This window comes from Impatiens glandulifera, chromosome 7 (genome assembly GCF_907164915.1).
Source record: "Impatiens glandulifera chromosome 7, dImpGla2.1, whole genome shotgun sequence".
Taxonomy (NCBI): domain Eukaryota; kingdom Viridiplantae; phylum Streptophyta; class Magnoliopsida; order Ericales; family Balsaminaceae; genus Impatiens; species Impatiens glandulifera.
Genome location: NC_061868.1, coordinates 18933126 through 18994073, shown reverse-complemented (window position 1 = coordinate 18994073; position 60948 = coordinate 18933126). Strand labels below are relative to the sequence as shown.

At 38.0% G+C, this 60948-nt stretch overlaps 1 protein-coding gene, 6 non-coding genes and 2 pseudogenes across 7 annotated transcripts; 8 read left to right on the top strand and 1 right to left on the bottom strand.

Moving 5' to 3' along the window:
* The first annotated feature begins 19681 nt into the window (after positions 1–19681).
* LOC124910929 lies at positions 19682–19825 on the top strand (annotated as a pseudogene).
* Positions 19826–19861: 36 nt separating this feature from the next.
* On the top strand, positions 19862–19945 carry LOC124910917. Its single transcript, XR_007096527.1, has one exon. It is a non-coding gene; the product is annotated as a small nucleolar RNA U36a (small nucleolar RNA).
* A 25-nt stretch (positions 19946–19970) lies between these two features.
* LOC124910960 lies at positions 19971–20062 on the top strand. Its single transcript, XR_007096557.1, has one exon. It is a non-coding gene; the product is annotated as a small nucleolar RNA Z223 (small nucleolar RNA).
* A 53-nt stretch (positions 20063–20115) lies between these two features.
* LOC124910974 lies at positions 20116–20231 on the top strand. Its single transcript, XR_007096571.1, has one exon. It is a non-coding gene; the product is annotated as a small nucleolar RNA Z278 (small nucleolar RNA).
* A 50-nt stretch (positions 20232–20281) lies between these two features.
* LOC124910893 lies at positions 20282–20388 on the top strand. Its single transcript, XR_007096509.1, has one exon. It is a non-coding gene; the product is annotated as a small nucleolar RNA snoR97 (small nucleolar RNA).
* Positions 20389–20409: 21 nt separating this feature from the next.
* LOC124910971 lies at positions 20410–20524 on the top strand. The gene has a single exon (XR_007096568.1). It is a non-coding gene; the product is annotated as a small nucleolar RNA Z278 (small nucleolar RNA).
* A 580-nt stretch (positions 20525–21104) lies between these two features.
* LOC124910934 lies at positions 21105–21249 on the top strand. Its single transcript, XR_007096537.1, has one exon. It is a non-coding gene; the product is annotated as a small nucleolar RNA snoR134 (small nucleolar RNA).
* A 273-nt stretch (positions 21250–21522) lies between these two features.
* On the top strand, positions 21523–21613 carry LOC124910898 (annotated as a pseudogene).
* Positions 21614–22984: 1371 nt separating this feature from the next.
* Positions 22985–24424, bottom strand: LOC124910412. Its single transcript, XM_047451048.1, has one exon. The coding sequence runs from the start codon at positions 24366–24368 to the stop codon at positions 23163–23165; it is 1206 nt and encodes a 401-aa protein (XP_047307004.1). The 5' UTR covers positions 24369–24424; the 3' UTR covers positions 22985–23162.
* Between the last annotated feature and the right edge of the window lie 36524 nt (positions 24425–60948).

Here is a 60948-nt window from a genome sequence, read left to right as displayed (position 1 = left end):
CTTCTAGCATGGGGGGCCTATCGAAAGACATGCTTGCTTGAGTATTGAAACTAACTGCTCTAATACCAATTGTTAGGATCTAGGTCGCCGCTGGAGGACCGGGGTTGGGCCGGTAAGCGCGTCTCACTCAAAGGGTGGTGATTAATCCTGTTAGAGATTAACACCGGGGTTTCAATACTACACAAACTGTCACAAACCCTTGAACCAGGTTCAAACGCGGAAGAGGTTTGTTTCAGGTTGAAGCAGTACACTCGCAAGATAGGCAGAACCGGTTTTTGTATAAGGCAGGTTTGGAAATTGATGGGTCGGTTTTTGTAACTTGGTAAGTCGGTTTAGATAGTGTAGGATCGGTCAAAACGGTGTAGGTAGGTTAGTACAGGTCGGTTAGAATGTAGAACCAGCAGAAAGTAAATAACAAGACAGGTTTTTATGGATGTTCGGAGATAAAACTCCTACGTCACCCCTTCCTCTCGAAACCGCGAGAAGGATATTCACTAAGGAATACAAATACAATCCGATCGAGACTTATTTTCTGCTCGATAACACCCGTACAATTTACACCGAAATTGTAAATACACACTTCAACTTAGCACTTAAGCTTTCTAGAGAGAGAACACACTCTTATCACTTGTAGATTACTTGTTCACTGTGTTCCCTTGAAATCTCTCTTGTGTCTCACATTTACTCTTCTTCAGCTGCTCCTTTTATAGGTGAAATATGCCAACGGTCATATTTCACTTCCTTGAATTTGATTGGCTGAGCAGAGGTTCAGTAATTCAGACCTGGCGGTCAACTTTACAAACTTGGCAGTCTGTTCTTCCAATGTGTAAGACAAACCTGTTAGGTTTGTCTTTTACTCAATATGGTGACTGTTGGTTAGACAGTTGTCTGTACTTGGAAGATTTCCTTTCTGATTTATCCTGAAGTAGAAAGATCTTGTAGGACGGTCTTCTGCAGCCTACAGACTGTCCTCAAACTTGTATGAATATGACAATGTTCAGTCTGTTCCTTTGGTATCATTCTCGACAAATACCCGAAGTATCTTCTTATGCTGGTCGGTCATTTGACTTAGCCTGATGACTTCCGGTTATTGACCGGTTGTCTGGTGTTTCCAGCCTTCTTTTGAGCGGTCATGTTTTAGGTCGGTTTTATAACTTGACCGGTGGAGCTTCTGAACCGGTTGAGTGTTCTGACCGGCCGGTTTTCTCAATCCGGTTGGGTACTTTGACTGGTCTGGTTCTTTGTTCCTGCATGGAAGGTTTATTTATGTTAAGTTCTGTGAACCGGTCTAATTTTATCTAACAATGCTTAACTATCAAATATAAATTTGTTTTATATAGGTACTGTTAGATAAATTCAGACCGGTTCAAATAAACCTAACTTAAACAAATTTCCCATGCAGGAACAAGGAACCGGACCGGATGAACAAAAGAAAACCAACTGAAGAAACCGAATCGGTCAAGCTACCAAACCGATCAAGTGTATTCGGAACGTGACCGCACAAAGGAAGGATCGGCCAAAGCTCAAAACCGGAACCATCAAACAGCCGATCATCCACAAGACAAGAACAACCAGAAGAAGTCCGGTCACTTCACTATCAAAAGAGGTCAAGCCAAGTCAAGTGGCCGACCTGCACAAGAAGACACTTTGGGTATCTGTTGAGAATGATACCAAAGGAACAGACTGAATACTTCCATATCCGTGCAAGTCTGAGGAAAGACTATAGGCTGCAGAAAATAGTACTACCGGATCCTTCTACTTCGGGATAAGCCAGAAAGGAAATCTTCAAAGTGCAGACAACTGTCCAAACAGACAGTGCCTACATTGAGTAAAAGACAAACCCGGCAGGTTTGCCTTACAGACCGGCAGGTTTGCCTTACAGACCGACAGGTCTGAAATAGGACACCAGGTCTGAGATTGACCGTCAGGTCTGAGGAGACTACCGCAGGTCTGAGACACTGAATCACTGCACCTCTGATCAGCCAATCAGATTCAAGGCAGTGAAATATGACCGTTGGCATATTTCACCTATAAAAGGAGGCAGTTGAAAAAGAGTAAATGTGGCATACTGTGGAATACTGTGGGACAAAACATTGGGACATCAAGAGACATATATTGAGATAACTAAAGCTAAGAGCATTTACTACCAGTGATAACCGTGTGCTATTCTAGAAAGCCTAAGTGCTGAAAGTTAAAGTTTACTCTACAATTTCGGTGTGAACTGTAAGAGTGTTATCGAGCAGGAAATAAGTCTCGATCGGATTGTACTTGTATTCCTTAGTGAATATCCTTCTCGCAGTTTCGAGAGGAAGGGGTGACGTAGGAGTTTCTATCTCCGAACATCCATAAAATCTGTTGTGTTATTTACTTTCTGCAGGCTTCATTACATAACCAACTAACTTAACCATACCGCTCCAAACCGAATCTATACTAACCATACCGAACTTCCAGGTTACCGAAACCGACCCACCATCCTTCAAATCTCCATCATCCGAAACCGATTCCGCCTATCATTCAAGCGTGCCGCTTCAACCTGAAAGCAAACCTCTTCCGCGCTTGAACCTAGTTCAAGGGTTTGTGACAGGTTGTGTAGTATTGAAACCCCGGTGTTAATCTCTAACAGGATTAACCACCACCCTACGAGTTTGAACCGCTAACCGGTCCAACCCCCGGTCCACCAGCGGCGACCTAGATCCTAACAATTGGTATCAGAGCAGTTAGTTTCAATACTCAAGCAAGCATGTATCAAGATAGGCCTCCAATGCTAGAAGGTGATGACTTTGCCAACTGGAAGGCACGCATGCACCTACATCTAGTCACCTTGAATGATGAAATGGAATCCATTCTGACCGAAGGACCGATATTCATTGATAAAGATAGAAAAGAATGGACGGCTGAAGATAGGAGAAGAAACAACCTGGATAACCATGCAAGAAACCGGATCTCCAACAGCGTGGACAGAAACACATATTGCAAGATCAGAGACTGCCAAACCGCGAAGGAGACATGGAACACGGTTATTCAGATCTTTGAGGGAAATGAAAGAACAAAGGAAAACAAAATAATGGTAGCCACACAGAGGTTTGAGAGCATCAAAATGAAACCAGGAGAAACTATGAAGGAATACAGTGACCGGTTCACTGGTGTGTTAGATGAATTAGCAAATCTGGGCAAGAAGTATGACAACAAAGAGGTCATTATGAAGGTTTTGAGATCTCTTCCAAGTGCTTGGGACATAAAGACAATGGTCATGAGGGAATCAAAGAGCCTACGTAAGATGAAATTATACGACGTATTCGAAGATCTTAAGGCATATGAGTTCGAGATGAGATCTAGAACTGAAGAGGAAGTCTCGGCCTCAACGTCAACCAGAGCACTGATCACATCTACGGAACCGGCTGCACCTGCTCCTGCCCCTATACCTACACCTGCACCGATACCGACTCCTGCACCTGCACCAATCAGAACCGCCGAACAGTTTACTGAGGACGCCATGGCAATGCTTGCACAGAAGTTTGGGAGGTTCATGAAAAGGAGCCAACCGACAAACAACTACTATGGTGACAAATCCAATATAAGATGCTATAACTGTAACTGTATGGGACATTTTAAGTGGGAATGCAGGAAACCAAGGAGAGATACACAGAAACCAGACTATCAAAATAACCGGAACAACTATCACCAAAATGGTGAATGAAATGGTAACAACCGTAACAACTATCAACAAATCGGTGAAGGAAGTGAGGTACCGAAAGCACTGATAGCCGACGATGGAGGAAGTCTATGGGCTCACAGTGACAGTGACGATGACCTCACATGTCTCATGGCAAATGAGGAACAGGTATTTGACTCTCCCTGTGAAGAATTTACTAAAGATGAGTTATACAATGCATTGAATGACATGGTAGAAGAATATAAGAACCTATTAACCATGTTACCTAAGCACCTCAACATCAAAACCGATCCCATAGTACCTATCCTAGTAGAACCAGAGGTATTCATCATAACCGTACCGGAGGTCATACAATCTGATGATACCCATACTCTAGAAACCGAATTAGACTCTAAGATCGAACAACCTAGTGAGCCGACTAGAGAACTAACCGAGAAAGAGAATGCCCGATTTCAATATACGATGGCCGCCTATAGGAGATCTAGCGATATAGTAAAGAATTTGAATAAACAATACAGGCATCCTCGTTGTAAGAATGGCCTAGGATACACAGAGAATAGATCTAAAGACCGAAAACCCATATGGAAAGCAAAGCTTACAAAAGGAAACCTTCCCTTTATAAAATTTCTTAAGAGCACCTGTACAGCTGAAGAAGAGGAGACCGCATACTATAGGGAAGAAAAGCTAAAATACGACTATGTTGGTCCAACCGATTCATGGCTTGACATAGAGAAAAGGAAAGCCGAAATTCTCAAATATAAGAAAGATTTTCCTGAACCGCGTAGGTCAAACTATAGATCATCAAACCAAAGACCATCACCATGTAGGCCATCTATAGGGAAACCTAAATACACCAGACCGAGTGTCAAAAGGACAGTCAAAACCCTAGCAAAGAAGACCGTCCGACTTATCAAGGTCTGGATACCTAAGGGACTAATCGCATGTGGACCCAAGTAAATGTGGGTACCAAATAGTTGTAAATATGTACATTTTGCAGGACCCAAAGAAACGGCTAGGAAACTCCGAATGGTTCTTGGATAGCGGTTGCTCCAGACACATGACCGGAAATAGCAATCTGCTAACCGACATTAGATCAGCAACCGGTGCTCTAATCACCTTCGGTGACAACTCTAAAGGTAAAACCGTGGGCAAGGGTAAGATTGTCCATGGTAACCTAACTATTGATAATGTACTTCTCGTTGAAAACCTACGTTTTAATCTACTTAGCATTAGTCAGATGTGTGATGCTGGAACGTTTTAATCTACTTAGCATTAGTCAGATGTGTGATGCTGGATACACGGTAGAATTCCTTAAACATGCATGCTTAGTTAAGAATTCTCAAGGCATAGTACTACTAACCGGAAATAGGATAGGTAACATCTATAAGGTAGACTGGAACACTAGAGTAGAACATCCTATATGCATGATAGCTAAGACCGATCAAACCTGGCTATGGCATAAGAGACTAAACCATCTAAACATGAAAACCTTAAACTACATTCGTGGTAAGAAATTAGTTGAAGGCATCCCGGATATAGTATTTAACCAGGATAAGGTTTGTTCAGCATGCCAAATGGGTAAACAAACTAGGTCATCGTTTAAGAGCAAAGGAAATATCCAATCTAGCCGATGTCTAGATCTTCTTCACATGGATTCATTTGGACCAATTCAGGTCATAAGCCTAGGAGGTATGCTGTACACCATGGTAGTTATTGATGATTACTCTAGATATACATGGGTAATATTCTTACCATCTAAACGTGAAACGGTATCAAACCTGATTACTCTTCTTAAGCGCTTGCAAAATGAGAAATCAACTCGTATTAATTGCATTCGAAGCGATAGAGGTACCGAATTTACTAATAGCACATTAACTGCATATCTTGATGAATCCGGCATTAACCACGAGTTGTCTAGTGCTAGGACTCCTCAACAAAATGGCCTGGCCGAGAGAAGAAACCGGACTCTCAAGGAAGCCGCACGGTCCATGAAAGCCGATTCCGGCATTGCTCAGAAATTTTGGGCTGAGGCTATCAACACTGCATGCCATACACAAAACCGGTCTTTGATCAATAGATTTCATAACAAAACACCGTATGAGGTCTATTTTAACAGAGTTCCTAAACTTAAATACCTCAGGATTTTCGGTTGTAAATGTTATATTCATATGAATGGTAAAACCCAACTCACCGTTTTTGATCCAAAAACCGATACCGGAATCATGCTAGGATATTCAGCAGTAAGCAAAGCATATAGAGTATACAATAATAGAACTGCAACCATGGAGGAAACAATTCACGTTGTTTTCGATGAATCGGTTGAAAGCAATACTGCTTCATGCTTTGATCTACACAACAGACTGGAAAATAACGATATTCATTCTGATAGCGAAGATGAGACCCCGGTCTTCAGGCGGTTTGTCCATGACCTAATGGGTAATATTGATACCCAGCCGGATCAAGCTGTTCCACAACAGGAAGCTGACACTTCGGTCCAACCCGAGGGAGCCGGTCGGTCTGACAATCTCGGTCAGTCTACCGACATGTCTAGCCTTGATCAAACAAACGGTAACTTGGTAGACACCCCTGAACTGAATCTCAAAAGAAATAGTAAACATCCTCCTGAGCAAATTATAGGTGACCCTTCAAAACCTGTTCGAACTAGGAGTCAACTTCTGGAATGATATTTTAACTCTGCTTTCATATCCCAGATTGAACCGAAAAGAATAGATGAAGCATTGTCAGATCCGGATTGGATCTTGGGAATGCAAGAAGAACTAAACCAGTTCGAGAGTAGTAAGGTCTGGTACCTAGTCCCTAGACCGAAGGATCAGTCGGTCATAGGAACAAGATGGGTATTCAGAAACAAACTCAATGAGGACGGTTTGGTCACGAGGAACAAAGTCAGATTAGTGGCTCAAGGCTACAAACAGGAAGAAGGCATTGATTTTGAAGAGTCATTTGCTCCTGTAGCCAGGATTGAAGCCATTAGGATTTTTCTTGCTTTTGCTGCTTTCAAAAACTTCAAAGTTTTTCAAATGGATGTTAAGAGTGCATTCTTGAACGGTGACCTACGTGAGGAAGTGTATGTTGAACAACCACCCGGTTTTAAGAACGCTGCATTTCCAAACCATGTATACCGGCTAAACAAAGCTTTATACGGTCTAAAGCAAGCACCTAGGGCCTGGTATGATACACTAACCGCATTTCTATTGGAACATGATTTCACCATCGGTTCAGTGGATAAGACTTTGTTCAAATTTGAAAAGAAGGAACATATCCTACTTGTTCAAATCTATGTAGATGATATCATTTTTGGCTCAACCGATCCTAAATTATGTGATAAGTTCTCAAAAATGATGACTGACAAGTTTGAAATGAGTATGATGGGAGAATTAAGTTTCTTCCTAGGTCTTCAGGTTAAACAACTCAAGGAAGGAACCTTCATAAGCCAACCTAAGTACACCAAGGAGCTACTAAAGAAGTTCGGGATGGACACTTGCTCCTCGGCGGCTACTCCAATGAGCTCATCAGTTAAGCTGGACAGAGATGATGAGGGCCAATCGGTAGACCAGATTGCATACCGGGGGATGATCGGTTCCCTGTTGTACCTGACAGCGAGTAGACCGGACATCCTGTTTGCAGTTGGTGTGTGTGGGAGATTTCAAGCAAATCCCAAACAATCCCACTACACAGCCGCAAAGAGGATACTGAAGTATCTAAAGGGCACACCTGATGTCGGTCTGTGGTATCCAAAAGACTCATCCTTTAATCTAACAAGCTACTCAGACGCAGATTATGCAGGGTGCAAGATCGACAGGAAGAGCACCAGCGGAACATGTCAGTTCCTTGGTGACCGACTGGTGTCATGGCATAGCAAGAAACAGACATCGGTGGCTACATCAACCGCAGAAGCTGAATACTTGGCGGCCGGAAGTTGCTGTTCTCAACTTCTCTGGATCCAACAGTAGCTGAAGGACTTCGGTATCATAGCCGAAGAGTCCCCGATCTTCTATGACAACACAAGTGCCATTGCGATTACCTACAACCCGGTTCTTCACTCCAGAACCAAGCACATCGACATAAGGCATCATTTCATTCGAGAGCATGTCACGCTGAAGCATATCCGGCTGGAATACGTACCAACCGATCAACAAGTAGCCGATATCTTCACGAAGCCTCTACAGGAAGATAAGTTCTCTCAATTCAGACTTACTCTCGGTTTAACCAACATTAGTCAGATCCTTCCTAAGGATGCTTAAAAGGAAAACCGGCTTCGACAGATAAAACAGGTAGTTCTTCTTAAGCTGTTGATTTTTGACTTCTCAAGATGCCTATGGAAGAACCGCCCAGCCCATCAGACAGAGTAAACCGACCGGCTACTTGGTGGAAACGCCAACTAACCGCATCGGGATGAACAACTGATGACTGACCTGTTCGGAAGCAGGTCATCCTAGATTATTTGAATTTCACAGATGTGGAACAACTACCAATGTTTGCAGATATCTGTTCTGAAATGTTGCTTTTTCAAAGAAAATTGGTCGCGCCTAAAAAGACGTGAAGACCTTTTGATATCTTTCACGGTTCAGGCCTATGACCGACACTTAGACTGCAAACATGCCTATTTTTATGCAAAACCTTTTATCCTGCAGTTAATACATGTCATTCCATTTATTGCCTGGACAATAGGTTAGCCCCTAAACTAGTATTTAAGAGAGGCAAACATTCACCACAAAACTCACAAGTCACAAGAACACCCTCTCACTAAGGCAACCTAACCATGTCTCAATTCCCAAACATCCTCCAAGTCGATTTTGAATCCTGTTCTAGTACCGAACACTATGAAGTGTATCGGATGATCAAAAACTGGAAGACACTGGCCTCCAGTATTTTCTGGATGACAAGCAAACTATTTACCCTGAATCCGTTTTGGAATTTTACTATAATGCCAGGGTATTCCGGGGCACACCCCATTTTGATACCCACATCCAATCAAAGGTTGGGGGTATAATTTTCGATTTCACCGAGCAGGACTTTGCTCGGTGCTTCAGTCTGCCTAAACAAGGGATCACGGACCTCAACCCTCCGGCCGATATTAAGGCTGAGGTCTCCCTCTCCTTTGCCCGGTCGGATGAGCCTGTCAATGATCATGGCTCTAAGTCTCTCTTGAGGGCTGAGTATCAGCTCCTCAATGATGTAATAGGAAGGGGCATCTTTGGAAGAGATGTCACCAACACCTATTGCGTGGCGAATTTCAATATGATGGCGGCCATCATTACCAGCACGCCGGTAAATTGGTCCCGGGTGCTGTTCGACACCTTAGTTTGGATGATTAACATCCAGTCGGTCGGTCTTATTCCTCAAATAAGCACCCTTATGGTGGAACTTGGTGTTCCAACTTGTCCTGGCGAGGGCTTGAACCAGGCCCAGGTGTTAACCAGAGAGATGACCGATTCTTTCTATAGTCGGTTTGAAAGAGAATGGAGGAGGAGAAACTTCAACCCCCCTCGTGATGTTAACTCAGGCGCTCGCTAAGTCACTTCTTCTTGCATCCGGTCGTTTTGCAGCATGTACCGGATGAAGTCTTAGCCAACTCAAATTTGACCATATCGGCTTCATCCATGTCTACTTAAGTTTTATTTATGTTTTTCTTGACTTCATCGTTCACATATGTCATTTTCGGCATTGTCTCTACCATCTTCGGTTTCTATCCAATCAATATCAATTATGTGTTAAATGCATTTAATGAGATAATCCCAATTAATGAGATAACTCCCAACCACCCGCATATTTAATTTCCAACTAATCTGGTTACTTTCCAACAAATACTTACCTCGGGCTTTGCAAACCGCCGCTTCCCCATGTGCCTTGAAAAGGGAAAGATTCTTTTCCTTAACAAAACAAAACTGACCATCAATGCTCAAATTTTCCCTCCAAAACCGACCCTATATAAGGAGCCATCCTCTCTTCATTTCATCACATCCAAAATCACTTGTATTCCTCTTGAATCTCTCTCTCTATACCATAATCATGCCAAGCCGAACTTTGAGAAACTTTCTAAGTGTCGATTTCAACTCATGTATGGCAGAATGGGACTATGACCATCCAAAGAAACACATGTTTGAAAGCCTTATTGTTACCGGTCTTCAAACCTTCCTCGAAGAATCCGGTCCCATACTGATTGAGGATGTCAAGGAATTCTTCAGAAATGCCTGCAACTGGGGCGATCGCATTGTCTCCACTGTAAGGAATCATACCTTCCGGCTTGATGAAGCCGAATTTGCCACCCTCTTCAATCTGCCCAAAGAAGGGTTCTCTGATTTCCCAACCATGGAGGGACTTGATGAATACTACTATGGGTTACGCTGCTCTGCAACCCTTGATCCGGTGGAAACCTATGGGTTAAAAACCCGCCTCGGTAGTAGCACTCAGCTCCTTCTTGAGATCGTCACTCGGTCCATTTTGTGCCAATCTCCAAATCAGCGGTATTCAAAGAATACCTACAACATAATGACCCACATCTACCACAGAACGACCATCAATTGGTCAGCGGTCCTCTTTCAAAACTTGAGGAATATGGTGCTGACCAAGAAAGGTCTTGGTTATGCACCTCACATCAGCAAGTTGATTCTCAAGTACCGGCCAGAGTTTGGACCGGGTACACCGGCATCGCCCTCAAACATTCTTGATGCAGATGCGGTGGAAGAGAAGAAATCCAAAATGGTGTTTACTGCTTAAATGTCTATCTTTCATCCTATCGGTTTTCATTCTAATAAAATATCGTTTCAGTTTCAATGACCGTCTCTCTTTATTCTTTGCACATCTATCTAAGTAACCGGCTTAACCTCGTTCTTATCCGGTATCATAAAATCTACTTAAAACTGTTAAACACCGATCAATCAAAATATCTGAATAGAATTAGAAACCGATCAATCATTCGGCCTCAAAGATAAGAATGTGTCATCCATGACATAGACAAGATTTTGGAGGGAAATCTCCCGCTCAAAGTAGCCGCCCACCTTTTCGTACGTAACCGCCCACAGTTTGGCGTCTTTTCACTTTGAGGGAAAACTCCCGCCTATTAATGATGGGACGGTTGGGTTTCCAAACCGTGCCTATAAAAGAGGGCCTTCGGTCATATTTTTCATTCTCACGCAAATTCACTTTCTCTCTCTAAGCTTCCTAAACTCTCTGAAGCCGATTTCTCTCATACTCAAACTCTTCAACATGGGTCGTGATTCGGCGTTGTTCAAACTCTACTCTCAAGTGGATTTCGAGGAGATCCGGCAGAATGGGACGACCGAGGCAAAGGAAGTCATTGACCGGCTGATTAAAACCGGTCTGGGATATTTTCTAGACGGTCCTCACGTAATTTACAGAGATGCGGTCGAAGAGTTCTTCAAAACCGCAATCATCTCCTACGACAGGATCATCGTAACGGTTTGCGGTTCCCAAATCGAGATCACCGAAGCAGTGGTGGCCGAGAGCTTGCGTCTCCCAACTACCGGCCAGGATGCAACGGCAGAAATAGACGATGATACCTTTGAGACAGCTTGCCACTTCTTATCGGCAACCAATGAGCCGATCACTACATCAGGAAGTAAACAAATGCTGAAACCAGAGTATATCCCGGCATGTGACGTTTTCGCCAGGGCGATACTGGCAAGAGGAGGAAACTTCAGCAACCTCACCAGAGACAAAATCAAAATGATAATCGGTCTGCTGGAAGGAAAAGAGGTCAACTGGGCAAGATCAGTATTCGGCAACCTCATGGACATGGTAAGACCGGATTCAGCTAGGTCGTGGGGATATGCCGTGCAACTCGGTAAGATCTTCCTACACTTGAACCTCAACGTCGGTCCCGGTGTTGAGCTAATAAAACGTTGCATCATTCGATCGAGGCAATTCCTTCCAAGAACGCAGTCGGCCTCCAGCTCCGCAGGTGGCCGAAAGAAGAAAGCCGCAAAGAAAGATGCCCCGGCAAAAGCAAAGACCGGAGGAAAGAGGAAAGAAAAGATAACTTTCGTAGACCCATCGCAACAAGCGGAAGATGAGGAGTGGGCCCCTGAGGAAACCGACACGGAGAGGACCGAAGATAGAACGGTCCATGACGACGATCATTCGGCTCGGAGTCCGAACGATGCCGAACAAAGCGCCAATCCTGAGACCACCGAGGGTGAAGAAGGGGTTGATATAGGAGCCAATGATGAAGGCTACAACAAGGAGGAAGCCGATGAGGCCGAGGCCGAAAGATTAGCCCAGAATATCTTTCGGGGCATTAACAAGCGAGACGAGGACGTTATAGACTTGTATTTGGAGTGGCATGAACACCGGTTCAGTACAAAATATAAAGATATCCTACCGAGCTTCCAGCAACAGAATTGCATCGAGAGATTGGAGGAAGTAGAGGACATGATTCTACGTCTCACTAGATCCAATACAATTCAGGAGGTACAATGCCGAACCTGTCTCCTGATACCGAGAAGCCATCTTCGGAAACTAAGAAGGCGCATCCGGAAAATTAAGGAGGAGTATACCGAAGGGGGATCGGTGTCTACCGTAGCGCCGCGAGTATTAACAAAGCTCGAAAAAGGCAAACTGGAAATACGTCAAGAGATAGAGCGGCTAGAAGCAATTTGCAATCAAAAACAAGTTCCGGTATATACCGCTCCGGTAATCGAAGAATTTCCAATTGACTGCCCAACACCTTCAAGAGAGGAAGTTGAGACACCAAGGGATATTGAGGCACCGATGCCAGAAGATGTTGAGGTACCGACTTCAAAAATTGTTGAGGTACAAACTCTAGAAGATGTCGAGGTACCGATCTTGGAAATTGCGGTAACGAACTTGGAGGATGCGGCCACATTAGAACCTCCTAATGAGAATGCTGCACTGATAGACTCCGGTGAGAGAGCCGATCCAGATCCAACAGAGCAGTCAACCCCTCCTCCACCACCGGAAGTCACCGCTTTGGTCCCTCCTAAAGAATGGATTGATGACCGGCTCCAAAAGTTTGAAGCATCCGTTTCGGGGCGGATTGATGACCAACTTAAGAAGTTTGAAATGTCCATATCAGGGCAGATTGAAGACCGGCTTCAAAAGTTTGAGGCATCAATATCGGAGCAGATTGATGACCGCGTACTTGCACACGAAGTGTCCAAGTTTCAACCGCTCAAGTATACATGCGAGAACATATTCGATTCGGCCCTGAAGTTCACCGACGTGACAAAGCAACTTCTGGATCAACATCAAGCACGTCTAGCAGAACTCAGCACCGGACTGTGGGAAGAGGCCGGTGAGCGAGAAAATTGTGTTCAGAGAACTGCAGCTCTAGAAGGTATGGCCTCGGACTTAAAGAAGGATCTCGAACAAGTCGACACGACAATTCACCGGGTCTCAGAACTCGAAAAGTCGAACGAAAGTCTCATGGCCGAAGTAAAGGCACTTACTGCACAGATGGCCGAAATCCTAAAGGCTAAGGAAAACGCGGACGCCGCGGCTATAGAGGCTGACGCTCTAACAGCTAAGAGGATCCAGGATGCGCTGGACGCCGAAGTTAGCAAAAATAAAGAGGCGTCGCGATCGTCTCAGCTGACCGAAGCAGAATTGGAAGCCGAAAGAATAAGAAGAGCCGAGATCTTATATCCAGGATATGCTGAGAAAGTGGCCAATCAGGCTGCGGAGGATGCCGCACGACTAGACAGGGAAGCACGAAGGCTGGCAGGCTATGCAAAGGAAAACGAGAAGAAAAAGAAAGCGGCCGCCTCCGTTTCAACACCGAAGAAGAGAAAGAGGCAGGCTCCTAAGAGAGTTCAGATTGCCGAGATGTTCAATGAAATCTCTGAACCGGTCTCCACGGGTACTTCGCAGCAAGCCGACCTAGTCGAGGACGAAGTTGAAGAACAGTTGCGGTCCCGGTCTAAAAGACAACGCCCCTCCCAACAGACCAGGCAACCGCAACCGCAACCGAAGAAAAAGAAAAGTGTCTATGAATTCACAGACTCTGACTAGGGACTATCCTTCTTTTTTCTCATTTGCCTTAGTATTTATATATGCTTTGTCTTTTCCGGTTATCTATATAAATATTTAAAGTTATTTTTGAATACCGGCCTTATTTTGCAAACCTACTTGGTTTTGATAATTTTAAATAAAATAATCAAAAAGGGAGAAATTGTTAGATAAAAGATAAAGTGTTAGATAAAAGATAAAGACTCTTCCAAAACTTTTCTCTCCAAATTTTTCGAAAAATTATCTAAGTCTTTTTCAAAAACCGGCCAAATAAAACAACCGGCCTACGGTTGCAAACCTACTTGGTTTTGATAATTTTAAATAAAATAATCAAAAAGGGAGAAATTGTTAGATAAATTCAGACCGGTTCAAATAAACCTAACTTAAACAAATTTCCCATGCAGGAACAAGGAACCGGACCGGATGAACAAAAGAAAACAAACTGAAGAAACCGAACCGGTCAAGCTACCAAACCGATCAAGTGTATTCGGAACGTGACCGCACAAAGGAAGGATCGGCCAAAGCTCAAAACCGGAACCATCAAACAGCCGATCATCCACAAGACAAGAACAACCGGAAGAAGTCCGGTCACTTCACTATCAAAAGAGGTCAAGCCAAGTCAAGTGGCCGACCTGCACAAGAAGACACTTTGGGTATCTGTTGAGAATGATACCAAAGGAACAGACTGAATACTTCCATATCCGTGCAAGTCTGAGGAAAGACTATAGGCTGCAGAAAACAGTACTACCGGATCCTTCTACTTCGGGATAAGCCAGAAAGGAAATCTTCAAAGTGCAGACAACTGTCCAAACAGACAGTGCCTACATTGAGTAAAAGACAAACCCGGCAGGTTTGCCTTACAGACCGGCAGATCTGAAACAGGACACCAGGTCTGAGATTGACCGTCAGGTCTGAGGAGACTACCGCAGGTCTGAGACACTGAATCACTGCACCTCTGATCAGCCAATCAGATTCAAGGCAGTGAAATATGACCGTTGGCATATTTCACCTATAAAAGGAGGCAGTTGAAGAAGAGTAAATGTGGCATACTGTGGATTACTGTGGGACAAAACATTGGGACATCAAGAGACATATATTGAGATAACTAAAGCTAAGAGCATTTACTACCAGTGATAACCGTGTGCTATTCTAGAAAGCCTAAGTGCTGAAAGTTAAAGTTTGCTCTACAATTTCGGTGTGAACTGTAAGAGTGTTATCGAGCAGGAAATAAGTCTCGATCGGATTGTACTTGTATTCCTTAGTGAATATCCTTCTCGCGGTTTCGAGAGGAAGGGGTGACGTAGGAGTTTCTATCTCCGAACATCCATAAAATCTGTTGTGTTATTTACTTTCTGCAGGCTTCATTACATAACCGACTAACTTAACCATACCGCTCCAAACCGAATCTATACTAACCATACCGAACTTCCAGATTACCGAAACCGACCCACCATCCTTCAAATCTCCATCATCCGAAACCGATTCTGCCTATCATACAAGCGTGCCGCTTCAACCTGAAAGCAAACCTCTTCCGCGCTTGAACCTAGTTCAAGGGTTTGTGACAGGTTGTGTAGTATTGAAACCCCGGTGTTAATCTCTAACAGGATTAACCACCACCCTACGAGTGTGAACCGCTAACCGGTCCAACCCCCGGTCCACCAGCGGCGACCTAGATCCTAACAGGTACTATAATAATGAGTGACTCCAATAATCTTTCAATCGTCTTCCTCCTCACGGTGATATCAAAGTTTCAAGGGAAATGAAAACATGTATTGAAAGATATTACTCGAATTCATCCGAACGAAGAAGTGTCAATAAGGAATTTGCCTCTTTTTAGGCGATGTTGATGATTTTTTATGATAATGATGCAATGCGTGACCGGAGTTTTATGTCTTCAACCAAATGGTGGGTTATTCACGGGGCTTCTACACCAAACCTTCAAAATTTAACTTTAAAGCTACTTGGACAACTATCTTCTTCTTGTTATTGTGAGAGAAATTGGAGAACTTAGAATTTCATACACTCATTAAAAAGGATTAAGATAACACCACAAAGAGCAGAAGATTTGGTGTATATTCCTTATAATATTCGTTTTTATGTAGGAGTACTTCAAAATTCAAAGAAGGAGAAAGTAATATGTGAGATGTTGGAGCATATGCATTTGATTCTAGGGACATGAATGGTACTTTTATCCTTGAAGTAACAAATTTGTCTCTTGATGAACCTGAAGTTGGAGGCAATTTTATTTACAGATAAAGACAATGTCGGTGATGAGACTAATATGGATGATTTGTAATAATTTAATGATAAATAACTATGTGTTTTGTTTTTTAATTTTAATGAATATTATTAAGCATGAATGTGAGTTTCTGTTTTTATTTATTTTAATATTAAATTTATATAAATATTATAAATATAATTTATGTATCTTAAATGTATTGTATCTTATATTTCATAATTTGTCGTATCGTATTACGTGAATACACGTATCCGTATACGTGCAACATAGGTGGAGCATGTACGTCAAGGGAAGAAAGAGACATGGATATAAAGAACTGTGTGGAGTGGAATAAGGCCCTCACTTTTCTCCATCTTTGGGCACTTGAAAAAAAATCAGATTCACTATGGGTGAGATGGGTACATTCTAGATTTATGAAAAGAGAAGAGAGTATTTGGACGAGCAAAATAAAGGAGGGTATGCCTTGGTCGCTAAAGAAGATCCTAAATTTGAAAGATGAGGCTTTCCAATTTATTCAAATTAAGTTTGGTGATGATAAGGGTTGTCTGTTATAGTATTTCCCTTAGCTTGAAAATAAAATTATCCGCCTTAGAGAAGAGTTTCAAAGAGTATGTTTTAGGAGAAATTATATCATGGTTACGGTTTATGAAGTAGTTGAAGGGAAATGTAATTCATTTCTACGAAGAAGCCCAGAAGGAATTAAAATTTTGAATCTAGCAAAGGATTTTTAATTTTGGGATGGAGCGAACTTATAGGATTGGAAGACAAAAAAATGAGGGAAAGTTCTCTTCAAGTTGACATGAGTGCTAATACGAACTAGGGGACAAATTATTGATTGGAATCACGTTGTTTTGTCCTCTAGAGTCATCCCAATGCATAAATTTGTTTTATGGTTTATATTTTGTAAAAGGCTAGCAACTAGAGACCGTCTTCGGAAGTTTATGGATATATCTTACACTAGTTGTACATTATGTGTTAGTGAGGCAGAAAGTATTGATTATCTATTTGGAGAATGCTCATTTGTTTCTGAATTATGGGTTAAGTTTTCTAATCACATGAATCTGCAATTGGAAAAATCTCAAAAACTTGGTGATTGCAAAGACTAGGGGAATAGGTTATAAGCTAATATTTTCAAATGCTCTTTGGTGATGTTGTATATTATATTTGGATGGAAATGAATGTAAAGGAATGTACTCGAGTTCGAAGGACGATAGAGAATGTGTAAAATGATATCATGATAGATGGATAGTCTCTCATTCATACTTGGAGAAGAATTCCTGTTAATAAGCAAACTTGAGATATTTTTAATAATAGGAACATCTCATTTAGAGATATCACAAAAACTACTCTTTTTATGGCACTTTAGTATTATTTTTTATTTTTTCACTTTAAGTATAATTTGTTTCATTTCTTTGTAATCATTAAAAATCAGACAAATGTTTGTTTTGTCTTCATCAAAAACTCATGTGATTTATTCCTTGTTTGGGTTTTAAATGAAATGATGATAAGTCATTTTCCAAAAATAAAAATTAGATGAATATTTTAGGGATAGATCGATACAAACCATAGTGCATTTTAGATTTAGATTTATCCTTAGACGCATGTATTTGATTAAATAGATAAACGAAGTGTAAAAAATATTTTATGCAAAATGCTCAAAACTTTATAGTAGAATCCGTCATTTGTCGGGCACATGAGACATAGCGCTGATGTCTTTTCTTACGTGTAACCAAGCACCGAACCCAAAAATTGAAATCTCTTTACACGCGATCGAGAACGCAAATTAATTTTCTTTTTCTTTTTTTAAAGAGAAAATTGGATGGCGACTCTAAAAAATTAAAAGCTAGTTTATATTTAATTAAATAATATTTGCAGACTCCTCACCTCACTTTAAATGAGATGGCTTCCGAAAAAATCATTTTATCATTCCTTTTTACGAGGTTTGAGAGGAATGTAAGCTACATGATTTGATAAAATCAACATTAAAATAGACTCTAGTTTAATCTAAAATTTTGGTTCATCATCCCACTTAGGGTTGCAAATGAGCCAAGTCACTCACGAGTCGCTCGGTTAAAGCTCGTCTTGAGTCTGACTTTGACCGAGTTCAAGTCGAGTTCGAGCAACTCGTTTAATATTGAGTCGAGCTCGAGCTCATATAATACTTGCTCGATGCTTTATATAAATAAATTAATTTGATTTCTAAAAATTTAATGGTGATTAATAATAATTAATTAATGATATAATTTATTGATAATTATTAAAATTAATTATAATAAAAATATGATTTAGTTTAAAATAATTAATTATAAATATATACCTTCTTCAATTTAAAATTTATTAAACGTTGGTAATTACTAATATTTTACGATATTTCTTAAACTAAGGAGATTATATATATATATATATATTTCTTAAACTAATATATATATATATATATTTATCTTTTTGATTATGATGCTAAGTTTATTTTTAATAAGGTTAGAATGACCTTATAATTAAAGTGTTCTAAGTGAGAATAGAATACGTGACATTTTTAGACACTTTGAGCTACTTTTGTTACTTGAATGATTTTATTATTTTTAAATGTGTATATATTTATTTGTTGACATAGTTGAGTCAAAGAAAATTAATAAGTTATTCTCAATAAATAAAACAAAAGGTTGTAATAAGTATAGAAAGACTAAAGTTATTTACCAGAAAGTTGAAATGATTGTTTAGCTTAGATTTGAAATGATAAAAAAAGAGACGTGATTTTGGGATACGGTATTAGTAGAGGAGGGCCTACTCAATTCTAGATTTCAATAATAAGACCTTGTTTGATTTGGTCTTACAAGGAAAATTTTGGTTGATTTTAGAAACGATGCGATATATGTGTTACAATTCAGATTAAACATGCCACCGTAAACGAATGTGCAAACGATTTCGACTAAAAATATTTGAAACATTATGATTTATTTTATAGAAATAATGTGACATGATATTATGTGAATACTGATTTATATATTATTCTATTCTCTAATACAAACTTATATAATAATTTATTCACTTAAATATTCGCAATGATAGTTATCTTATTCAATGAATAATAGATATAATAAAAGAAAATTTGTAAAAGAATTATGTGACAATTTTATTATTAGAAAACATTTGATTTAGTTCAAACAAATGTGTGATTTAAAAGGAGGCCGATTTGTTGTACCATCACATGTTTCAATGCTTGTCCCCTTCTTCAAATTACTTCAAAGAGCAAAAAATCTGACTTCATTTAAAAAAAATTTTAACACGAATGTGGGGTGTAACGTCTTAAAAGTGTTCTACATTTTAAAAGTATTTTTCAACTTTATAGTTTTCATCACATAACTCACATATATAATAATTGAGTTAATGTTTATTAAATTAATAAAAACTATACCTGGTAAATGTTTTCTCTCAAATAAAAAAAAAAAAAGTTAGATATTGAAAGATATAATAAATTAAAGAGAAATAATTGAGAGAAAATTTGGTTAAGAGACACTGATTCAGTCTAATGGATTGAAAAAATAAAACAATTTATCTTTTATTTTTATTTACATACCTCCTTTTCTTCTCCCAGGCTCATTCCTCGCTAGAGCGCCGCTAGGGTTTTCATAAATTTTGACCATCAAATCAGCCTACATAAGAAGTTTTGAGTATTTCTACGTCCAAAGGTAACCTTCTCAACATGTGCTCAATCGCGTTTGATCCTACTATGGATCTGTTTTCCTTATCTTCTATCGATATATCTGCACGATCTCTCCCGGGCTTCTCTGAAAAATTTAGTACTGACGATGTAAGCCCCAATGATTGTGCTAGATTTATTGCCGTCAAGTGTTGCAGTTTAGCGTTTTTTGAATGGCTAATTTTGTGTCAAATCGATTGCTACATTCATATTATTTCACTTGTACGATCTTTATCTTTTTTCTTGGCTATGATTCAAAACTATCCGCGCTTCTGAGAGTAATCAATGAAGCATAAAACATAATGGTTGAATTTCTTGATATGAGCCAAGATTGAAAATTGATTTTTTTTTTTGTTTGCTATGATGATATATCTACAGCTTTAACGCCAGTTCTGCTTCAGAAAATTCGTGATTGATAGAGCTGCAAAATATACCTGAGCTTTATTTTGATTTTCAAAGATACCTCCTTTCTTTGTTTCTTATTATGTTCTTTTGATATCCATTGATGATATAATTCATGTTTTTGAGGTGTAGAAGATCTAGGACCCTGTTTTGCAGGGAGAACCTCCTTAGTGAATCTACATTCAAATGAGATTAATGAATTTAACTGAGGCATTTTTGTTGTAATATTTGTGAATTGAGTTTTACTATACTCTTAATCCTTATGAAATGGTGGATATAGGGTCTGAATAACTCATAGATTGTGTGTTGTCTATCAGCTTTTACCCTCAAATTTTCACGGGTTTTGAGTTAAATAACAGCACTAGATTTCTTATTATTAAGATTAGTTTTGCCAAGGATGATCTAATTCATATAATTGAGGTGTTGATGATCCAGGACCCTGTTTACAGGGAGAACCTCCTTGGTGAATCTTCATTCATTTGATATTACTGAATTTTACTGAGGCTGTTTTTGTTATTTGTTAAAATACATTTCATATTAACATTGAAATTTACATTTCTGTTTCTTGAATTTGTTAATCCAGTCTTTTGTCACCAGCTTTCCATGTAAATTTAAACAAAGACTATGCTGCCTGCAACACCATTCTTTAAGATCAATTTGTTATAGCTTTGTCAAATTGGATCTTTTTAAATTTGTTATAGCTTTGTCAAATTGGATCTTTTTAAATTTGTTATAGCTTTGTCAAATTGGATCCTTTTAAATTTGTTATAGCTTTGTCAAATTGGATCTTTTTAAATTTTGACCCAATGTCTACCCACAGTCATAATATACCTAGAACTTAAGAACTCAATCAACTCAAGTGTCTTATAGAATCCTCCTCCTATAAATTCATTTTAAATTATTTAGTTTTAGTAGGTGGTTTCTATGAACACAATCAACATAATTCTCTTTCCTACTAAAAATTTAAATTTCCTCCCTTCCTTGAAGCTTTAGTTCATAGAATTTCTATGTCCATAGGTAACTTGTGATTTTTCATCCTTTTGTTGATCTATTTTTCTGATTTCCTTTATGGTCAATTGATATATCTGCACGATATCTCCTGGTCTTCTCTGGAAGAGTTATAATTGTTGATGTAAGCTCCAATAATTGTGCTAGATCGATTGTTGTTAATTGTTCAGATTTAGTTTTTTGATAATGACTAATTTTGTATCAAATTAATAGCTAACATCTACTCAATGAAGCACAAATAACAATCGTTGAATCTCTTGATGAGTATAGATTGTTTAGTTGATTTAATTTATGTAGCTCTTGATTTTTGTATGGAAACTTGCAGGAGTAAAATACTTGTTTTCTATAATTTGCATTATAAATTCTTTATCTAAGACCCTGTTTTCAGGTAGAACCTCTTTAGTAAATCTGCAATCAAATGATGGTAATGAATTTATTTGAGACATTTATGCTGTAATATTTGTGAATTGAGTTTAACTATACACTTAATCATTATGAAAATAGTGGATATGGAGTCTGAATAACTCATATCAGCTTCTACCCTCGATATTAAACGGGTTTGGAGTTAAACAACAGCACAAAATTTCTTAGTATTAGACTAATTGATCGCTTTTCAATCACTTGTTATATTTTATAAATTTTATACTACTGTTGCAATTTTCTTTAGATCTTTAGAATAACTTTCTTCCATAAATAATTTGAACTTTTTAGTTAAGCAGGATACACCTGGTTTTGAATGGAGAAATCAATTGCTATTTCTTAATGTAACCGGCAAATCCCTAGAACTGCTCTTTTATGATATTTAAGTGATAATATTAGAGTTATTTGTTGTAATCTTTTTTTTTTATGTATATCTGGTCCCTATTTCATGCAAATTTTGGGAAATTTGAATTGTGCATTATGTCATATTAGGCTTTAACTATCACAATTTTTATTCAGTTTTCTTTCTTAAATAATTTATTATTTTTGTAAAATTAAAATAATAATATTCTCTTTATTTTTCATTGATGTGCACATGATTTTGCCTAATATTTGAAAAGTTTCTCATTCAAATTGGTAATTACTTGGATTTTAAAAAGCGTTATTAAAAATCTAGCATTTAGCCCGTGCATTTGCACGAGTAATAATATAAAAAATCGTGAAAAAAAATTAGGGATAACATTTTTAAGTTTATGGGTGAGTTAATTTACAATCTGACTCAAGTATCAATTTACTCAACATCATTATATATTAGTTAATTAAAAAATTCAATTTATATTAATGTTAAAACGTCCCGCATTCATCAAATTTGGTGTTAAATTTAAAATATAAAGTCTTAGTAATCTAGTTTATAAAAGGTTGTACTTATTTTTGTTAGGTTGCAAGTTCGAAACATACCTCTAACATTTTTAATTTTATTTTTAACCGTTTTAAATTTAAAAACGGGTTAGTCCACAATCCGACCCAAGTATCCAAATTAACCATAGTTCTCGACCCGGCAATCCGGACACTTTAAATATTAAACATCATTATATATAGATTATTTAAATTAAAAAATAATAAAATATAAAAATAACTAAAAATTGTAATAGTTTTTTTAATTCAAATATTTCTTCAACTTTGTATCAAGCAACTATGTTTTTAAAAATAATAAAATAAACTATTAAAACTAATTAAAATAATTAAACTAAATAATTAAACATTTATTAAATTCTTTGATTATTTTCTACCATTAATAAGAAACATAATAGACAGACAAAACTTCACAAAATAAGTTAGTTGATATTTTCAATAAATGTAGTGCATTTATTTATTAAGAAAAAAATCAACAAATAAAAGAGATGATGTTTCACTTGTTCATATAGAATCAAATTAATCATATTTAGGTTGTAATAACAACTCCTCTTTGAATTGTATAACTACAATGTGTTAAAGCATATTATCACCATCATTTTATGATAATCAAGAGCTACATAAATTAAATCAACTAAACAATCTATACTCATCAAGAGGAGTTGAATTAGAAGATCAAATGTTTCATTCTACATTATCACCATCATTTTATGATAGAAAGAAATTAAGAGAAAATCAGGTTTATATAAACACAGTCCTCTCACAATTATCCCACCTCCAAAACAAACAAAATTTATTTCATTTCACTTCTGATCATCTTCTTCTTCTTCTGCAAAATTCAACATCTTGGAAACAGATTCATCACCATCATCATCCTCCACTCCATCATAAAAGAAAGACCTTCTTCCGACAAGATCCACCACTCTCTTTGCCGGACCTGAATCCCTTGGAGTTTCACTTTCAATTCTTCTAACCGTTCTAATCCTATTAGGCATTAGAATTCCTCTTGGAGATATTCCATCATAAACATTATTCCCCTGTATCATAATCTCACTTGGAATCTCCCATTTCTTCTTACCTGAATTCCCTGTTTTCTTCATCATCGTCTCTTCATCGTTCTCAGGAAATGACCGTTTCCTTATTGCAGATTTCGAAACAGAACTACTCTGGTTATAACGACTTGCCACAATTCTCCCCGGCATTATCTTATTAATCGGTTGAGATTTATCTACTTCTTTACTAAACAACTTCTTTGGTTGGATTGAAGATGAAGACATACCAACGGTTCTTGATGCTTCTTTTTTCAATCCGACAGTTGTGGCCGCTTGCCTTTGAGTTGGAGTCTTTGTTATAGTTCTTCTCGGCGGCTTTGAATCAACAGTGAAACTTAAACCAATCATTGCTCTATCTTCATCAACATCATCCAGCTTCAAGAAACATGATTTCCGACGGTGAACAGGGGTAAAAACAGTTTCTTGTTTACCCAATTGCTTCGATTTTGAGGCGGAATAGATTTCCGCCGGTCCCATACTAACTCCTCGCCGGAATCCTCCACCGATTTCCGATGGTCCCAAACTAAACCCTCTTGTCGGACGAACATTTACAGTCTGTTTCTGTTCCTTGAATTTTGCGGGTACCATCCGTCCTAGTTTATCTAGCGCTTTGATTCTCAGTTCAGCCTTCTCCAATCGGAGAGCTTCCAATCTCGAAGTTAATCTGGTAATCTCCTTCTTGATTTCCTCCATTTCGGAATCTATCTTCTTCTCGTCGCGAATTTCTTCCGGGTTTTGAAATTGTGGATTGGGAATCAAGAACGAATTTCCGATGGGTTGTTGAAGTGGGTTTCCTTTCGCCGGAGTTTTGACGGAAATGGGATTCCGATTTTCTTTGATTGAAGAAGAATCGGGGAAATCTGATTGATCCAAGAAGAAACTTGTTTTTCTAGTATTCTCAAACTCGCCAGTGTCGAAAGCGGCATTGTTCCAAATTTGAAGCTCCGAGGAATTCATTTCTTTGAGTATTGAGAGAGAGAATGGTTAGATTTTTGGGAATAAGAAAATGGAGAAAGATTTCTAGGGCATATGAGGATGAGGAAGAAAGGGAGTTTGTGTAGTTTTAAATTTTTTGACCGTTGCAAGAAATCAAGACGTTAGGCATCCGCTCCCCATCTATGGCCGTTGGATTGAAAATAAAGATCTGATTGGATACAGATTACAGGTATTTACCCTTCTGTTTTAAATATGGGTAAATAATAAATACAAATAATTATTATCAAATCAATTATTTATATTATGAAAATACTCTTCTTTTATTAATTATTATTATTTTATTAAAATGAAAAGGGTGTGAGGGCAAAGTAGAAAAATTATTTACCTAAACAAGATTATGCTAAGGATAATTAATTTAGTTAGAACTCTAAACCAAACAAATCTTTATGAATCTTTAGACGTGATTTCATTGGGAGTTGAGAATTGAAAATAATATGATAATTAAATTGTATTGAAATGTAATATTATGAGATTTGAGTTTATTTTTATTATGTAATTTGATAGATGATAATATTAAATTTGATTGAGATATTATTTTTGTGTTAAAATTATTTATCTAGAATGAGTGAGATAGAAATATGTTTATTGAGGAGATTTCATAAACTGATTTAAAATAAGAGATATAATATAACAACTAGCATTTAGCCCGTGCATTTGCACGATTAATAATATAAATCTAGCATTTTTAATTTTATTTTTAACCGTTTTAAATTTAAAGGCAAGTCAACCCACAATCCGACCCAAGTATCCAAATTAACCACAGCTCTCGACCCGGCAATCCGGACACTTTAAAAATTAAGCATCATTATATATATATAGATTAGTTAGTTAAAAAGTTGAACTTATATTAATATTAAAACATCTCGCGTTTATCAAATTTGGTGTTGAATTTAAAATATAAAGTCTTTGTAGCCTAGTTGGTTAAAGAGTTGTACTTGTTTTTGTTAGGTTGCAAGTTCGAAACATACCTCTAGCATTTTTAATTTTATTTTTAAACGTTTTAAATTTAAAGGCGGGTCAACCCACAATCTGACCCAAGTATCCAAATTAACCACAGCTCTCGACCCGGCAATCCGGACACTTTAAAAATTAAGCATCATTATATATATATAGATTAGTTAGTTAAAAAGTTGAACTTATATTAATATTAAAATGTCCCGCGTTTATCAAATTTGGTGTTGAATTTAAAATATAAAGTCTTTGTAGCCTAGTTGGTTAAAGAGTTGTACTTGTTTTGTTAGGTTGCAAGTTCGAAACATACCTCTAGCATTTTTAATTTTATTTTTAAACGTTTTAAATTTAAAGGCGGGTCAACCCACAATCCGACCCAAGTATCCAAATTAACCACAGCTCTCGACCCGGCAATCCGGACACTTTAAAAATTAAGCATCATTATATATATATAGATTAGTTAGTTAAAAAGTTGAACTTATATTAATATTAAAACGTCCCGCGTTTATCAAATTTGGTGTTGAATTTAAAATATAAAGTCTTTGTAGCCTAGTTGGTTAAAGAGTTGTACTTGTTTTTGTTAGGTTGCAAGTTCGAAACATACCTCTAGCATTTTTAATTTTATTTTTAAACGTTTTAAATTTAAAGGCGGGTCAACCCACAATCTGACCCAAGTATCCAAATTAACCACAGCTCTCGACCCGGCAATCCGGACACTTTAAAAATTAAGCATCATTATATATATATAGATTAGTTAGTTAAAAAGTTGAACTTATATTAATATTAAAACGTCCCGCGTTTATCAAATTTGGTGTTGAATTTAAAATATAAAGTCTTTGTAGCCTAGTTGGTTAAAGAGTTGTACTTGTTTTGTTAGGTTGCAAGTTCGAAACATACCTCTAGCATTTTTAATTTTATTTTTAAACGTTTTAAATTTAAAGGCGGGTCAACCCACAATCTGACCCAAGTATCCAAATTAACCACAGCTCTCGACCCGGCAATCCGGACACTTTAAAAATTAAGCATCATTATATATATATAGATTAGTTAGTTAAAAAGTTGAACTTATATTAATATTAAAATGTCCCGCGTTTATCAAATTTGGTGTTGAATTTAAAATATAAAGTCTTTGTAGCCTAGTTGGTTAAAGAGTTGTACTTGTTTTGTTAGGTTGCAAGTTCGAAACATACCTCTAGCATTTTTAATTTTATTTTTAAACGTTTTAAATTTAAAGGCGGGTCAACCCACAATCCGACCCAAGTATCCAAATTAACCACAGCTCTCGACCCGGCAATCCGGACACTTTAAAAATTAAGCATCATTATATATATATAGATTAGTTAGTTAAAAAGTTGAACTTATATTAATATTAAAACGTCCCGCGTTTATCAAATTTGGTGTTGAATTTAAAATATAAAGTCTTTGTAGCCTAGTTGGTTAAAGAGTTGTACTTGTTTTTGTTAGGTTGCAAGTTCGAAACATACCTCTAGCATTTTTAATTTTATTTTTAAACGTTTTAAATTTAAAGGCGGGTCAATCCACAATCTGACCCAAGTATCCAAATTAACCACAGCTCTCGACCCGGCAATCCGGACACTTTAAAAATTAAGCATCATTATATATATATAGATTAGTTAGTTAAAAAGTTGAACTTATATTAATATTTAAACGTCCCGCGTTTATCAAATTTGGTGTTGAATTTAAAATATAAAGTCTTTGTAGCCTAGTTTGTTAAAGAGTTGTACTTGTTTTGTTAGGTTGCAAGTTCGAAACATACCTCTAGCATTTTTAATTTTATTTTTAAACGTTTTAAATTTAAAGGCGGGTCAACCCACAATCTGACCCAAGTATCCAAATTAACCACAGCTCTCGACCCGGCAATCCGGACACTTTAAAAATTAAGCATCATTATATATATATAGATTAGTTAGTTAAAAAGTTGAACTTATATTAATATTAAAACGTCCCGCGTTTATCAAATTTGGTGTTGAATTTAAAATATAAAGTCTTTGTAGCCTAGTTGGTTAAAGAGTTGTACTTGTTTTGTTAGGTTGCAAGTTCGAAACATACCTCTAGCATTTTTAATTTTATTTTTAAACGTTTTAAATTTAAAGGCGGGTCAACCCACAATCCGACCCAAGTATCCAAATTAACCACAGCTCTCGACCCGGCAATCCGGACACTTTAAAAATTAAGCATCATTATATATATATAGATTAGTTAGTTAAAAAGTTGAACTTATATTAATATTAAAACGTCCCGCGTTTATCAAATTTGGTGTTGAATTTAAAATATAAAGTCTTTGTAGCCTAGTTGGTTAAAGAGTTGTACTTGTTTTTGTTAGGTTGCAAGTTCGAAACATACCTCTAGCATTTTTAATTTTATTTTTAAACGTTTTAAATTTAAAGGCGGGTCAACCCACAATCTGACCCAAGTATCCAAATTAACCACAGCTCTCGACCCGGCAATCCGGACACTTTAAAAATTAAGCATCATTATATATATATAGATTAGTTAGTTAAAAAGTTGAACTTATATTAATATTAAAACGTCCCGCGTTTATCAAATTTGGTGTTGAATTTAAAATATAAAGTCTTTGTAGCCTAGTTGGTTAAAGAGTTGTACTTGTTTTGTTAGGTTGCAAGTTCGAAACATACCTCTAGCATTTTTAATTTTATTTTTAAACGTTTTAAATTTAAAGGCGGGTCAACCCACAATCCGACCCAAGTATCCAAATTAACCCCAGCTCTCGACCCGGCAATCCGGACACTTTAAAAATTAAGCATCATTATATATATATAGATAACTTATTTTTTTTTGAATTTCTATTTCAATTGGTTGACCTTTTTCTTATCGTTCCATTGAGTTAGAATTGAAAAATAATTAAATTTTTTAATATTGTGAGTTTGTGATTAATTTAATGAGAGGTTTTATTTAATCAAATTTGTTTTTATTAAGAATAGGAATTAACACAATATTTTCACTTAAAAGTATCACATTTCTTTGGTAACTTATTATATATATTTAAGCTAAACAAAATTGATGTCACATAGTCTTATTCGGATTGATTTATTTCAATAACTTAAATTCAAAAAGAGGAATGATAGGGGCATCGATTGACACATGGAGCGAAACATTCAACGTGGCATGACGCGTGCCACGCGTCAGCCGCAACGGAGAAAAAAAATAAAATGAAGCGTTTCCCGCTCATCGGAAAAGAGTCTCTCTCTTTCTCTACTAGTCGCATCTCCTCGCATTTCTTCTTTCATTGCTTATGTTGGGTATTGGTTGGCCCAACATTGTGGCCCAATCTCTAGTAACCCGTTTATTGGACTTGACCTAATAATATAAATAGATACTAGTTTCTTGGTGGGAGGCATATGTCAAATTCCTTTGTGGTGTTTGGATGCTAGTGAGAGTGTTGCCTCCTTTGTGTGAGATAGTGGTGCAACATAATCGATAAACAAGAGGACTGAGCCAAACTCCAATCGTATTCACACCCAACAATGGTATCAGAGCTAGAGTTTAGGGTTTGTAATTGAAGTTTGAGATTTGGTTGGAGGATATAAGTTATCTTCACCAATAAGCGTAGATTTGTCCTCTGTTTCTTCTTTAATCCTCTTGCTTTTATTCTCTTCTTCTGCTGCTACTGGAGGAAGAAGAAAGTCGCTGACGCCTCTGGAGAAGAAGTCATTGCTGTCATGTTCAACCATTGTCGGTGTAGCGTTTGTCGCGACCGTTGAGAATCAAAGTCATCGTCGTGCCGCTGTCGTGCCGCTGCTGAGAAGACGAAGCAGCAAATCCCCGAGCGGGGTGGGTAAGTCGAAACTTTCTTTGAGTTTCGCAAGGTATCATAGCTTGAACCCTCCTATTAATTTCTGCCAATTGATTGTTGATTGCTTTTTAATTTGTTTGATAGCATGTCTGGTGTTAATCAATATGGTATGGTTTCGTTTGACGGAAAAACTGATTTTAGCATTTGGAAACAATAAATGAAATGTGTTTTGATTCAGAAAAAATGTTTTAAAGTTGTTAGTCAGGTTTATGCGGTTACTGATATCGTTGAGAAAAATAGTGAAATGAATAAAAATGCTTGTGCCTCTATATACTTGAATTTTACCTGATTCTGTGATGAGAAAAATTGGTAATTTAGAGTGTGCAAAATCCTTGTGGGATAAATTATCTGAACTTTATACTGAAACTTCTCTACCTAATAAAATGTTCTTACTTGAAAAGTTTTTCAAATTTAGATTGGATATGTCCAAGGACATTGAAGATAATCTGGATGTTTTCACTAAACTTATTTCTGATATTAAATTGTGTGGTGATAAGAACATTGATGAGTATGCCTCCATTGTCTTGTTGAATGCTATTCCTGATTCTTTTAATGATGTGAAGTCTGCCATTAAGTATGGCAGAAACAATATCACTCTTAATATTGTTGTCAATGGTCTTAAGAGTAAGGAGTTAGATTTAAAACACTCGAAGAGGGATAAGCAGTCTGGTGGGGAAGTCATGCATGTGAGGGGTAGATCTCAGGGTAGGTCGAGTGCCCAAAAGAATGTCAGTAATGAGAGTTCTGGTAAGAAATCTCATAATACTAGTAAAAGCAGATATATGTCTAGGTCTAGTGCTAGAAAGTGTTATAATTGTCATGAGTCTGGTCATTTTATCAATGACTGTCCTAAGCCTAAGAGAAATCAGCATGTTGAAAATGCTAATGTGGTTGTTTGTGAGGGCAATTTGGGTGATATTTTTATGATTAATAATCTATGTGATTATGTTAGCTTGAACTCTGTGTTATTTGATTCTTTGCGTAAATCTGATTGGCTAGTTGACTCTGGTTGTACTTTCCATTTGACTCCATTTAGATATTTGTTTTCGAACTATAAAGAGATTGAACATGGTTTTGTGTCTATGGCAAATTCAAAAAATTACAATGTGTTAGGAATAGGTGATGTATGCTTAACGTTTTCTTATGGTTGTGTTTACTTTGAAGAATGTGAGGCATGTTCCTGATTTTCATTATAATTTGTTGTCTTGTGCATCTCTTGAGAATGATGGTTTGGAGGGAAAATGGGGGAATGGTGTTATGAAAATTTTACATGGGTCTCTTGTTATCTTTACTGCTAAAAAGATGAACAATCTGTATGTGTGTCATGCTGAGACTGCTTGTGTTAGGATCTAGGTAGCCGCTGGAGGACCGGGGGGTTGGACCGGTTAGCGGTTCTCACTCGAAGGGTGGTGGTTAATCCGGTTAGAGATTAACATCGGGGTTTCAATACTACACAACCTGTCACAAACCCTTGAACTAGGTTCAAGCGCGGAAGATGTTTGCTTTCAGGTTGAAGCGGCACACTTGTATGATAGGCAGAATCGGTATTGTATAATGAAGATTTGAGATTTGATGGGTCGGTTTCGGTAATCTAGAAACTTGGCGTGAATAGTGTAGAGTCGGTTTAGAGCGGTGTGGTTCAGTTAATCGGTTAGACAATGGAGCCGGCAGAAAGTAAATAACAAGACAGATTTTATGGATGTTCGGAGATAAAACTCCTACGTCACCCCTTCCTCTCGAAACCGCGAGAAGGATATTCACTAAGGAATACAAGTACAAACCGATCGAGACTTATTTCCTGCTCGATAACACTCTTACAATTTACACTGAAATTGTAAGACACACTTTTAACTTTAGCACTTAGGCTTTCTTAGAATAACACAATCTTATCACTTGTAGAGTAAATGCTCTTAGCGTGTCACTTATCCTACTGTGTGTCCCGCATTTACTCTTCTTCAACTACCCCTTTTATAGGTGAAATATGCCAACGATCATATTTCACTGTCTTGAATCTGATTGGCTGAGCAGAGGTGCAGTGATTCAGTGTTTCAGAGATTCAGACCTGCGGTCGTTTCCTCAGACCTGATGGTCAACCTCAGACCTGGCATTCTGTCTCAGACCTGGCGGTCTGTTCTTCCGGTATGTAAGACAAACCTGCCGGGTTTGTCCTTTACTTGATGTAGGCACTGTCTGTTGGACAGTTGTCTATACTTGGAAGATCTTCTTTCTGGCTTATCCTGAAGTGGAAGGATCCGATAGTACTGTCTTCTGCAGCCTACAGTCTTTCCTCAGACTTGCATGGATATGGAAGTATTCAGTCTGTTCCTTTGGTATCATTCTCAACAGATACCCGAATTGTCTTCTTGTTCTGGTCGGCCATTTGTCTTAACCGAATGGCTTTTGGTATGAGTGATGTAACCGGACTTCTTCCGGTTATTCCTCTGCCTTGTGGCTGATCGGCTGTTTGATATTTCCGGTTTTGCTTTGGCCGATCCTTTCTTTGTGCGGTCATATTCCGAGTATTCTTGGTTGGTTTAGTGGCTTGACCGATTAGTTTTCTTTAGCCGGTTCTTTTGTTTATCCGGTCCGGTTCCTTATTCATGCGTGGAAAGTTTATTTAAGTTAGGTTTATTTGAACCGGTCTGATTTTATCTAACAATTTCTCCCTTTTTGATTATTTTATTTAAAATTATCAAAATCATGTAAGTTTGCAACCGTAGGCCGGTTGTTTTGTTTATCCGAATTTTTGAAACCGACTTAGGAGAATTTTTCGAAAAATGTTGAGAAAAATTTTGGAAGAGTCTTTATCTTTTATCTTATCAATTTCTCCCTTTTTGATTATTTTATTTAAAATTATCATAACTAAGTAGAAATGCAAGAGATGGCCGGTTTCAAAAATAACTTTATATATATAGATAACCGAAAGAGACAAAATATGTATAAAAACACTAAGGCAATAATAAAGGAAGGATAGTCCCTATTCAGAGTCCGAGAAGTCATATATGATCCGCTTTTTCTTCTCCGGTGGCGGTCGACTGGTCGGTTCGGAGACTCGTGGTCTTGTAGACCGGGACTGCAGTTGTTCTTCGACTTCCTCTTCGACTTGGTCGGCCTGCTGCGATGTGCTCGTGACGACCGAGTCAGTGACCTCATTGAGCAGGTCGGCTATGTGAACTTTCTTAGGGGCTTCCCTCTTTCGCTTTTTCGGCGCTGAAGCGGAGGCGGCCGCCTTTTTCTTCTTGTTTTCGGCTGCGAAGCCCTCCAGCCTCCGTGATTCCCTTTCTAACCGCGCGGCATCCTCCGCAGCCTGAGCGGCTGCTTTCTTTGTAAGTCCTGGGAATATGGCCTCTGCCCTTTTAATCCGCGCGGCTTCCTCTTCCTCTTCGGTAAGTTTAGATGGTCGCGGTGCCTCCTTCTCTTTACCCGCTTCGGCATCCAGCGCATCCTGGACCTTCATAGCCGCTTGGGCATCGGCCGCTATAGCCGCGGCATCCGCGTTCACCTTAACTCTCAGCATTTCGGCAACTTGTTCGGAGAGTGCCTTGAGTTCGGCCTCGAGACCCTCATTTTTCTTCTCGAGTTCGGAGACCCGTTCAAGTGTTGTGCCGACCAGATCATCACTCATCGTTGTCAACCGTTGATCGGTCTCTCTTTCAAGCCGGTCGAAGTCTTTCTTTAACTCGGAGGTCGAATCCTCCAGAATTGCGGTTCGCTTAACATATTTACCGCGTAGAGCCACCTCTTTCTGTAGATCTTCGTCGACTTCTGAGATTCGGTCCCGATTGGAATTCAAGAGAAACCATGTGTTGTCGGCGAACTTGAGTGCCGAGCCAGTGATTCTTTGGACTCTATCCTTGAATGGCTGAACCGCGGAGTCTTCAAACTCTTGAATGCGGTTGTCAATCCGTTCTGCGGTTGAGTCTTCAAGCCTTTGGAGACGGCCCTCTACCCATTCCTTTGTGAAGTCTGATGCGGAGACTTCCGGTTGTGAAGGAGGGGACTGCCCGGTGAGCTTAGGATCCGCTCTTTCATCGGATTCTTTCGATGCCGCATTCTCCCTTGGAGGTGTTGGACAGTTAACCAGAATCCTTTCGATCTGGGGAGCAGTATAGACCGGTACTTTTCTTTGGCTGCAAATTGCTTCCAGCCGGTCGATTTCTTGAATGAGGTCCCTTTGGCTTTTTCAAGCCTTTCTAACACTCGCGGTGTTAAAGTGTCTTCCGGTCCCACCGCTTTGAACTCCTCCGTAATTTTCCGGATGCGTGCGGTTAGCTTCCGTAGTTGGACCTTCGGTATCAAGAGGCAGGTTCGGTGTTGTACCTCTTGAATTGTGTTGGAGTTTGTGAGATTCATCATCAAGTCCTCCACTTCCTCCAGTCTGTGGATGCATTCCTCGTCTGTGTGGCCCGGTAGGATTTCTCTATACGGTGTACCAAACCGGTGCTCGTGCCACTCCAGGTATAGCTCTTCAACCGACTCGGCTCGCCTTTTGGCGCCTTGAAGGAGTTTTCGGGTTACCCTATCGGCCTCTGCTTCTTCGGCCTCCTCATTATTGTTGCCGCCTTCATCATCGGCTTCTTTGTCTCCTTCCTCACCGTCCTTTTCACCACCCTCGGTGGTCTCAGGATTGGCGTCAGGGCCGGTATTATCGGGGCTCTAGGCCGAATGCTCGTTGACCGATCTGTCATCCTCGGTCTTCTCTGGATCGGTTCGCTCAGAGTGGGAAGCCCACTCCTCATCTTCTGTTTGCTGCGGCGGTTCCGAGGAGGTTACTTTCTCCTTTCCTTTGCTTTCAGCCTTTGCTTTGGCTGGGGCAGCTTTCTTGTCGGCTTTCTTCTTTCGGCCACCTGTGGAACCGGGGGCCGGCTGTTTCCTTTCTAGGAATTGCTTCGATCTGATGAGGCATCGATCTGCAACAACGACGCCGGGACCGATGTCGAGATTGTAGTGAAGGAAGATCTTACCGAGAGTAACGACGTATCCCCACGACCGGTTTGAATCCAGTTTCACCATATCCATTAGGTTGTTGAACACCACTTTTGCCCAGTTGACCTTTCTTCCCTCTATCAGGCCGATCAGCATCTTGATTTTGTCTCTTGTTAGATTGCTGTAGTTTCCTCCCCTCGCCAGAATCGCCCTTGCGAAGATGTCACATATTGGGATATACTCCGGCTTCAACATTTGTTTGCTGCCGGATACTTTGATCGGTTCTTTAGTTGCCGATAGAATTTGGCAAGTCGCCTCAAATGTTTTGTGCTCTATGTCTGCCGTTGCATCCTGGCCGGTTGTCGGAAGGCGCAGGCTCTCTGCCATCGATGCCTCGGTGAGCTCTATTTCAGAACCGCACACAGTTGCGGTGATTTTGTCGTTGGAGATGGTTGCGGTTTTGAAAAATTCTTCGACCGCATCTTTGTATATAACATGAGGACCGCCGAGGAAATATTCCAGACCGGTTTTGACTACCCAGTCAATAACCTCCTTCGCCTCGGACGTTCCTTTCAGCCTGATTTCCTCGAAATCCACCTGAGATAGGTGTCTAAACAAAGCCGAATCACGCCCCATGTTAGAGAGTTTGAGAGAGTGTGAGAGATAACCGCTTCAGAAAGTTAGAAGGCTTAGAGAGAGAAAGCAGATTCGCGTGAGAATGAAATAAAATGACCGAGAGTCCCTTTTATAGATGCGGTTTGGAAGCCCAACCGTCCCATCAATATTGGGCGGGAATTTTCCCTCCAATTTGAAAGAGGCGGCAAACCGTGGGCGGGAGATAATGGGCGCCAAACCATGGGCGGTAAACCAAAGGGGGGGGAGCGGCAGTCTTGGGCGGGAAATTTCCCTCCAAATCCTTTGCTTATGCCATTGATGACGCACTCTTCTGTTTGAAACCGATTGATGGTACGGTTTCTAAGTCTAACCGGTTATTTTGAGTGACCAGAGTGTTTACAATTTAAGCAATTTTATGTGACCGGATAATAACGCGGTTATAGTTTGAAGATGTTAACCGGTTACTTAGATGAATGTTCAAAGAATTTAAGAAGACACGGTCATTTAAACTGAAATGAGATTGAATTCAAGAAATATTTCAGAAAGAAAACCGACAGAAAATTCGGTATTGAGATAGGCATACATAAATAATGGAAAGTACAGCCTATGGAAAAGACATTCTAGAAATTCGGTCTATTGCCGAATCCTTGTCGAGGATGTTTGAGGAGGAGGCCGGTGTGCCCGGTCCGAACTCCGGCCGGTACCCAAGAATCAGCTTGCTGATATGCGGTGCATAACCGAGACCTCTCTTGGTCAGCACCATATTCTTGAGGTTTTCAAATATGACCGTTGACCAGTTGATGGCCGATTCGCAAAGGATGTGGGTCATGATATTATAGGTATTTCTAGAATACCGTTGATTCGGCGATTGACACAGGATCGACCGGGTCACGATTTCGAGAAGTAGTTGACCGTGACTAGAAAGCTGGGTTTTTGGCCCATAGTATTCCACCGGAGAGGGGGTGGCCGATAGGTATTGGGCGAGTTCAAATCCCGCAAGGTCCTGTATAGTCGGAAAGTCAGAGAATCCTTCAGTGGGTAGACCGAATAGTGAAGCAAATTCAGCTTCATCGATCCAGAATGTGTGGTCTCTGACGGTAGAGACCACATACTTTCCCCTGATGCAGGCGCTTCGAAAGAAGGCCTTGACATCCTCTAGGAGAATTGGACCGGCCTCTTCAAGAAAAGGTTGAAGACCGGTTTCAGTGAGAGAGTGAAACATGAGCTCCTGTTCAGGATTTCCGTCCCTCTCTCCCGTGCAAGAGTTGAAGTCAATGCTTAAGAAGTTTCCCAAAGTTCGGCTCGGCATGATTTCGGTGTTGAGAGAGATGGGATTCAAAGGATTTCAGAAGTGTTTTAATGCTTTCGGATGTGGTAAGTTGATTAGAGGATGGCTCCTTATATAGGATCGGTTTTGGAGGGAAAATCTAAGCATTGATTGTCAGTTTTGTTTTATTAAGGAAAATAATCTTTACCTTTCCAAGGTGCATGGGGAAGCGGCAGATTGCGAAGCCCGAGGTAGGTGTTAGTTGGGAAGTAACCAGGTTAGTTGGATATTAAATATTCAGGTGGTTGGGGGTTATCTCATTAATTAGGGATTCCTTTTTCAGTAAATGCACTTAAACATAACCGAGATTAATTAGATGATACCGAAAATAACATAGAATAATGCCGAAATGGCATGATTAACAATGAGGGGGAACATGAAATCAAAAGAGACATAAATGAAACCGAAGGGAACACGGATGAAGCCGAAACGATCAAACATGAGTTGAATAAAGATGCACCCGGTGCATGAAGCAAAACGACCGGGTGCAGGAAGGAGTGTCTCAGGGTGCATAAGAGTTGACGTCACCGTTGTGGCGGTTTCTTCTCCTCCAAGCTCTCTCGAACCGCCTATAAAATGGGTCGGTTACTTCTTTAGTCAGCACCTGAGCTTGGTTCAAACCTTCTCCGGGACAGGTTGGGACTCCAAGCTCCACAAGGAGACAGCTTAGTTGGGGGATGAAACCGACTGATCGGATGCCGACCATCCAGATAAGGATGTCAAAAAGCACCCTGGACCAGTTTACCGGTGTGCCGGTGATTATAGCCGCCATCATGTTGAAGTTCGAGACACTGTAGGTATTTGTGACATCCCTTCCAAAGATGCTCTTACCGATCATATCATTTAGAAGCTGATATTCAGCTCTCAGACATGATTTTGCTCCGTGATCCTCAACCGGTTCGTCAGACCGGGCAAAGGCGACGGAGACCTCGGCCTTTACATCTGCTGGAATTTCTAGATCCGTTATCCCGTGCCTTGGCAGGCTAAGACACCGCGCAAAATCCCGTTCGGTGAAATCAAAGACAATGCCTCCCACTTTGGATTGAATGTGGGTTTCAAAGTGGGGGGTGCCTCTAAACACCCTTGCGTGGTAGAAGAATTCCAAGACGGATTCCGGATAGATGGTGTGTTTGTCGTCTAGGAAGTTCTGAAGACCGGTTTCCTCCAGAGATTTAATTATCTTGTAAATCTCATAGTGCTCTGTGTTTGAACAGGATTGAAAATCAACCTGAAGGATGTTGGGGAACTGAGACATTTTTATCTTAGTGAGAGGATAATCTTTTGTCTTGTGAGTGTTGTGGTGAATGGTTACTTCACTTAAATACTAGTTTAGGGATTATCCTATTGTCCAGGCATTAAATGAGATGATATCTATTGACTGCAGGATAAGAGATATTGCATGAATTAGGCAGGTTTGCAGTTTAGGATGTTGGTCATAGGCCTGGACTGTGAAAGATATCAAAAGATCTTCACGTCTTTTTAGGCGCGACCAGTTTACTTTGAAAGGGCAATGTTTCAGAACAGATATCTCTAAACACTGATAATTATTCCACTTCTGTTTGTATTTCAAATAATCTAAGATGACCTGCTTCTGAACCGGTCATTCATCAGTTGTTCATCCTGATGCGGTTATTTGATGCATGCATCAAGTAACCGGTCGGTTTACTCTGTCTAATGAACTGGGCGGTTCTTCCATAGGTAACTTGAAAATTTGAAGTCTAACAGTTTAGGAGGAACTACCGGTTTTGTCTGTCCGAACCGGTTTCCCTTTAAACATCCTTAGGAAGGATCTGGCTAATATCGGTTAAGCCGAGAGTAAGTCTGAATTGAGAGAACTTAGCTTCCTGTAGAGGCTTAGTGAAGATATCGGCTACTTGTTGATCGGTTGATACGTATTCCAGCCGGATATGCTTCAACGTGACATGTTCTCTGATGAAGTGGTGCCTTATGTCGATATGCTTGTTCTGGAGTGGAGAACCGGGTTGTAGGTGATCGCAATGACACTTGTATTGTAACAGAAGATCGGGGACTCTTCGGCTATGATGCCGAAGTCCTTCAGTTGTTGTTGGATCCAGAGGAGTTGAGAGCAGCAGCTTCCGGCCGCCAAATATTCAGCCTCCGCGGTTGATGTGGCCACCGATGTCTGCTTCTTGCTATGCCATGACACTAGTCGGTCACCTAGGAACTGACATGTTCCGCTGGTGCTCTTTCTATCAATCTTACATCCTGCATAGTCTACGTCTGAGTAACTTGTTAGATTAAAGGATGAGTCCTTTGGGTACCACAGACCAACATCAGGTGTGCCTTTTAGATACTTCAGTATCCTTTTTGCGGCTGTGTAGTGAGATTGTTTTGGGTTTGCTTGGAATCTCCCACATACACCAACTGCAAACAGGATGTCCGGTCTACTTGTTGTCAGGTATAGTAGAGAGCCGATCATTCCCCGGTATGCAATCTGGTCTACCGATTGGCCCTCATCATCCCTGTCTAATTTAATCGATGAGCTCATTGGAGTAGCCGCCGAGGAGCAAGTGTCCATCACGAATTTCTTTAGTAGCTCCTTGGTGTACTTAGGTTGGCTAATGAAAGTTCCTTCTTTGAGTTGCTTAACCTGAAGACCTAGGAAGAAACTTAATTCTCCCATCATACTCATCTCAAACTTATCAGTCATCATTTTTGAAAACTTATCACATAGCTTAGGATCGGTTGAGCCAAAAATGATATCATCTACATAGATTTGAACAAGTAGGATATGTTCCTTCTTTTCAAATTTAAACAATATTTTATCCACCGAACCGATGGTGAAATCATGTTGTACTAGAAATGCGGTTAGTGTATCATACCAGGCTCTAGGTGCTTGCTTTAGACCGTATAAAGCTTTATTTAGCCGGTATACATGGTTTGGAAAGGCAGTGCTCTTGAAACCGGGTGGTTGTTCAACATATACCTCTTCACGTAGGTCACCGTTCAAGAATGCACTTTTAACATCCATTTGAAAAACCTTAAAGTTTTTGAAAGCAGCAAATGCAAGAAAAATTCTAATGGCTTCAATCCTGGCTACAGGGGCAAATGACTCTTCCAAATCAATGCCTTCTTCCTGTTTGTAGCCTTGTGTCACTAATCTGGCTTTGTTCCTTGTGACCAAACCGTCCTCATTGAGTTTGTTTCTAAATACCCATCTTGTTCCTATGACCGATTGATCCTTTGGTCTTGGAACTAGGTACCAGACTTTACTACTCTCGAACTGGTTTAGCTCTTCTTGCATTCCCAAGATCCAATCCGGATCTGACAATGCTTCATATATTCTTTTCGGCTCAATCTGGGATATGAAAGCGGAATTAAAATATCCTTCCAGAAGTTGACTCCTAGTTCGAACAGGTTTTGAAGGGTCACCTATAATTTGCTCAGGAGGATGTTTACTATTTCTTCTGAGATTCAGTTCAAGGGTGTCTACCAAATTACCGTTTATTTGATCAAGGCTAGACATGTCGGTAGGCTGAACAAGTTTGTCAGACCGACCGACTTCCTCGGATTGGACCGAAGTGTCAGCTTCCTGTTGTGGAACAGCTTGATCCGGCTGGGTTTCAATGTTACCCAGTTGTTCATGGACAAACCGTCTGAAGACTGGAGTCTCATCTTCATTATCAGAATGAATATTGTTATTTTCCAATCTGTTGTGGAGATCAAAGCATGAAGCAGTATTACTTTCAACCGATTCATCGAAAACAACGTGAATTGTTTCTTCCATGGTTGTAGTTCTATTATTATATACTCTATATGATTTACTTACAGCTGAGTATCCTAGCATGATCCCGGTATCGGTTTTTGCATCAAAAACAGTGAGTTGAGTTTTACCATTTATGTGTATATAACACTTACAACCGAAAATCCTGAGGTACTTGAGTTTAGGAACCCTGTTAAAATAAACCTCATACGGTGTTTTGTTGTGAAATTTGTTTATTAAAGACCGATTTTGTGTATATCATGCAGTGTTGATAGCCTCAGCCCAAAATTTCTGAGCAATGCCGGAATCGGCTATCATGGACCGTGCGACTTCCTTGAGAGTCCGGTTTCTTCTCTCGGCCAGGCCATTTTGTTGAGGAGTCCTAGCACTAGACAACTCGTGTCTAATGCCGGATTCATCAAGATATGCAGTTAATGTACTATTGGTAAATTCGGTACATCGATCACTTCGAATGCTATTAATGCGAGTTGATTTTTCATTTTGCAAGCGCTTAAGAAGCGTAATCAGGTTTGATACGGTTTCACGTTTAGATGGTAGAAATATTACCCATGTAAATCTAGAATACCTCCTAGGCTAATGACCTGAATCGGTCCAAATAGATCCATGTGAAGAAGATCCAAACATCGGCTAGATTGGATATTTCCTTTACTCTTAAAAGATGACCTAGTCTGTTTACCCATTTGGCATGCTGAGCAAACCTTATCCTGGTTAAATACTATATCAGGAATACCTTCAACTAGCTTTTTACCACGAATGTAGTTTAAAGTTTTCATGTTTAGATGGTTTAGTCTCTTATGCCACAACCAGGTTTGATCAGTCTTAGCTATCATGCATATAGGATATTCTACTATAGTTTTCCAGTCTACCTTGTAAATGTTACCTATCCTATTTCCGGTTAGTAGTACGATACCTTGAGAGTTCTTAACTAAGCATGCATGTTTAAGAAATTCTACCGTGTATCCAGCATCACACATCTGACTAATGCTAAGTAGGTTAAAACGTAGGTTTTCCACTAGAAGTACATTGTCAATGGTTAGGTTACCATGGACAATCTTACCCTTGCCCACAGTTTTACCTTTTGAGTTGTCACCAAAAGTGATTAAAGCACCGGTTGTGGTTCTGATATCGGTTAACAAATTGCTGTTTCCGGTCATGTGCCTGGAGCAGCCGCTGTCCAAGAACCATTCAGAGTTTCCTAGCCGTTTCTTTGGATCCTGTAAAATGTACATATTTACAACTATTTGGTACCCACATTTACTTGGGTCCGCATGCGATTAGTCCCTTATGTATCCAAACCTTGATAAACCGGACTGTCTTCTTTGCTATGGTCTTAATTGTTCTTTTGGCACTTGGTCTCGTGTATCTCGGTTTTCCTACAAATGTCCTAAATGGTGATGGTCTTTGGTTCGGTGATCTATGGTTTGACCTACGCGGTTCAGGAAAGGCTTTCATATATTTGAGGATTTCGGCTTTTCTCTTCACAGGGTCAAGCCATTTCTCAGATTCGGTTGGACCAACATAGTCGTATTTTAGCTTTTCTTCCCTATAGTATGCGGTCTCCTCTTCTTCAGCGGTCCAGGAGCTTTTAAGAAATTTTATAAAGGGAAAGTTTCCTCTTGTAAGCCTTGCTCTCTCTATGGGTTTTGGGTCTTTAGAGCTATTCTCTGTGTATCCTAGGCCAAACTTGCAACGAGGATGTCTGTAGTGTCTATTCATGTTCTTTACTATATCACTAGATCTCTTATATGCGGCCATCTTATATTGAAGTCGGGCATTCTCTTCCTCGGTTAATTCTCTAGTCGGTTCACTGGATTGTTCGGTCTTAGGATCTAACTCGGTTTCTAAAGTATGGGTATCATCAGGTTGTACGACCTCTGGTTCTGTTGGAATGGGTACTATGGGATCGGTTCTGATGTTGAGGTGCTTAGGTAGCATGGTTAGTAGGTTCTTATATTCTTCTACCATGTCATTCAATGCATTGTATAATTCATCTTTAGTAAATTCTTCACAAGGAGAGTCAAATACCTGTTCTTCATTTGCCATGAGACATATGAGTTCATCGTCACTGTCACTGTGAGCCCATAGGCTTCCTCCATCATCGGCTATCAGTGCTTTCGGTACTTCACTTCCTTCACCGATTTGTTGATAGTTGTTCCGGTTATTTTGGTAGTCCGGTTTCTGGGTATCTCTCCTCGGTTTCCTGCATTCCCACTTAAAATGTCCCAAACAATTACAATTATAACATCTTACATTGGATTTGTCACCATAGTAGTTGTTCGTCGGTTGGCTTCTTTTCATGAACCTCCCAAACTTCTGTGCAAGCATTGCCATGGCATCCTCGGTGAACTGTTCGGCGGTTCTGATTGGTGCAGGTGCAGGAGCCGGTGCCGGTGCAAGAGTGAGTGCAACCGGTTCTGTAGATGTGATTAGTGCTCTAGTTGATGTTGAGGCCGAGACTTCCTCTTCAGTCCTAGATCTCATCTCGAACTCATATGCCTTAAGATCTTCGAATACATCGTGTAGTTTCATCTTTCGTAGGCTCTTTGATTCCCACATTACCATTGTTTTTATGTCCCAAGTACTTGGAAGAGATCTCAAAGCTTTCATAATGACCTCTTTGTTGTCATACTTCTTGCCCAGAGTTGCTAATTCATCCAACACACCAGTGAACCGGTCACTGTATTCCTTCATAGTTTCTACTGGTTTCATTTTCATGCTTTTAAACTTCTGTGTGGCCACCATTATCTTGTTTTCCCTTGTTCTTTCATTTCCCTCAAATATCTGGATAACTGTGTTCCATGTCTCCTTCGCGGTTCTGTAGTCTCTAATCTTGCAGTATGTGTTTCTGTCCACACTGTTAGAGATCCAGTTTCTAGCATGATTATCCAGGTTGTTTCTTCTCCTATCTTCAGCCGTCCATTCCTTTCTGTCTTTATCAATGAATATCGGTCTTTCGGTTAGAATGGACTCCATTTCATCATCCAATGTGACTAAGTGCAGGTGCATGCGTGCCTTCCAGTTGGCAAAGTCATCACCTTCTAGCATTGGAGGCCTATCCTGATACATGCTTGCTTGAGTATTGAAACTAACTACTCTGATACCAATTGTTAGGATCTAGGTAGCCGCTGGAGGACCGGGGGTTGGACCGGTTAGCGGTTCTCACTCGAAGGGTGGTGGTTAATCCGGTTAGAGATTAACACCGGGGTTTCAATACTACACAACCTGTCACAAACCCTTGAACTAGGTTCAAGCGCGGAAGAGGTTTGCTTTCAGGTTGAAGCGGCACACTTGTATGATAGGCAGAATCGGTATTGTATAATGAAGATTTGAGATTTGATGGGTCGATTTCGGTAATCTAGAAACTTGGCGTGAATAGTGTAGAGTCGGTTTAGAGCGGTGTGGTTCAGTTAATCGGTTAGACAATGGAGCCGGCAGAAAGTAAATAACAAGACAGATTTTATGGATGTTCGGAGATAAAACTCCTACGTCACCCCTTCCTCTCGAAACCGCGAGAAGGATATTCACTAAGGAATACAAGTACAAACCGATCGAGACTTATTTCCTGCTCGATAACACTCTTACAATTTACACTGAAATTGTAAGACACACTTTTAACTTTAGCACTTAGGCTTTCTTAGAATAACACAATCTTATCACTTGTAGAGTAAATGCTCTTAGCGTGTCACTTATCCCACTGTGTGTCCCGCATTTACTCTTCTTCAACTACCCCTTTTATAGGTGAAATATGCCAACGATCATATTTCACTGCCTTGAATCTGATTGGCTGAGCAGAGGTGCAGTGATTCAGTGTTTCAGAGATTCAGACCTGCGGTCGTTTCCTCAGACCTGATGGTCAACCTCAGACCTGGCATTCTGTCTCAGACCTGGCGGTCTGTTCTTCCGGTATGTAAGACAAACCTGCCGGGTTTGTCTTTTACTTGATGTAGGCACTGTCCGTTGGACAGTTGTCTGTACTTGGAAGATCTTCTTTCTGGCTTATCCCGAAGTGGAAGGATCCGGTAGTACTGTCTTCTGCAGCCTACAGTCTTTCCTCAGACTTGCATGGATATGGAAGTATTCAGTATGTTCCTTTGGTATCATTCTCAACAGATACCCGAATTGTCTTTTGTTCTGGTCGGCCATTTGTCTTAACCGAATGGCTTTTGGTATGAGTGATGTAACCGGACTTCTTCCGGTTATTCCTCTACCTTGTGGCTGATCGGCTGTTTGATGTTTCCGGTTTTGCTTTGGCCGATCCTTTCTTTGTGCGGTCATGTTCCGAGTATTCTTGGTTGGTTTAGTGGCTTGACCGATTAGTTTTCTTTAGCCGGTTCTTTTGTTTATCCGGTCCGGTTCCTTGTTCCTGCGTGGAAAGTTTATTTAAGTTAGGTTTATTTGAACCGGTCTGATTTTATCTAACAGCTTGTGACTCTATGAACTCTGTGATTTGTGATAAATTTGTTCTTTAGCATAATAGATTAGGTCACATGAATAACAAAGGTCTAGAATTTTTGCATAAAGGTTGTCACTTTGGTAGTGATAAATTATCCCCCATCCCCTTCTGTGAATCATGTGTGCTAGGAAAACAACATAAGGTGAGTTTTTCCATCTCCTCTTACCCAAATGTGTCTAAGTGTATTGATATCCTTGAATATTTACATTTTGATGTGTGGTGGGGTCCCTCTAGTGTTGCTACACATGGAGAGAACCAATATTTTCTGTCCATCATTGATGATTATTCTAGGAAAGTTTGGGTGTTACTATTGAAACATAAGTCTGATGTTTTTGAAAAGTTTAAAGAGTGAAAGATTTTGAATGAGAATTAAACAGGTAAGAGAATCAAAAATCTTAGAACAGATAATAGTCTTGAGTTCTGTAATAAACAGATGAATGATTTATGTGCTACATGGGGTATTAAAAGACATAGGTCTGTGTCGTACACACCACAACAAAATGGTGTTGTTGAGAGAATGAATAGGACACTTCTAGAGAGGGTGAGAGCTATGTTAGCGTCATCTGGGTCGTCTAAGAAGTTTTGGGGGGATGCTTTGCATACTGCTACTTATTTAATAAATAGGTCCCCTAGTGTTCCCTTAGGAGGGAAATGTCCTAAATCTGTGTTTTCAGGTAAACCTCTTGATTTGAGCAACTTGAAAGTTTTTGGTTGTGTTGGCTATGTGCATCATAAGGTTGACAAGTTGGAGTCTAGGTCCAAGAAATGTGTGTTCTTAGGCTACCCTGAAAGGGTAAAAGGTTATAGGCTTTGTGATAGGAGTGAACCTGGGCTTATGATTGTGATAAGTAGAGATGTTGTCTTTAATAAGAATGATTTCCCTTGCTTGTCTATGTCCCCCACTCCTATTAATGATGCTCCTAATAAGGTGGAGCATGTTCCTGTTGTTTTTGATCAACCTGCTGAACATGATGTGAATGTTCTCAATGAGATGGAACATGATAATGTGCATGATATTAATGATTTGCATGATTCAAATGTTTTGTCTGATTCACATGATTTTCTTGATAATTTGAATGATTCAAATGTGTTGTCTGATTCACATGATTTGTATGATGATTTGCATGACTATCAACTTGCTAAGGATAGAAGTATAAGAAATGTTAGAATGCCTTCTAGATTTAGGGATCATAATTTGAATGAATGCAATATGTCTGAATTTGCTTTTAATATGTTTGAATCCCTAGACTGTAATGAGCCTAACTCTTACAAAGAAGCTTTGAGGTGTAAGTTTTCTACTGAATGATTTGTTGCTATGAATAATGAGATGAATTCCCTAAGAATCAATGATACTTGGAAACTTGTTCCTAAACCTCATAATTGTTCCTTAGTGGATTGAAAGTGGTTGTATAAGGTGAAGCAAGAGTTTGAAAAAGTTAGATTCAAGGCCAGGTTAGTAGCCAAGGAATTTACTCAAAAGGACTGAATAGATTATGCTGGAATTTTCGCTCCTGTTGTCAAATTCACTACTGTTAGAATTATGTTTGCTTTAGTTGCTCACTTTGATTGGGAATTGAAGCAAATTGATGTTACTACTACTTTCTTACATGGTGAACTTGATAAGAATATTTATATGCATCAACCTGAGGGGTTTGTTGACCCCCAGTTGCCTGATCATGTTTGTTTGTTTGTTAAAAAAAACCTTGTATGGTTTAAAACAATCTCCTAGACAATGGAATATCAAGTTCGATAAGTGCATGCAATCTTTGATGTTTAAAAGAAATTCTTCTGATCATTGCCTTTACTTCAAGAATATAGACTCTGTGCCTGTATTTCTTTTATTGTATGTGGATAACATGTTGATTGTTAGCCCATGTTTGAAGTCTATTATGCATGTGCAAAAATCGCTTTGTGAAAATTTTGACATGAAAGACTTAGGTGATGCTAAGAAGATTTTGGGCACGAATATCATTAGAGATAAAACAAAATTTTCTCTTGTGTTGAATCAAAGTGCATATGTTGCTAAAATTTTAAGTAAATTTTCTATGTCTGATGCTAAATCTGTGAATGTGCCTCTTACTTCCCACTTTGTGTTAAGTAAGAATTAGTCTTCTAACACTAAAACTGAAATAACTGAAATGAAGAATGTGTCTTATTCCAATGCTATAGGATCTGTAATGTATCTGATGATTAGTACTAGGCCTGATATTGCATATACAGTTAGTTGCTTGAGTAGATTTATGTCTAACCCTGGTATGCTTCATTGGAATGCTTTGAAATAGCTTTTGAGATATCTAAAAACCATTGTTGATGTTGTCTTGACTTTCTCTAAGTGTTCTGTAGGTACAAAGTTGGTTGGTTATGTAGATTCCAATTATGCTAATGATAGGGATAATAAAAAGTCTACTACTTCCTATATTTTTACTTTGTGTGGCTCTTGCATAAGTTGGAAGTCTCAACTTCAACCCATTGTTGATTTATCTACTACATAATTTGAGTATGTAGCTGCCACTGAAGTTTTTAAGGAACCAATTTGGCTTAGGGCTGTTTTGTCTGAAATTGGTTTTCTTGACAAAAATGTGGTTGTGTTTTCTGATAGTCAATCTACTATTCAACTATGTAAAAATCCGGTTTTTTCATGATAGAACTTAACATATTGATGTTATGTTTCATTACATTCGGGATATTGTTGAAAAGGGCATTGTTAAGTTAGAGAAAATTCCTTCGGAATTTAATCCTGTTGATATGGGTACTAAGTGTCCACCTGCTGAAAAATTTATTTCGTGTCAACGGATTTTAAACTTTGACTTAGGAAAAACTCTTTGAGGTTCGTCCTTTGTGGACATGGCATGCTTTGTGATTTTGCCTCCAATCTTTGTGATTTTCCTATGCTTTGTGCTCTTGCGTTTGATCTTTGTAATTTTCGCTTGTTTTGTGCTCTTACATTTGATCTTCGTGATTTTCGCATGCTTTGTGCTCTTGCGTTAGATCTTTGTGATTTTCCCATGCTTTGTGCTCTAGCGTCTGATCTTTGTGATTTTTGCATGCTTTGTGCCTTTGCCCCTGGTCTTTGTGACACGAGTTTACTTTGGGTATTCTCTTTGTTGCCTCAGTGGTAATAAATTGGCGATGATGTGTCTTGTGATTCCATGATTGTGTTTTGCACTGTTTTGGGCCAAAGGTGGAGATTGTTGGGTGTTGGTTGGCCCAACATTGTGGCCCAATCTCTAGTAATCTGCTTATTGGACTTGACATAATAATATAAATAGATACTACTCTCTCTTGGTGGGAGACATAGGTCAAATTCCTTTGTGGTGTTTGGATTCTAGTGAGGAGGTTGCCTCCTTTGTGTGAGATAGTGGTGTAACGGAATCGATAAACAAGAGGACTGAGCCAAACTACAATCGCATTCACACCCAACAACTCATGTTCTTCTTATTCTGTTTCGGTTGCTCTTCTGTTTGCTCTCTACTAGTTGTGAATATTTGTTTGTGCAGCAAAAATGGTACATTAATAAAAAAACACACAATTATCGAGAATTATCGCCGAAAACGAAAGAAAACTCTCGATGATATTAATATCACCGATGAAAAATGGTTTCTCTCGGTAAATAATATAATTATAATCGAGAGTAGTAAAATGTTGCTCTCAGTAAAATAATCATATTTTACCCTAATTAATTTATGCGGTCGTTCAACTCTTTCTTTATCTCTTATTCTCTTTCTTCTTCCTCTTCATTTTAGTAAATCTCTTCTACTTCATCAGTTTGTCCTCTCTCTTATTCTCTCTCTTCTTCCTCTCATTTATTCAAATTTCTTCTTCATCTTCATTCAGTCCTCTCTTATTCTATCTCTTCTTCCTCTTCATTCTGTCCCCTCCTTTATTCTCTTTTTTCTTCATTTTTGCATATATTTCTTACTCTTTATTTTGTCCTCTCTCTTCTTCTCTCATTTTTCAAATCTCTTATTCCTTTTCATTTTGTCCTTCTCTCTTATTCTCTCTCTTCTTCCACTTTATTTCTGCAAATTTATTCATTCTCTTAATTATATCTTCTCTCTTTTTCTTCCTCTTCATTTCTATAAATCTTTTTTTTACTTCATTATGTCATCTATTTTATTCTCTATCCTTTCTTATTCTTTATTTTCATCATTTTCATTTATTCAAATCTCTTCTTCCTCTTCATTCTGTCATCCTCTCTCATTCTTTTTCTTCTTCATTTTTATAAATCTTTTCTTTCTCTTTATTATGTCATCTCTCTTATTCTCTCTCTTCTTCCTCTAATTTATTCAAATATCTTCTTCCCCATTTTTTTTATGTCCTCTCTCTTATTCTTCCTCTTCTTCCTCTTCATTATGTTCTTTCTCTCTATTCTTTCTCTTTTTTCTGTAAATCTCTTCTTACTCTTCTTTATGTCATCTCTCTTATTATTGTCCTATCTTTTATTATCTCTTTTCTTTCTCTTCATTTATGCAAATCTTTCTTCCTCTTCATTTTGTCTGTTCATTTTTTACTATTAGATCTAGGGCTGAGCAAATGGGTAAAACCAATCCATTTTACACAATCCATAATAGAACCAAATTAAATTTGTCAAATCCATAATCCAATCCATTTTACTAATTAATACGGATTGGATACGGATTATATTGGATATGGTTTGGACAATCCAAACTAAATAATATTCATATTTTTGTAAAGTGTCAACTTAATATTATTCAATAATAATTTTTATTCTATAATTCACTAATTTTATTTATAAATAATTAAAAAATAAAAAAGTGAATTAAGTATTATATATATATAATTATATATATATTTATTTTTATATATTCGACTAAAAAAAATACTAATTTAATTAAAGATGTTGTTTTTTATAATTCATACCAAATAAAATATAAGATTAAATCTTTAATTAAATATTATAATTAAAAAGACCTTAAAAAATTAAAATTTTACTGAATTTGACATATTTTTTATATCCAACTTTATTAATTGATCATATTCATAGTTTAATAAATTCAAAACATCATAACTGGAGATATATTAACAATAAAAAATCTCAATTTTTCTATCTTCACTAAAAAAGAAATCTAATAATAATTGAAAAACTTTCTTAATAAGAACTAAACAAATCAACTAATAGAAAAAACAATAAAAACAAATACACAATCAACTAAACAAATCTTAATCCAAATCAAATTTACAAACTTAAAAAGTAAATTCAACAATAACATCATCAAGGAGAAATTTCACTTCATCAAGAAATATCTTAAAAGTTGATTTCATCCCACCGAAATTAAAATAGATTAACAATCTCTTCATCAACATCATCAACAATCTCTTAAAAGGTAAATTCCACAATAACATCATCAAGAAGAAGTTTCACTTCATCAAGAAATATCTCAAAAGTTGATTTCATCCCACCGAATGAATTAAAATAGATTAACAATCTCTTCGATCGATCTGCGACATAATCAATATAAAAGTTGCTCTAAAACAATTAGTTTAAACCAAATAAAAATTATTTAACAAAGAGAATGACAACGATTCAATCTATATATACCTGCAACTTTATTTGACTTCATTTGTGATTTGACGATTATCACATTTCCATTATCGTCGAATCAATAAGTAATTCTGACAAATCTGTAAAATGAAACAAATTAAATTATATGAAGTAAAAACATAAATATTATAAAATCTTATAAATAGAATAATATAATACCGTTATCTAATTTTTCCATGTTATCTAATTTTTCCATGTTATCTATCTCTTCAGCAATGTCTTCAAGAGATGGAGATGCACGAAGCCAATCTTGAGCACATATTAGACTTTGAACAATTCTTTGAGTAAGTGAGCTTCTATAAACATTTAAAACTCTTTTGCCAGTACTAAATGCAGACTCTAAAGCAACGATGGAAATTGGAACAGCTAATACATCACGGGCCATTTGTGAAAGGATAGAAAATCTATGATAATTAATTCTCCACCATCCCAAAACATGAAATCCATCAACATCTTTTTCAGTATCTTCATTTAAAAACTTGTCTAACTCTGACTTTGTTTCTTCACTCTCGGTTTCTATTTTGTGCCTTTTGTAACGCATCGTCATAGTATATTTCATTGGTGTTGACGTCGATACCAATTCACTTACTTGTCCTCTTTCACTTGTATCATTGGATGCATTCAATGCATCTTTGTATCCGTTGTATAATTCTTAAATAGCTTGTTTCACTTGTATGTTCATTCTTACTCCAATGACTTCACCGTACATTTCTTTTAAAACAAAATCGACATAATCCATCTTTTGTCGGGGATCAATTATAGCAGAGATAAAAATCAACCTATTCATCTTTTCTATGTCTCCCCAATACTTGTCATATTTCATTTTCATCCTCTTCGCCATATCGCGTATATGATAATCATCACTCATTTCACAATCTTGCAATATGCAGTGAACCGTACTAATCTCATTAAGAAAACTATTGCCAGTCACATATGCAGAACCCGATACTCGTAGAGTAAACTCATAGAAATGTTTCAACATGAAACAAAATGCCCGAATATATGTCCAATCATCAACATTTGGCATTCCAACCCCATTATCAAGGTAAAAAAAAGAGTAGCATCTTCTCTTTTATACCTATCAAATACCCTTTCGAATTTTTGAGCAGTGTCCAACATCAAATAAGTCGAATTCCAGTGAGTTGATACATCTAAACAAAGCCATCTTTTTTATTACACCTTTTCTAGTTCGGCAAATTATTTAAATTTAGCTAGTCTTGATGGAGATTGACGCACATATCGTACTGCACCTCTAATTCGACTTATAGAATCATCAACTTCTTTTAAGCCATTAGTAACTATTAAGTTGACAATGTGGGCAATACATCGCATGTGCATCAATTTTCCATCTAAAATGTTAGTTCCCCAGTTTGTAAAAGTTTTCTTCAAATATGCCACTACGGTATCATTAGAACTAGCATTGTCGACAGTTACGGTGAATATCCTATCAATGCCCCAATCAACTAAACATTTCTCCACCGTTTTACCAATTGACACGCCGAAGTAACTTGAAATTGGACAGAAACGTAGTATTCTTTTCTTTAACATCCAATCAATATCAATAAAATGACCAGTTATACACAAATAATTCACCTTTTGATTTGAAGTCCAAGTGTCGGTGGTAATAAAAACCCTTTGATCATTGTTCTTGAAATAAGTCATTAGTTTCAGCTTCTCAATAATGTACAAATCATAACAATCTCTAGCCACTGTCCATCGAGATGGAATAAGAAACTTAGGACAAATGTATGGCATGAACTATCTAAATCCTTCACCATCTATAAAGGAAAAATGAGGTTCGTTTATGATAATCATACGGGCCAAACTTTTGCGTGCGCCATCTAGATCAAATTTCCATGTCGGAGGAGTACCATTCTCTTTCAAAGGATTTTCTGGACAACTATTTAAATGTCGTTTTAGATTAGTTGTTCCATTTCTCGATTGTGCATTGTAAACCTTCTTACAATGCATGCACTTAGCCATCTCATTTCCGTCATCATTTACAAATCTTTCATAATGCATCCAAACATCAGATCTTGGTTTCATTTTTTTCCTTTGTGTCATTGAATTTGTAGAACCAGAAGCATCATTACTCATATTATTTGTGACACTCATCGACTCTTCTATATGTGACATATTGTAACGAAAATTCGAGCAGAAATTAGGGAAGGGTCGTAACTTTTTTGCTTTGGTATCCTCCTTCAGTTAGATAACTCCCAAATCGTGCCACACGAATCCGTTCATATAACTCCTAAAATCGAACATCAAATTCCATTGATCAAGACTTGTTTGAAATCGGCTATCTTCAACCTAATTAATCTCAACATTGAATTAGATGAAAAACAATGGAGACAAGCAACCTTTTGCAAGACCAGGAATACAAATCAGCCATGCCTCTTCTCCTGGAGGAGATTTAACCAACCGATTCGATAATATCGGTATAGACATTAGGCAGAACAACAGTTGATCAGTAAAAGTATTTGGAGAATAATAATAATAATAATAGTAATATGAATGTATAGATGATGTTCCCGCACTTCTAAAATATCAAATTTTCAAATAGGATCATTGACTAGTAGTAGTTAGGCTCGTGGATAAATGTATATGGGTTGTGGGCTTGTGGTTAAGATCACTTATTTCACTAACTCCAAATATAGAGAATGAGTCTGACAAGTAGGCTTCAATTGAATTTCAAAGCCATGGATTGAGACTTCTGAGTTCTGTTATGACTGGAGGATTTAGAACCTAAGGCCCGCCCAGTTTGTTACTTATTGATGAATTTTGAAAACAGAAAGAAAATAAAAAAAAATTCTTGCATAAATGCATACAAAAATCTCAGTCAAGAAACAATGCAATGAGTTGAATCATACATAGAAAAAGGAGTCTCCACTACCAAGTAGGAGGTTTCACCCCTTTTTCCTAGTTTCAGGACTTTACAAACTGCTAATAGCACTTAACTTTTGCTACTTAACCCAAGTTTTGAATGAAACGAGTTCTTATAAATAAACAAAAACAAACTGTTACTGGTCATAGACTAATTAATTGTTACTGAATTAGGTCAAAAGCTGGAAAAGATTCATTCAACATGCCTTTCTACCATATCTACAAAGTAGAGCACCAATAGCAGATTCTTGAAATTTCAAGTTAAGTTGAACATATTGAAGATATTAAGCAGCCAATGTGTTAGGTGTATGAGAAACACTAATTTGTAAAAATAAAACATAAAATTACATCGTAAGTCTCTCAATACATCTCTCTAGGCTATAAATAATGAAACTTTCAAGTTCTACCAGCAGATCTAAGGAGGGAGAGGAAAGAAGAAAACTCACGACTCTAGTTGAGGAGTAGGTCGTGATGGTGAATTTGTGGTCACTCTGATAGTCCCTGTATTATAGATTGGGGAGTAGGGCCAGTATAGAAGACCTAAAGACATGAAATTGGAAATGTAATCAGTACAAAATCGAAACAAGACCCAAATTCGTGGAGCTAAGAAGGGTAGAGAAAACAATAATATTTCTTTACACTTACCAGTAGGACTAGGACTAGAAAAGAAGTATTTACCGGATGAGTCTTGACTATTGAACGACCTAGCGAAGGTTTCCGACGAGGAAGACGAATCAGTCAGATCTTTAAAAGGAGAACTTGACTGTTGAGCGAACTAGCGAAGTCACCGGCCAGAAAGTAGAAGTTTTCCGATGTCTCCACTCTCTCCAGTCGACAGTCGAATCTCGAATCTGTAGAAAGAGGCCGGTGTTCGCCAGATCTATAGAAACTAGAAAGAGGCGATTTAAGTAAATATATATATATATATATATTAATCAGAATTATTTTGGATATATTGGATAATCCGAATCCAATCCGAAATATACTCAATCCGAATTTAATCCGATTCGAATTAAATCCAAACCGAAATAGTGAATCCAATTTAACAATTCGTATTTGGTTCGTATTGGATTTTGGATTAATCCATCCAATTCTCACCCCTAATTAGATCTTTCTAAGAACAACTATAGATATATGAACTCTGAAAAATAGATATTTACTAAAGTGGAAAAAGTTTTGAAAATCTTAAGTGTTGTATTATCAACATTTACAAACAACCCTTATAAAAGAGTAATTAGCCTATAAACCCTAAATTACTTATACATATAGTCTCAAGTCCATTAATAATTAAATAAGCCCTAATTATATAAGACAATAAAGGCCTACAACTTTCAATTTTCTGACAATCAATGCTTAAACTCACAATCTCCCCCGTAAGCTTGATTTGGTTCGAGATTCTTCACACCGAGTAGCTCTCACATCTCTGCAAATTTGACTCTTGCTAGTGACTTAATGTTTGAACGCTGCTCTCTAGTGCCTATGAACTCTACAATAATCTGTCGGTTCTCGACGCATTCACGTATGAAGTGGAGCCGAGTGTCAATGTGTTTTCTACGTCCATGAAAAACTGGATTCTTCATTAATGCTATTGCGGACTTATTGTCAACATAATGGGTTACCGTCCTCGGCTCACATCCGAGCACCTCGCTCAACAAGTTTCTCATCCAAAGTCCTTGACACGATGCTGAAATAGCTTCCATAAAATCCGCCTCACATGAAGATAAAGCAACAGTTCGTTGCTTTTGAGATATCCAAGTGATCAAATTCCCATTGAGATAAAATATCATCCCTCCAATGCTTTATTTATCGTCTATGTCACCTTCTAGGTCGCTGTGAGTAAAACCAACGAGTTCTTCAACTTCTTGTCCTCTTCTTAACTGAATCACATAGCTCGGCGTTCCCTTCACGTAACGAAGAATGTGTTTTACTACCTGTTGGTGTAGAGTGGTAGACTTTTCCACGTATCGACTCACTATGCCAACTGTATAAGAGATATCGGGTCGAGTGTGCGTCAAGTACTTGAGACACCCGATGATACGTCTATACTCCTTCGCAACCACTAAGCCTTCTTCCACATTCTTTCCGAGCTGCAACTTTGTTTCCATAGGATACTTGCTCGAGTTGCAATTCTCCATTGAAAATTGTTTCAACACCTTCTCTACATAAGCTTCCTGCTTCACTTCGATGCTATCTTTCTTCTGGTCCATCTATATACCAAAATAGTACGAGAGTAACCCGAGATCACTCATCTCGAACTCCTTCATCATCTATTTTTTGAAATCATCAAAACTCTTGACGCTTGATCCTATCACGATCAAGTGATCGACGTATACACCTACAACAAGTACTTCTTCTCAATGGTTTCTCGTATACACAGCCTACTCTTGAGAACACTTCATAAACCGATACTCATCATTCTCTTATTGAGGCAAGTGTTCCACGCACTTGGTGCTTGACATAGTCCGTAGAGAGCCTTGTATAACTTGTACACCTTGTGCTCTTTATACTTGGTGATGAATCCTTCAAGTTGAGTGACATAGACTTCTTCTTCGATGTCACCATTAAAAAATGATAATTTGACATCCAAGTGGTGAATCTCTCATCCACGGTGAGCTGCGATGGCAAGAATTAGCCTGACTGTATCAAGTTTCGCCACCGGTGCAAAGTTCTCCTCAAAATCATCGCCTTGCTTCTACACATAGCCTTTTGCTATAAATCTCGTTTTGTGCTTGAGGATGTTGCCTTCTCTATCTCTTTTCAACTTGAACCCACTTTAACCAGATGGTCTTGTGAATGGGTGGTAAGTCGGTGAGCTCCAATGTCTTATTCTTCCTGATATACTCGAGCTCTTTGTTCATGGCCTCATTCTATGACTCTTCGACTATTGCCTCGTGATATGTTGTTGGCTCGTCGGTGGTGAGCAACAACAATTCATCAAGATCTATCTCTACCAATGGTGCCTCTACATAGACATCTCGTAGGATTTTGAACTCCGTGGAATTTTGTACAAGCTTGTTGCTGTCGTTGCACCAATCCCACTTCTTCTCCTCCTAGAATACAAAATCTCTACTCACATAGATTTTCCCGTAAATTGGATTAGGAAACTTGTGTGCCTTGCTTCTGTCTTCGAACTTCATATTTCTTGTAATTTTCTCGTCGAGCTCATTAAGATTCTCTCGATGACCCGTCATATAGTTGTTTTCTCCATTGTCAAGGTATCACACATCAGTGTGATTACACTCATCGCCACTTGTGATGAGTTTCTCCATGACTTTCTCTTCATTGGACAACACCACCTCTAGTTCCTCCTTGGATGGTTCTTGTATGAACTCTTCAAGGTTTGTCTTCTCGTCTCCCTCATCAAACATTAATACTAGCTCCTCATCATAGAAGCTAGTAAATTTTTGCATCATCGTCTTCGGGAAAAACATTCATCACTACCTCAGTAAATATTAATGATGGCTCCTCATCATAGAAGCTAGTGAGGTTTGCCTTATCGTCAGACCTTTAGTTAGGGAATTGAGACGCGTAGTGCCCATACTTTTGACAAGCGTAACACTTCACTATGCTCTTGTCTTTTCGAGGCTTGGTGTCTTCTTTTCGAGGTGAGCTTGCTGCACGACCTCACCCTTGACCTTGCCCTTTTCCACGACCTTGGTTATCTCCACCGTTGCCGCTACGACTCGACGATCTAAAATAAAATTTGTCTTATCCATTTTTCTTCATTCGTGACATCCATTTATCATGTGTGAGTAATAGGTGCTCCTACTCTTGGTCTTCATAGCCGCGAAGTCTCTCCTCGTGGACTTTGAGACGACCGATGATCTCCTCGATGGTCATATTCTTGAGGTCACCAAATTGGTAGATCGTTGTGACAATCTACATGTATGTTTGTTGTAAGTCTCTAAGAAACTTCTTGACGATAGAGATCTCCTCCACCTTCTCTCCTAACAAGCGGATACCAATCATGATGGATGTCAATTTCATGGAAAAATAATCCACCGATTCCCCATTCTTCATGTGAATCGCCTCGAATTGTGTCTTCAAGGTTTGCAATTTTGCCTTCTTGACTCTCTCCACTCCAGCATGCATTGTCTTTAGCATCTCCCACACTAGATTGGCAGAATCCTTCTTAGCCACCATGAGAAGGACGTCTCAGGGAGTGCTTGATAGATGGAGGCGAGAGCCATTCTATCCATACGTTCGCCGAGCATCACAACTTCCCATACTCCTTGTGCTTGTAAATTTATAAGCATCTTCAACGCCCACATCGAGTAGTTACTCTTCGTGAGTAACGGATATGAGAGCGTCACATTCCCTTCTCTTCCAATTTTCATTGCCACCGCATCTCTGGTTGATCTTGTCGACGACATGTTCTTCAACCTAACTCTGATACCAAATGTTGCCTTTGACTATTGGATCTTTCTAAGAACAGCTATGGAGATATGAAACTCTGAAAAATAGATATTTGCTAAAGAGGAAAAAGTCTTGAAAATCTTAAGTGTTGTATTATTAACCTTTACAAACAACCCTAATAATGGTATATTAGCCTAAAACCCTAAATTACTTATATATACAGACCCAAACCCATTAATAATTAAATAAGCCCTAATTGTATAAAAGATAATAAATCCCTACAACTTTCAATTTTTTTACAATTAATGCTTAACCTCACATTGTCCTATCTTATTCTCTCTTCTTTCTCTTAATTTTTGCACATTTTTTCCCTTTTCATTCCGTCCTCTTTTATTCTCTCTCTTCTTCCTCTTCGATCCTTTCTCTTATTCTCTCTATTCTTCCTTTTCTTTTCTACAAATATCTTCTTCCACTTCACTTTGTCCTCTCTCTTATTCTCTCTTCTTCCTCTTCATTTTTGCAAATCTCTTCTTCCTCTTTATTATGTACCCTCTTTTTTTTTTCTCGTTCCTCTTCATTTCTACAAATCTCTTCTTTCTCTTTTTTCACTTTTTTCTGTCATCTCTCATATTCTCTCCTTCTTTCTATTCATTTCTACAAATCTCTTCTTCTTCTTCATTATGTCCTCTCTCTTATTCTATTTCTTCTTTCTCTTCATTTCTACAAACCTCTTATTTCTCTTCATTTTGTCCTCTCTCGTATTCTCTATTTTCCTCTTCATTTCTCAAATCTCTTCTTCCCCTTAATTTTGACCTCTCTTATTCTCTCTTTTCTTTTTCTTCATTTCCAAATCTCTTATTTCTCTTCATTATGTCATCTCTTTTATTCTCTTTTTTTCTCTTCATTTATGCAAATCATTTTTTCTTTTTATTTTGTCCTCTCTCTTATTCTCTCTTTTCTCCATATTCATTTCTACAAATCTCTTCTTCCTCTTCATTTTGTCCTCCCATGCTTGTTCGACCTCTATTTTGTCTACTAGATAATCGACTTCCTTCTATAAGAATGTTGTCGTGATGATGTCGATGTTTCCTGTTGGGGAACTTTGACAATGCGCTGATGACGATGGGATCATCACCTTGATTTCCGATGTGCGATAATGATTTTGGATGGGAAAACCTTTGGCGGTTAGAAGCGGTCGGGCCAACAAGTTCTAGGGAAAGATCTTTGCCTTCACTGGCCGTGTTGGCGGCGATAGCGTTGATCTGGAGGTGGTTTTGGCGCCAAAAACAATGTCGAGTCCAGAATCCGATCAAGAGTTTATGAAGTATAAATACTTATTTCAACCATTTAACTGTATTCCTTTCCTCGTTAAATTTTCTCTACTAATATAATCTATATCTCTAATTTGTATCACCATATGCACAGATCTAAAGAAGCCATCTACACAAATCTGAAGAAGCCATCCGCACAAATCTAGATCTCTAATTTGTATCTTTGTTCATCCTTTTGATTTGTTGTAGTCATTTAATGGAATGCTTTCTATTTGAATACATTCCTAGAATATAGTCCTACTCAGATTTTAGAAATGGTGATTGAGTCTAGACAATCAGATGAAGATTTTATATTATAATTTTTTTAGAAAGGGTGATAAGAGCATTGGATCTACTCTCGGTAAAAGAATTTAATTATCTTTGAGGAAAATAAATGCTCTCGGTGATATTAATTTTTTCTTTACCGATAGCCATATTACTGACACCTACCAAGAGCGTTTGTCTCCCTCGGTAAAAAAATATCACTGATGACATATTGGCTTTCACTGAGAGTTCCTACTCTCCTTAAAAATCATTTTTTACTAGTGGTAAGAATAGGGTTTCTAAAGCTTAGTTTCATTTAAGTTTTTCAAGTTTTAAGCCTTACGTTTTATTTTTATTTCTTTTGAAAATTTACGTTTATCTCTAATATGATTATCAAGAATCACAGAAAGAAATCATTTCATTTACTAAATCGATAAAAAAAATCGACAAATAAAACTAAAAGGCATCTCATTTGAAACTGTATTTATGTAGTTTTATTTTAGGTAGACTACTTGTTGTTGGATTTCATCATGTAAAAGATAGACTTATTAACTTTTTAAGCAAATAAAAGTAAGAAATGATTTAGGCAGACTACTTGTAGTTGGTTTCATCATGTAAACACAAATTTATTAGCTATTTAGGTAGATAAAACTAAGAAATGATTTAAGCACACTGATTGTAGTTGGTTTTCATATTGTAAAACACAGACTTATTAGTTTTTTAGGTAGATAAAACTAAGAAATAATTTAGGCAGACTGATTGTAGCTGGTTTCATAATGTAAGACGTAAACTTATTAGTTTTTGATGTAGATAAAACTAAGAAATTATTTAGGCAGACTAATTGTAGTAAGTTTTCATCATGTAAAACGCAAACTTATTAACTTCTTAGGCAGATAAAACTAAGAAATGATTTAAGCAGACTGATTATAGTTGATTTCATCATGTAAAATGCAGACTCATTATCTGTTTAGGTAGATAAAATTAAGAAATGATTTAGGCAGACTGGTTGTAGTTGATTTTGATCATGTAAACTCAGACTTATTAACTTTTAAGTGAATAATTTGCAGAATATTTTTGTGTGAATGACTTCTAATGCTAGAAAACTCAATTATATAAAGCAAATTTTTATATAAAACTAAAATATTGTTTGAAAACCAAAATATTTGAATATAAATTTCATATAAAACTATTAATACATTCATATAAAACTGTGTACACTTTCACATAAAACGACTTACACCTTTCATATAAAATTTATTTTAGACCTGTAATAAACTTACTAGAGTGTTTTAAAATTAAAATATGATAACAAAACTTGTTAAAATCATTTAGAATGTTTGATTTAATGTTCAAACACGACTTTTAATGCTAAAAAACTCAATTATATAAAAAAAATCTTTCATATAAAACTGAAATATTTTTAGTAAAGTTTTATATAAAACTATTAACACATTTATATAAAAAACAAAAATAGGTACACATTCATTTAAAACGATTTATACTTTCATATAAAGCTTAGATTAGACATGTAATGAAACTTACTGAAGTATTTTAAAAATAAAATATGATAACAAAGTTTGTTAAAATCATTTAGAATGTTTGGTTTAATGTTCAAACACGACTTCTAATGCTAGAAAACTCAATTATATAAAGCAAACTTTCATATAAAACTGAAATATTTTCAGCAAAGTTTCATATAAAACTATTAACACATTTAAATAGAATTATATACACATTTATATAAAACGATTTATAACTTCATATAAAACTTAGTTTAGGCCTGTAATGAAACTTAAATATTGCATGAAAATTGAAATATTTTCAGCAAAGTTTCATATAAAACGATTTATACCTTCATATAAAATATAATTTTGACCTTCATGTAAAACTATTAAAGCAATTTTAAATCTTTCTATTATTTGTTTGATTTCATTTAAATAGTTCAACTAAAATAATACATGAGGAGAAGTAATTAAACAAACTCTCCACATCAAGAAAGCAAGCTATACCCTTGGAAATATTGGCAACAACAGCTCATGAAGATTTTATTGTGCATCCTTGTAAAAAAAACAAAGTTGTCTACAAAGAAAACTCCAACTCTAATTTTTAAGACCCAAACCTCTTCAATGAGTCTTCACAACCTCATTCAACAATTATACGAAGAATAAAAATATGTATTGAGGGTCATTGGATTTAGTTCACTTCTTTCACTAGACATATTTAAATTTCTAATTCAATTCTCCTAAAGCATTGTGAGTCTCTTCAACTCCAGAAGAAGAAATATCATCCGGAATAGTGAAGAGGGGTACATAT

What these genes read in the sequence shown, in the direction of transcription:
- LOC124910412 (XM_047451048.1), bottom strand. Translation starts at nt 24,368, where the DNA reads ATGAATTCCTCGGAGCTTCAAATTTGGAACAATGCCGCTTTCGACACT.